General features: G+C 48.8%; 2 protein-coding genes across 3 annotated transcripts; both read left to right on the plus strand.

Moving 5' to 3' along the window:
- Window positions 1-2162: 2162 nt before the first annotated feature.
- IFNLR1 (interferon lambda receptor 1) lies at window positions 2163-25356 on the plus strand. 2 transcript variants are annotated; one of them, XM_082834545.1, is made up of 8 exons: window positions 2163-2237; window positions 5893-6016; window positions 14035-14219; window positions 18553-18695; window positions 20411-20570; window positions 20874-21007; window positions 21994-22708; window positions 23882-25356. In XM_082834545.1, the coding sequence occupies exons 1-8, from the start codon at window positions 2180-2182 to the stop codon at window positions 23965-23967; spliced, it is 1605 nt and encodes a 534-aa protein (XP_082690671.1). In that variant the 5' UTR covers window positions 2163-2179; the 3' UTR covers window positions 23968-25356. The 2 variants fall into 2 exon arrangements, with proteins under 2 accessions (XP_082690671.1, XP_082690672.1); XM_082834546.1 differs by lacking the exons at window positions 2163-2237; window positions 5893-6016 and adding an exon at window positions 13255-13506.
- Window positions 25357-32283: 6927 nt separating this feature from the next.
- On the plus strand, window positions 32284-51548 carry IL22RA1 (interleukin 22 receptor subunit alpha 1). Its single transcript, XM_082865685.1, has 7 exons — window positions 32284-32350; window positions 36464-36596; window positions 37487-37665; window positions 39383-39558; window positions 44523-44661; window positions 48534-48655; window positions 49597-51548. Exons 1-7 carry the CDS (start codon window positions 32308-32310, stop codon window positions 50548-50550), a joined length of 1746 nt encoding a protein of 581 aa, XP_082721811.1. The 5' UTR covers window positions 32284-32307; the 3' UTR covers window positions 50551-51548.
- Window positions 51549-56992: the final 5444 nt, after the last annotated feature.

Below are 56992 nucleotides of genomic sequence, written 5' to 3' on the forward strand. Positions count from 1 at the left end.
AAGTACTGCCAAAGGAGACATATATAGGGATTGGGAACAAATCAGTGTCAGGGGTTAAGGAACGTTCCCTGAGAAAGTGACTCATGAGCTGAGACAGGAAGCAAGAATAGGAGTTGGCTAAAAGTCTAGAAGACTAGGGGAAAGATAAGCCTGGGAAGGGAATCCCGGAAACCGTGTTTGAAAGATGAGAGAGAGAGAGAGAAAGAATGAGAGTGAGACAGAGAGAGAGTGAGAGTGAGGCAGAGAGCGAGAGTGAGACAGAGTGAGAGTGAGACAGAGAGAGACGCCAGGAGGACTCTCTGTGTGGGTGCAGCACAGAGAACTGGAGGGAGGTTCAAAAGGTAGGTGGAGGCCCCGTTGTAAAAACCTTTGACTGCCACGTAAGAGATTATGAGTCTCACGCCATGGACCAGAGACTTCAATACGAGCCCCATGTGCCACTCAGGGCTTGGGATGTGGTTTGTTCTAAACATGGAAGAGCTCAGGTCTGGTTCTTCCACTCTGTGCTGTGTTGAAGTAGGCTCCTGCAGACTCAGGAGAGCCCATTGTGTGCACTTCTTCCCAACTTTGTGTTTAGGGCCTCAAATTGAAATTGACCTTGGTGGAGATATCTATACCACAGAAACTGGCAAACGCTACCAAGCAGGGCCTCCCCCTGCCCCACAAGACCCAGGCATTAAACATTTACCAGCACCACTGCTTCCACCAAAGAGGAAGCGGGCACTGCAGCACTGGTGAGAGTTTAATGCTATGATCTTTGCAAATCAGGAAGGGATCAAGACTGGGACATTTTATTTTTGTCTGCCCTTAACCATCAGAAGGCTGAGTAGCAGAAGTTTTATACCCACAGGCTTTGAGGACAGCCAGACTGAGGTCCAAATCCCAGCCCTGTCACTAACTAGCTGTGTGACCTTGGGCAAGCAATGTTACCTCTCAGAGTTTCATCTGTTAAAAAAGATATTAATAGCCAGGCTGGGTCACAACTGACCAACGGTCACCAGGCCCGTCACTGAGACCCAGAGAATGAACAGAGCAGTTACCCAGAGGCCTTGGAGTCAGACGGGCCTGGGTCTGAATCCAGAATCCACCACCTGCATGAGCTCTCTGGGGTCTCAGAATGGCAGTTTCCTCATCTGAAACGAGGAAGCAATACCTCCTTTGAGAGTTGTGGAAGAACAGAAAATAACATATTTAATAAAGAAGAGCTATGATGATTTATAGAATAAAGTGACTTTTCTTATTGGAAAAGCAAGACATATTAATTAGAAACTAACTTGACTAATTTAGTTTAGGATTACTTACTTAAATTTGAAATTAAACATGAACAAAAAGAAGAAACCCTTTTAAAAATACCCTCATCACCAAGAGATAACAACCACTGACATATTGATGTATATCCTTCCAAAACGACCCATACCTATAGGCACACATTTCTTTAATGGGCCCATATTTCGGTACTTGTTTTCTGTTGCTGAGTGTATTATAAACATCCCTGAATCACTACATATGCCTTGGCAACATCGTTTTTAATGGCTGTAGACTATCCTGTGGGGCGGCTGGTTCCACTATTTGAAAGCGATTACTGTTCAGGTGGCTGGTAACAAACACACCACCGGCTTTGGCACCAGAGGGACCAGCTTTCCCGGGAGTAAGCCCGTGAAGCTCTGGAGGTTGTCACTCCCTGCGTGAAGGATGTAGAGAATAACACGACAGACCCACCAGATTCTCGCGGGGGTTAAAGTAGATAATATGGGAAAGTGCTTGGCCTAGAACCTGGAACTTAGAACGTTCTCGGATACAGCCAATGGTGCCTGAGACTACGTTCTTAAACTGGCCCTGAACTCGGCTGTCCTGTTAAAAGTCTCGTATTGGAATTCCTAACTGTGATTATTAATAATAAACAGTTTTCCTCTTCTCCCCTCCCTCCACACACGGATTTACTGATACCCCCTCACCTCCCACCCCCGGGATCGGGCAGAACAAAATGAAGTAGAGGCCCTGGGAGCTACCGGAGGGTTTGAGCCCGGCAGCCGCAAGGGAAGCCCCGGGAGCTTCCCAGTCCTGGCCCCGAAGGGGCGGGCCCGCGGCCCGGCCTCCCATTGGCTGCCAGTCGCGTCACCTGCCTTGGATGGGCCTGGAGGAGGGACCTGGTCCTACCCTGGGCCACAGGAAGACCGGCATGACCGGGGCCCCGCGGTGGGCCTCGTTGCTCCTGTGCCTGCTGCAGTCCACTTCAGGTAAGGGCACGGGGCCGCGGGGTGGGCGTGGGGCCGCGGGGTGCCCCATCCGGTCCGCACCCACCTTCCGACCCAGAGCTCCGGGGAGGGAGTGCCTTGGGCATCAGTCTGTGCGCCGCAACCCGTGCGAATTAGCAGAGCCCACCCAGCACCAGTTTTCTTTTTCCGAGGACTAAACAGACCCGGGTCTTTGAAATTCCTTTCCGGGAAGGAACTGATCCAGCTTCCTAATGCCAGTTCAGCCTCAGACGAACAGAAAAAAAGACAGTGGCCGTTCAAAAGTCAGCTGCATTTGTTTATAAAGTGGTTTTTAAGGTTTCCTAAAAGCCCTATCTGCTGCATTAATATCACAGACCCTGACTAGTAGGGGAAATTAAGCAGAAGCGCCCTGCCGTCGCCAGGGGTGCCCTCCCCTTCCTCCCGACTCGGGCTGTCAGAAGTTCCACCCAGGCCTGAGGGGAAGGAGTGCCAGCTTAGCCCGTGCTGTGCTGTCATTCTAACAAGCCACCTTTTTTTCTGAGCTCTCACTGGTAAATAAGGTGACAGGATACAAAATACCTTGGGATAGGAACCAACCACCAAACCCCAACCAATCCAGGGAGAAGGACACCAAAATGCCCCCAGGATATGTCCCTAGTCTTAGACTAATAATTTAAGAGCTAGAAGGGCCCTTGGACATCATCTAATACTAAGGTTAAACGCCAGCATTTGTTTGAGCGACTTCTTGGGCACCACATTATTCTAGTTTAGCATCACAACCCAACTGTCCTAGAAGATAGGTATTATTTCCTCCCGTTTCAGAGGGGGAAACTGAGGCTCAGAGCAATTAAGGGGAATTACCCAAGAAGGAAGGCATTGGTGAGACACACAGAACAGAGAAGACAAGCTGAAGTGAGCATGGCCAACTTTGGCCGTGGGATGGGCAGCTGGCACAGGGCGGTCCACCTACCCAGGTCAGCTCAGGGATGCCCCAGCCCCTGGAGCCTTCGCAGTGGTGTTACTGCAGCTGATGAGGGACAGTGTACCTATGCAGGGAGGAGAGGAGGGGTTCCTCTGTACCCCCTTTTCACCATCAAACTCAATAGTTTTGCTGTCTAGACCTAGCTATCCTTACACCCAAGGAATATTTAGTGTACACAACACAAACTATGGTGTGAAGGTTTAGGGTGAAGCGCAGCGGGATCCAGGTTCTAATCCTGGCTCGCACACATACTGGCTGTGTAGTCTCAGGCAAATTACTCACCATCTGTATCCGAGCCTAGTGCCTTCCGTGGAAGGGAATGACACCTACCCCACAGGGTGGTTTGTCCTGAGGATTGAATGAGGTTTTGTGTATAAAGTTTCACACCGATGCCCAGCACCCTTCGAAGGCTCATTAGGAGGTAACTACTCTAGCTGCTATTTCTCCACTGTGGCCAAGCTCAGAATTGAGGCCTGTCCTCAAATAAGACAATTGTAGACAGATTTTGGCCTCATGCCAGCCACCTGCTAGGAAGTCCAGAAGCTGGGGCAATGTCAGCATTGGCATCCTGGTGACGCAGTTCCAGCTAGAGGACACGGGGTGGGGTGGTCTGAAAGGCCAGGGGTGTGGAGCCGAGCTGAGCGCCACCAGCAGAAAGGGCCCTCCCTCCCTGAGGCCGTTCTATAACCTGTATGGATTTCCATCATGACCCATGTGACACTTCAAGGCACTGCCTTCTCCATGGGACCATGAGCTCCTAAAGGGGAGGAGTGGAGCTGTAGTCCTCTCTGAACCCTCCGGCACGCAGTGATCAATAGATGTCTTTGACCAATAATGATCCATAGATGTTGGAAAAATAAGGCTGAACAGGCCCCATGAGAACCCAGGGGAGGAAGTGTGATCAAGAACTCAGACTTTGCAGACGTAGAGAATGGACTTGAGGACACGGGGAGGGGGAAGGGTGAGCTGGGACAAAGTGAGAGAGTGGCGTGGAATATATACACTACCAAATGTAAAATAGACAGCTAGTGGGAAGCAGCCGCATAGCACAGGGAGATGAGCTCGGTGCTTTGTGTCTGCCTAGGGGGTGGGAGGGAGACGCAAGAGGGAGGAGATATGGGGATATAGGTATATGTATAGCTGATTCACTTTGTTATAAAGCAGAAACTAACACACCACTGTAAAGCAATTATACTCCAATAAAGATGTTAAAAAAACCCCAAAAAACTCAGACTTTGGGGGTGGCTAGGCCTGGATTTGAATTCTGTTTCTACAACTTATTAGCTGAGGGGGCCTCAGTTTCCTCATCTGTAATGTAATGATCCTAATTAGTACCTACCTCCTAGGGATGTGGGGCGGATTGAAGGAGGAAGTGCAGGTAACGTGCTTTGCATGGTGCCTGGCACGTAGTTAGGGCACAGTACACATTAGCTGCTATTATTATCATCTGCAGCATTACCACCACTTCTGAAAGATGTCAGGAAGTGACGTTTGAATCAAGTCTTTAAAAGATTCGATGGTGAATACCACGCTGTCAAAGACACCTGGGTTCAGAGACACACAGAAGAATGAGGTGGTTTGAGAAGGGCGAGAAAGAAGACTGGCTGCAGCCTGGTGACGTATGTAGGTGAGCTGTCAGGAAGAGGTCAACGAGATGGCCCAGCCAGGCCAAGCTGGGCAGGGCTTCACGTATCCTGATAAGGAGCATAGACTTTATTCTGAGGACAAGAGAAGGGCAGAAACTGGGCAGCTGTGTAATCAGATGCATATTTCAGAAGATGAGGGTTAGCAGGGAGGAGGTGCCAAGGAGGGAAGTAGGGGCCAGTGAGAGGTGGTCAGGGAAAGAATCACTGAGACAATGACATCTGAGTAAAGATGGGAAGGAAGCAGAGGAGTGAGCCAGATGGACAGCCGTGGGGAGAACAGTCTAGGCGGAGGGAACAGCTCGTGAAAAGGCCTAGAGGTGGGAGTGTGCTGGCATGCTCTAGGAACAGGAAAGGGCCAGAATGGCTGGAGAGGAGCCAGCAAGGGGAGTCATGGGTTGGATAGGGTAGGGTCTTGTGGGTGATTGTAAAGACTTTGGATTTTACCTTGAATGAAACAGAAGCCACTGGAGGTTTAAAGCAAAAGAGTGACGTGATGTGACTTTCATTTTAACCCTTGCTGCTATATGGAGAATGGATTGTGGGCACAAGGTTGGAAGCAGGGAGACCAGTTAGGAGACCTTAGGAATAATCCAAGTCATCACAGTATTCATTCATTCACTCAACAGATTTTTATTGTGTACCTACTATGTGCCAGGGACCATTGCAGGCAGGCTCTGGGACATGGCTGAGAACAAGACAGAGCCTCTGCTCCTTGAGACCCTCAGGGCCGTTCCCTCCTGGAGTCCAGGAATCTATTAGATGGTCCTGTGCTGCGCTGTTTTGCCGGAACCCTCAGGTGCCAGGGTGGGCTTCCCATCATGTCACAGATGGGCTGCTGAGGTCTAAGGAGGGGAAGGGGCTGCAGTACAGCCAGTCGGTGGCATGGCTGTGACTGGAATCCCACACCCCAGGTTCCCAGCCTACATCACATCCCCTATACTCAAGCCACCCCAGATAACTCCTGGTTCTTAAACTCGGTGAGCACCCGACTGCCCGCCCGCACTGCTCGGAATGGCTCCAGACTTCATGGCCTCTTTCTCCACCACAGGGAGGCCCCTTCTGGCCCCTCCCCAGAACGTGACGCTGCTCTCCTGGGACTTCAGTGTGTACCTGACGTGGCTCCCAGGACCTGGCAACCCCCAGAACATGACCTATTTTGTGGCCTATCAAAGGTGGAGGGGCGCCTCCGGGCTGGTGGGATGATAGGGGGAGACCGAGGAGGTGGGCAGGGGCTGGACGGGCTTGGTTCTCTGTGTCCACGGGTGACGGCCTGCAGCAGGTATTGGGAGAGGGCGTTTGATAAAGCTCTGGAGGTGGGGATGATGCTTAATGGAGAACAACGCCCAGGTGAAATACCTGCCGGGGGTGGGGGAGGTCTTTGAGAAAAGTCAGAGCAGAGCTTGGATGGAGCTGTGAGGACCCAGTGAGGGAATTCTTGAGGGCCTGGATGAGGTGCTTGGCATTCCAGCAGATAAGGGAGGCAGGTGTATCTCTTGCAGAGCCGTGTTAGGCATCGCTAGATGATTACCCTTTTCCCCACGGAGCCTGCACGGAGTCTTGGAGTCCTTCTCAACTTGGCAGCCCAGGCAGCCACTGCTGATGCAGAGGAGTTTGCAAATGAAAGCTGATTTGCCATCTTTGCACATAGATGGAAATCATCTGAAGTTCTTTAGTAAGAGAGTGAGCTAATGAAAGCAGATACTCAGGAGGATTAATCTAGAATTGGTGAGAAGGAGGAAGCAGAAAGGAGAAGAAACTGCCACGTACTCAGGACCCACTCTGTGCCAGGCTGAGTGCTAGGAGCCTTGCATGAGCATTTCCCTTCTTCCTCCCAGCATCACCAGGCAGACCCTGCATTTCCCCTGTTCTAGAGGCGAGGAAACAACTCAGGTGCTGTGACCTGCCCAAGGAAGCCAGTGATGGAACCAGAAGAAAAACCCAAGTCTGTCTGACCCCAAAGCTTGTGCTCTTCCTGTTCTATTACAGTCCCTCCATCTGTAGCATCCAGATGTGAGTGATGGGGGCCTGGCTTGGGAAAGGACAGACTGTGAGAGAGCTTTAAAAAGAAAGAATGGTATAGAACTGTATCAGGAGGCAGAAAATACCAATACCTAACATGGCCTGTGTGTTTGCTCTGTGTCTGCACTGTGTCCATACATGAAATGTATTTAATCTCACACCGCCCTACGAGGAAGGATTCAGTGACTCTGCTCTACAGTGGAGGTAACTGAAGCACTGAGAGTGTATTTTGCTCAAAGCCACACAGCTGGGCATAGCGGAGGTGGGATAAATTGATGAAAGAATTGAAAGCCTAACCTCTGGACCTGTATGATATTTTCCTTTCCTTTTACGCTTTTGAAACACCTGCGAGGATTCCAAAACCATGATATTCTAACGGTATTTTTTCATTTATTAGCTGGAATTAATTTTATAAAGAGATGCTTCCTCTCATGTAGTGTTTGATATTCAGTGGTACTATTCATGTAGGCAAGACAGAATAAATGCTTGAATTGTTTTCCTTTAATTTACCAGTTTTCAAGATAACGAACTGGTTCCCTATCATGTCCCAAAGGTGATTGACTTGTTTTTTTATTATCATTACGAACTCAAGTAGTTAAACATATGTGATGGTATCAATTCATTGCAATTTATTCTACTCATTGAAGCTTGAATGGTCTCATCTTTAGTCCATGAATGTCTCTTCAGGTTGGCTCCTGAGTCCTTTGAATTTGACCCTAGTAATTCATGATCTCTTTATTGCTATCTGTTGCAAAAAGATGTTCCAGACTCACTTGCACAATTCCTGACCTAAAACCTGAAATCAGCCGCGTCTCCATTTGGTAAGAAATGGTTTTAAAGAACACAGTCTGTGTAGCTGTCTGATCACTACTGAACTATTGCTCTGAGATCTTTTCAGTGAACAGAATTAGGGTGATACACGTAGTAATCCCATCTCTATCCCTGGCTTCTACTGAGGTGGCTGATTAAATCCGTGAATTGTACCCACGACCTCCTTATCAAATGATTTTCCAGCCACAACCTTGGTATTCTCTCCAGAACACGCTTTCTCCTTTTTTGCAATATGCATAGGCTGAGAATTTTCCAAATCTTCAATTTCTGGTTCCTTTTTGCTTAACAATTCCTTCTATCTCTCTCTCTCTCCTCTCTCATTTTACTATAAGCAGTAAGGAGTAACCAGGTCCCATCTTCAACACTTTGCTTAGAAATCTCCTCAGCTAAGTATCCAAGTTCATCACTTTCCACTTCTGATTTTCCATAAAACACTAGGACGTAATTCAGTCAAGTTCTTTGCCACTTTATAACAAGGATCAATTTTCTTCCAGTGTCCAGTAAGACATTCCTCCTTTCCAACTGGGATGACCCCAGAATCACCTTTAACATCTATATTCTGACGAACAGTCTTTTCAAGGCAATTTAGGCTTTTTCTCACATGAACCTCAAAACTCTTTCAGCCTCTGTTACCCAGCTGCAAAGCTACTAACACAATTTTAGATATTGGTTACATTGGCACCTCACTTATGGTACCAAAATCTGTGTTCATTTACTAGGGCTGCCATAACAAAATATCACAGACTGGGGGCTTAAACAAGAGAAGTTTTTCTCTCACAGTTCTGAAGGCTGGAAGTCCAAGATCAAGGTGTCAGCAGGTTTGCTCTCTCCTGAGGCCTCTCTCAGGAAATGGCCACCTTCTGTGTCCTCACCTGGCCTTTTCTCTGTGGGAGAACAGCCCTGGTGTCCCTTCCTCTTCTCATAAAGGCACTAGTCCTATTGGATAAGGGCCTCACCCTTAGGACCACACTTAATCTTAATTACCTCTTTAAAGGGCCCATCTCCAAATACAGTCACATGGGTGTTAGGGCTTCAACATATGAATTGGGTGGGGGATGTGTGTGCACAATTTAGTCAATAATGCTGATAAGCTGGATTTCACCAAATTTAAAATTTTGTTCTTTAAAAGAAAAAAAAAAGCCCAAACAAAATGAAAAAGCCAGCCACTGAGAAAAATATATTCATAGTATAAACACTGACAAAGAACTTATATCCAAAATAAAGAACTCCTACATCTCAAAAATAAGAAGACAAATCACCCCCCAAATATTTGAATGGTCACTTCACAAAAGAAGATATATAAATGGCCAATAAGCACATGAAAAGATGTTCAAAATCATTAGTCATTAGAGAAGTACAAATTAAAGCTACAAGGAAATCAGACCTTTTAACTTTAACCATTCTAGTGAGTACTACTTCACACTCACTAGAATGGTTAAAGTTAAAAGGTCTGATGACACTAAGCATAGACAAACATGTGGAGTAACTCTCATGGAGATGGCCCTCCATATTCTGGGGTTTTGCAGCCACAGATTCAACCAACCATGGATCAAAAATAGTTTTTAAAAAAATCCAGGGGCTTCCTTGGTGGTGCAGTGGTTGAGAGTCCACCTGCCGATGCAGGGGACACGGGTTCGTGCCCCGGTCCGGGAAGATCCCACGTGCCGCAGAGCGGCTGGGCCCGTGAGCCATGGCCGCTGGACCTGTGCGTCCGGAGCCTGTGCTCCGCAACGGGAGAGGCCACAACAGTGAGAGGCCCGCGTACCGCAAAAAAAAAAAAAAAAATCCAGAAAGAAAAATAAATCCGTAAAGTGCCAAAAGCTAAACTTGAATTTGCCATACACTAGCAGCTATTTACATAGCATTTGCATTGTATTTACAACTATTTACATATCATTTACATTGTATTAAGTATCATAAGTAATCTAGAGATGATTTAAAGTACATGGGAGGATGTGCATACATTATATGCACATACGAGACCATTTTATATAAGGGACCTTAACATCCACAGGTTTCTGTATCTCCCGGGGGGCCTAGAACCAATCCCCTGTGGACACTGACTGTATATTGTTGATGGGAAATACAGTGGTACAATCACTTTGGAAAACAGCTTGACAGTTTCTTGTAAAGTTACACATTCAGTGACTGAGTTTCCCAGATTCTACTCCTAGATCTTTATCCATGAGACATGAAAACATATGTCCAAACAAAGACTTGTATACAAACTTTCATAGCAGCTTAATTCATAATTCCCTGTTATGGACTGAATTGTGTTCCCCCCCTTAGTCACTCATATGTTAAAGCCCTAACACCCATGTGACTGTATTTGGAGATGGGGCCTTTAAAGAGGTAATTCAGATTAAATGTGGTCCTAAGGGTGAGGCCCTAATCCAATAGAACTAGTGCCTTTATGAGAAGAGGGACAGCAGGGCTGCTCACACACAGAGAAAAGGCCAGGTGAGGACACAGAGAGAAGGTAACCATCTCCTGAGGGAGGTCTCAGGAGAGAGCAAACCTGCAGACACCTTGATCTTGGACTTCCAGCCTCCAGAACTGTGAGAGAGACATTTCTGTGGTTTAAGCCCCCAAGCCTGGCATTTTGTCACCGCAGCCCTGGCAGACTAACACATCAGGTTTCTTTTCTCCTGGTGTCCTAAGAAATGTTTGCTTGACTCAAGGTCACGAAGATCCTCTTCTGTGCTTTCTTCTAGAAGTTTTCAAACTTTAGCATTTACATTTCAGTTCTCTTTTATTTTTATTTATTTATTTATTTGCGGTACGCGGGCCTCTCACTGTTGTGGCCTCTCCCGTTGCAGAGCACAGGCTCCGGACGCACAGGCTCAGCGGCCATGGCTCACGGGCCTAGACGCTCCACGGCATGTGGGATCTTCCCGGACCGGGGCACAAACCTGTGTCCCCTGCATCAGCAGGGGGACTCTCAACCACTGCGCCACCAGGGAAGCCCCCAGTTCTCTTTTAGTTTTTGAAACTTTCTCTCTTTTCACTTTCTGTTTCTTTTAAGGCATTATCTGCTGTATTAATTTGCTCTTATTGTTCTTCTAATTTATTCTTCGTTTATGAAATGTGGTTGTTATTGTTTCTTGTCTGACTCCTGTGTTCTGTTATCTCCTTTCTGAGTTTCTCTGATTCTGTTTTGTGTTCTTCCATGTCTTATATCATTTTAAAATGTCTTTTATAATCCATTTTGAAGTAGTAGTTTACAGTTTCAATCTGTTCACAGATATGTTTTTAGCATGCGTTTTCTGACTCATTCAGTTGATCGCTTAGCTTATTAATTTCTATCCTTCCTTATTTTCTGTTATAAATATTTAAAGCTATATGCTTAACTACATCTCATAAATTTTTATTTGTGTTATATTTTTGATCATTCAGTTTTAGAGATTTACTAACTTCCATCATAATTCTTTCTTTGATCCATGAGTCATTTTATTTTATTTTCCAATATGTGATTTTTGAGTCTCCTGTCTTTTTGTTTGAAGTATAGTTGATTTACAATGATGTGTTAGTTTCAAGTGTACAGCACAGTGGTTCAGTTTTATATATATATATATATATTCCTTTTCAGATTCTTTTCCATTATAGGTTATTACAAGATATTGAATATAGTTCTCTATGCTATACAGTAGGACCTTACTGTTTATCTATTTTATATATGGTAGTGTGTATGTATTAATCCCAGACTCCTAATTTATCCCTCCCCAGTCCCCTTTCCCCTTTGGTAACCATAAATTTATTTTCTGTGCCTGTGAGTCTATTTCTGTTTTGTAAATAAGTTTGTATCATTTTTTTAAGATTCCACATATAAATGATATCATATGATCTTTGTCTGACTTAATTCACTTAGTATGATAATCTCTAGGTCCATCCATGTTGCTGCAGATGGCATTATTTCATTCTTTTTTATGGCTGAGTAGTATTCCCGTATATATGTATACACACACGTACATACATACATACCATTCATCTGTTGATGGACATTAGGTTGCTTCCATGTCTTGGCTATTGTCAGTAGTGCTGCTATGAACACTGGGATGCATGTATCTTTTCAAATTAGAGTTTTGGGCTTTTTCAGATATATGCCCAGGAGTGGGCTTACTGGATCATATGGAACTCTATTTTTAGTTTTTTAAGGAACCTCCATACTGTTCTCCATAGTGATTGTACCAATTTACATTCCTACCAACAGTATAGGAGGGTCCCCTTTTCTCCACACCCTCTCCAGCATTTATTATTTGTAGACTTTTTGAGGATGGCCATTCTGACTGGTGTGAGATGATACCTTGTTGTAGTTTTGATTTGCATCTCTCAATAATTAGAGATGTTGAGCGTCTTTTCATGTGCCTGTTGACCATCTGTATGTCTTCTTTGGAGAAATGTCTATTTTGGTCTTCTGCCCATTTTTGATTGTGTCATTTGTCTTTTTGATTGAGTTGTATAAGCTGTTTGTATATTTTGGAAATTAATCCCTTGTTGGTTGCATCATTTGCAAATATTTGATCCATGAGTCATTTTAAAACATTTTAAAATATTCAAACTTCCTTTAGTTCTCTTTTTGTTAATGATTTTTAACTGGATTATTTGCAGTCAGAGGAAATAGTTTGAGAGATACCTATTCTTTGAAATTTGAGAGTTGCTTTATTTTTGTTAATATTTTTGATAATATTTTGTTTAGGGTTCGTATGTGGCTCAACCAGTTTCTTGTTTGTTCTGTATATGTTCATTAGACGAACTTTGATAATTATGTTGTTCATTTTTTTAACATATGTACTAATAATTTTTCTTTATTCAACTGTTGATTACTGAGTGAGATATATTAAAAATTTCCCATCGTAATTGTGGATTTTCTTTTTCTTCCTGTAGTTTTATCTATTTTTGCTGAATATAGTTTGAAGCTATTTAATAGGCACATGTACGTTAGAATTTGTATATCTTCCTGGTAAGTGGAATCATTCATTACTGTGTAGTGGTTCTTTTCACCTTTACTAACGCTTTCGACTTTGAAGTTTCTATTTTGTCTCATATTAATATGCCTACACCAGTTCCTTTTTTCGTTGATGTTTACCTAGTATAACTTCACCAAAAAACAAAACAGGGGAATTCTTCCCCCAGATCTGTTCTCTTTGCCTACCTGTATCTCAGCCTTTTCTGGTCACCTGTTGCTCAGTCTCCAAACCCAGGAAGAGTCCTCAATTCTCCTTTCCCTCACATTCCACATCCAATCCATGAGCAAGTCTCATCAGCTTTACCTCCAAAAGGCATCCTACATCCAACCTTTTCTTACCATCTCACCCATCATTCTCTCTTGGACCACTGCTGCAGCCTCCTAGCTAGTTTATCAGAGTGATATTTTAAAAACATAAATTAGATGACCTCAGTTCCTCTCTTCAGAACCTTCTGATAGCTTCCTCTGACACTTGGAATAAAATCCAAACCCCTTGCCAAGATGGCAAGACCCTGCCTGCTCTGCCCACCCCCCTCCACCCACGTCCAGTCTGTCCACCCTCTCCCGGCCTTGTCCACTGGGCTTTGGCTGCCCTGGCCTTGTTTTTGTCTGGACAGATCAAGTCCCTTCCCGTTGCAAGGCTTTTGCTTTTGCGTTTCCTTCCCCCAGGCCTTCTCTTGGCTCCCTTCTCAGCATCCTGGCCTCAGCTTCAGCACTGTCTTCCTGGCCTTTCCTGAGCCGCCTTCAGAGAGCAGTCACCCCCGCACTACCCTATGACCACTGCATTTACCAGCTCCTGGATTTCTCTTGTTGATGTGATGGTCTCTCATCCCCTCCCTCCACAGTGTAAGTTCCTGAGGGCAGGACCTATCTGTCATGAATTGCCGATTGCCCAAGAATAATGTCCAGCACGCAGGTCCCTCCTTTGGACCTCAGTGTTCTCAGGAGGTCGTAGTCATGGACCTGTGTGTTCCCCTCTGACATCCGCATAGCGCCTGGCACCGGGCCTGGTACATGGCAGGGGGTCCATAAATGCCTGAATGAATAAACGCGGGGAAAATGGTTACTAGCACGACAACCCTGTGGGGGAGCCATGACAGATGGGGACACTGAGGCTTAGGGACAGTGACCTGCGTTAAGGTCCCAGAGCTAGTGAGGGGCAGAGCCAGGGTTCCCCCCCTTGTCTATCATTCCAGAGCCCAAGCTCTTGACTAGACTGTTCTCATTCTGTCTCAGCCGATGGCTGGCTGGCTGGACAGATGGATGGATGGATGATCAGGTGGGATGGAGGGACGAGTGATCGCATGTTCTCTAAGTTTTCTCACCCCCAAGAGGCTGAATCCATGACCCACACCCTCCTGTCTCCTCCCTCAGCTCTGCAACCCCCAAACAGTGGCGGAGAGTAAAAATGTGTGCAGGAACCAAAGAGCTACAGTGTTCTCTGATGTGCCTGGAGAAACAAGACCTGTGCAATAAGTTCAAGGGGCGTGTGCGAGCGGTTTCTCCCAGAGCCAGGTCACCCTGGGTGGAGTCCAAGTCCATGGATTACTTTTTTGAAGGTAAGTGAAGGACCTGTGGGAGGCCGTCTGCTCAGGAGCCTGGCTCAGAGGCACTGCTATCCTGGCCATCTGTCTCCCACTTCCCCAAAGCAGTGAGCAGCTCTCTGGGGCCACCTGCCACGGGCCCTGGCCCATGTCCAAGTAGCCTGACTTCGTGGCAGGGAGTTAGGGGAGTTCACCAGCCCCAGCAGTTCAGTTTGTACCTCCTCCTAATGAGGTTCATGATCTTTTGAGCACAACCTTGGTCATGAACTACACAAGGCACTTTATATATTTATTCCTACTTTTTTAATGTTCAATCTCTCTCTTTAAGAAACAATTTTTTAAAATTCTGGTTGCAATAGTAATTTCTGTACACGGTAGAAATTTGGGGGGGAAAGGAGATGAAAATAGAGAGGAAAACATTCCCCATGCTTACAGCCTTCATAAATCACCAGTGTTAACATTGAGTGAGGAGAGTGCTTTTCTTCCCCCAATGTATTTTATTTCTAATCCTCATAACAGACCTGTGGGGTTCATTTTCATCACCCCATTTTTTAAAAATAAATAAAGCAAGACTCACAGAAGTTAAGGAACTTGCCAGCTAGTAAGTGATGGACACGGGATGTGAAATGGCTCTTTCTGATCTGGGACAAGGTGCTCGATCAGGTCAGGAGTAAGGAGGGGAGGATAAATACTCAGACAATAGCCTCATGGAGCTGAGATCTGTAACTTATCACCCAGGCTTCTCAAAATGTTTGAGGACAAAATAGGGCTTGAAGGGGGATGAGGAAGGGATTTAATGAAGGATGGCAGGAGAAAATGGCAGAGAAGGAAGAAGAGATGATTTGGATGGGAGGAAGCTGGCTGGTTGGATGGACGAAAGGAGGAAAAGGATGGATGGGTAAGAAGAAAAGAAGTGTGGAGAGGATGGGGAAGAAGTGACGGATGAGTGGGAAGGAGGAGGCTAGATGGATGAGTAAATGCTTACCATGAAGAAGCCAGTATGGATGGAGAAGTGGAGGATAGGAACGAAAGGCAGACAGATGGATCAGTGGGTAGTGAGTACAGAAGGAAGCTGGCTGCCTGGGAAGGGAAGGAAGGGTAAAAGGGAAGGAGAGGCAAAGGAGAAAGGAAAAACAGGAAGGAAAGATGTATGGAAAGAAAAGAATGGATGGATAGGAAGGATGGAGGAGTAGAAAAGTAGGCTGATTGGCTAGATACAAGGAAGGAAGAAAGTATAAATGAACAGGAAGACAGGGTGGCTAGGAAGGAAGAAATGTCAATTGGAAAGAAAGAAAGACAGGATGCTTAGGAAGAAGGAAGGATGGTTGAGAAGGATGCGTGGATGGGAAGGAAAAGAAGCGTAGTTGGGAAGGATGGATGGATGGATAGAAAGGAAAAGAAAGATGGGAAGGCAGGCAGAAAGGCTGTCTGGCTAGAAGAATGATGGATGAACCACTGCAGAGGCTGGATGAATAGGAATAAGAATTAGAACAACAGAGGGAAAGATGCAGAAAGGAGGCTACTTTTTTTTTGCCTCCTCCTCCCTGAATAATATTCTGATTCTCCTGCAGCACACCTCAAGCTTGAGTGACCCTTCCTTCCTATTTCTGCCCTCAGCTGTGGTGACCCTGGTCACTCTCTCTCTTGAGTTTTGGTAGTTTATGTATTTCATTTCCCCCTAAATTCTTCCAACTCCTTGAGGTCAAGATTTATGGAGGCCTCATCTCCCCACTCCCCTCAGCTCCCTGCCCAGGGTTTAATACATATCAGTGTCCCGTGGATATTTCCTGAACACATAAGTAGTGGTACCTTGTGGAAGCCACACATTTTCCCTGAGCACAAACACAGGACAGGGATGACCAGTGTGGCCAGAGCTCCTGCTGGCTGGTACTCAGGGAGGGCTGCATGGAAAAAGTGGCATTTCAGCTGGATCTTGAACAATGGTGTATTAATTTTCTCTTGCCACTTTATTTCAACTCACTGCCCCCACCATCTTCAAACCATCAGTCAAACCTAGATGACCTTGAACAGACTGTCATTAGAAATGGACATTAAAGACTCTGCCAGTGAGAGCTCAGAAGCAAGCGAGGAGCATCATAGAGAAAATCTAAATCTCCTTCAAGAATTCTTAAATCATCACGAACAGACTGTTAGTAGAAGTATGGATACTAAAAGCACTGCCTCACAGAAGGAAGTGAGGAATATGTTATTGAAAAATTCAGGAAGGGGGAATGCCTCTTATATACTGGCAAAAAGATTAGCAAAATTGTGTCCTGTCGGTATGTGGAAAGCAGAACTTGTAAATGATGAATCTGGACATTTATCAAGGAGATTTGATAAATGTTGTGTTGAAGGTTTGCCTGGTTTATTCTTGGTAATCATAGCAAAATGCAAGGAGGAGAGAGAGAAACTGAGGAAAGAGCATAAACGAAAAGGAACCAGGACTTGAAGATTTGGGAAATTCTTAACCTATACAGATGGCAAAAGATACTAAAGAAATTGCTTCCAAGAGTGTGACGTAGAGAAACAGCCAAGTGTGCGGCTGTGCGATCATCTCCTAAAACCTCAGAAAGGTCAAAGTGTTTAGTCCAGAAAAAGGCTCTTTGAAGAGATTTAAGGGTATGACACACAGTTCAGTTCCCCTCAGTCAAATCAAAGGGCCTCTAGAAAGCTGAAGTGTTATCCCTCAGCCAGCTCCGCTAAAGCCAAAAATAGAGAAGGGCTTATCTCAAAAAGATTTGTGGAACTGACTTCTGTCTAATGGAGTGGGTCCCCATGACATCCACAGGAGACCCATAAAATTCTTGAGAATTTTATATCGGCAGAAACACTGCCAGCTTGAACGGAAAGGGACAGAGAGGACAAGAAAAGAAAGAAGGCTACTGGTCCCCCAATTTCTACTGGAAGGAAGCAGACTGGTAAAACTACTTAGCTGCAAATACCTGCTACCTTTCATGAAAAGGAAGGATGATTCAGAGGGTGGAACCAAGAGCCCAGAGAGCAGTGCTGAAAGCCAAGGAGAAGTAGTTCCCAAGCCTTAAAACCTAGTACAGTTTGTGTAGCTGGATTTCAAAACTGCTTCAGCCCAGTGACTCCTTTTTACCTCCTATTTCTCCCTGTTTGAACCAAAATGTCTATAACTATTATCCAGCGCCTATCCCACCACCTTATATCGGGAGCAGATAACTTGTACTTTATTTTCACTGGTCCACAAATGGATAGGAATTGTGTCCCAGGAGTTGTACTGAATGGATTGTACCCAAAGTCTCACCTGAACCTGATTTAGATACGTTAGATGATGAGATTTTAGAACTTGAGTTGATGCTGTAATGGGATGAGACCCTGGGGTACCTTGGGATGGGGAGAATGTATGTTGCATTGGAGAGGGACATGATTTTCAAGGAGTCAGAGGGAGGACCATGATAGACAGAATGACTCCCCCAAAGATATTCATGCTCTAATCCCTGAACTTCTGAATATGTTAGATGTTACTATTAAATGGCAAAAGGGATTTTAATTAAGTTTATGGGTGTTAAAGTAGTGAGATTATCTTGGATTATCCAAATGGGCTCAATCTAATCCCATGAACCCTAAAAAGCAGAGAACTTTCTCCAGCTGGAGGCAGAAGAGGTGTAGAAGAAGGGAAAATCAGAGAGAGTTGAGGTGTGAGAAGGATTCAACATGGTGTTTCTGCTTTGAAGATGAAGGGGCAACGTGATTAGAAATGCAGGTGGCAGGACTTCCCTGGCAGTCCAATAAAGACTCTGTGCTTCAACTGCAGGGGGTTCGGGTTCAATCCCTGGTCAGGGAACTAAGATCCCACATGCTGTGCAGCGCGGCCAAAATTAAAAAAAAAAAAAAAAAAATGCAGGTGCCCTCAGGAGCTGAGAGAGGGTCCCAGCTAACAACAGCACAGAAATAAACCTCAGCCTCACAACCACAAGGAACTGAATTCTGCTGACAGCATGAATGAGCATGGAAGTGAATTCTCCCCCAAAATTCCAGATAAGAGCCAGGCCAGCTGACATCTTGATTTCCACCCAGAGTTGAGGACCCCATCAAGCCCACCCAGACTCTGACCTACAGAACTGAGAGATAATAAATCTGTGTTGATTTAAGCCACTAAGTTCATGGTCATATGTTATGGCAGCAGCAAAAACTAATACAAATGCACAGGATGCTGACAGACCAGTGACATGTGAAGGGCACCCAAGTGGAAGGGATGACATGAGTAAAGGGAGGTTAACTGTTTTGGGGCTGGGTGAGGAACAGGCCTGCCTGGAGGCTGGGGGATGGATGCCCTGTGACCCCCAGAAGGTCCTGATGGGTCCTGTTCTGTTTCTGCCAGTGGAGCCAGCCCCACCTGTCCTGGTATTCACCCGGACAGACGAGATCCTGAGTGTCAATGCCACGTACCAGCTGCCCCACTGCATGCCCCAACCAGATCTGAGCTATGAGGTGTATTTCTGGAAAGAGGGGACCGGGAATGAGGTGAGAAACCCCTTTCATGCCCCCAGGCTGGGTCCCCTTCCTCATTCTCCCACCAAACCCCAGTGCTCTTCACCCTCCAAGCCCTGAAAGCCTCCTCCAGGAAGCCTTCCCTGCATACCCCTCACTCCTGGCAGTCACCCCTTGACTCTGCACAGTGTGAGTGGCCTGTGGCCCACCTCTGCCCCCCTCCCCCTAAGAGGCCAAGTTCAGGACATCCTTCCCCTGCACATTACAGGTAATAAACAGCAGTTTTCTACCTAATTTTTTTTTATATTATGAAACCTTTTTTTTTTTTTAATCTGACTGAAGTATGACAGGCTCCAAGAACCTACTTAGCCTACTTGTTAAGCCACCAGATTCATTAGAAAAAAAACCTAGAAAATACAGATAAATTCTAGGAAGAAAACCAAAAGTACACAGAGATGATCGCAAATAACTATATGGTGTATATCCAATTTCAGACTTGTTTCTGTGTATGCGTGTGCATATGTCTGTATATATTTATTCATGGCAGGGGTTGGCAAACTTTTTCTGTAATTGGCCAGATAGTAAATACTTCTGGCTTTGCAGGCCTTATCGTCTGTCACCTCTATTCAACTCCATCTGTAACACAAAAGGAGCCATAAGTAAATAGGTACATGAACAGGCATAGCTGTGTTCCAGGAAAACTCTATTTAAAACAAAAGATGGGGGCTTCCCTGGTGGCGCAGTGGTTGGGAGTCCGCCTGCCGATGCAGGGGACACGGGTTCGTGCCCCGGTCCGCGAAGATCCCACATGCCGCGGAGCGGCTGAGCCCGTGAGCCGTGGCCGCTGAGCCTGCGCGTCCGGAGCCTGCGCTCCGCGACGGGAGAGGCCGCGGCGGTGAGACGCCCGCGTACCGCAAAAAAAAAAAAAAGATGGGGCTGTAGTCTACGGACCCCCGTTCTTGTCCATTCTGTCTTTTACCGAACCAATGCTCCCACTCCTAACCTCCTGCACACTCTGGATCCCAGAGACACGTCGATAGATCTTCATCCGATGTGGTCCTCACCTTCAAGAACCTCACAGATATTCCCAACCAGCACTGTCCAGTAGAAACATAATGCAAGCCACATCGTGTCATTTAGGTGTTCCACATTAAATTAAGTAAAAAGAAACAAGTGAATTTATTTTCATAATAGGTTTTATTTCATCCAATAGAATGTTATCTTCTCAACCTGTAGTTAATATAAAAATTACTGAGAAGTTTTATGTTCTTTTTTCGTGAAAGCCAGTGTGTATTTTACACTTAGAGGACATCTCGGTTGGTACCAGCCACACTTCAAGGGCTCAAGCGCATGTGGCCAGTGGCTACTGTGTTAGACAGGCAGCCCTAGAGTTTTCTGTGTCTGTAATGGCTGAGTGACCCCCGCCCCGCCCTAATTGATTGACACGCCCTGAGGGCAGGAAGCCTGAGGCATCTGTCCCTGAAAGTGCGGGCCTGTGGGCCCTGGTGGGGTGTGCATGGGAGTGACCCTGAGTGGCAGGGCTGCTTTCGAACCCAGACCATCTCTACCTCGAAACTCCATGGAAGAGAAACCAGAAAGTGTTGGGACTTGCCCCCTGAATGCTTAAGCCTTAATGCGAGAAAACGGTAGGAGTCACCGCTGTGTCCTGCCAACCCCACCCTGTCCTGGCTGCATGGAGCCAGCGCCCCCCAGCAGGTCCGCCCGCCTCTGCTTCTCTCTCCAAACAGGCCAGTTTTCCAGCCACTCCCCATGGCCAGCCAGTCCAGATCTCTCTCCAACCAGACACCAGCGGACACCACTGCCTCAGCGCCAGAACTATATACACCTTTGGCTCCCCTAAATACAGCAAGTTCTCTGAGCCCACCTGCTTCTTCCTGGAGGCCCCAGGTGTGTGCAAAGTGGTACAGAAGTGGGGACTTTTCCCCTGGGCGTTAGGATCTTCATAATATGGTGGTTAAGAGCACAAGTCTAGAGACAGACTCACCTCGATTAAAATCCCAGCTCCACCCCACTCACTGTATCTTTGGGCAGCTTACATAACCTCTCTGAACCTTGCTTTCCACACCCCTGTAGGATGGGTTTACTCTGATGAGGATTAAATAGGATAATGTACGTGAAGCCCACAGCACAGATGCCGTTGATAGACAGGAGCCCCTGCTTCTCTAGTTGTTATTATGTTTTTCTTCCTAGGATCCAACTGGGCACTCCTGGTACTGCTACCCCTTCTGCTGCCACTGTTGTTGGTCGTTGCCACGGGGCCTGTGATCTGGAAGAGCTTCAGGGGGAACCCCTGGTTTCATCAGGCAAAGATGCCACAGGCCCTGGTATGGCAAATCTGGGGGTGTGCGACAGAGAGGGAGCGTTGTCGAAGAGCAAGGAAGTGGAGATAGTTCAGCTAGAATATCAAGATGGCCCAGACTGCGAAACATCTATCTTCCTGTCTAAATTTTCACCATTAGTAATTCATTCCTTTGGCACTAAATTAAAATAGCAAATATGCTTCAGGAGAGATGCCCAGAGGGGAGGCGGGAGGGTGGCACCTAAAGGGGACATCTTAAAAGGGTCCCAGCACTTCATTCACAATCTAACCAAGGGTCAGTCTTGCCCAGGCAGACGCTGGAATTTCCCCACCTGTCTGCCAGCTCGCTTGCTTAGAACCTGGGGCCAGCTGGGACAGGGGAAGCCTGGAGAGGTCAGACTTGTTCAGATGAAGGCCTGGAAAGTAAGGCTGTGGTAGATGAGGCTCAGTGGGCACTCGGGTCCGGTGGGGGCTTTGAGGATGGATTCTGAGAGTCCCTGCCACACGGGAGTGTTTCAACGTTCCTGGATAGGGGACCTGCAGGGAATTCCCACTAACTGAAGGACAACCTCTGTGTTAGATGGGTCTGCACCTTGCCCTATCCCTCTGCCTTCCCATTATGTGGTAAGTTACCCGCTCCACCTCCTGCAGCTGGCACCTGAAACCTGGAGGCTTTCTCTGGCCTCCGGTGTCCGCTCTGCCCGTGCACATCACCAGCTGCATGTGGCAGAGAATTCACACTGCCACCACCCCTCCATGCCTCACCCGATGGTGCTCTGAGGCCTGTGTCCCCGGCGGGGCTAAGTTCCAGCTGCCCTCGGGGTAACTTGCCTGATAACACCCCGCTATCGGCTGCTAGGCCTTGCTGACGCTTCCTGGGATCACTTCCCAAAGAAACTACTTACGTTTGAATCCTTGTCTCAGAGTCTATTTCCAGGGGAACCCAAATTAGAACAGTCACTCTTCCAGAAAGGCTGAATCTTCTGTTCTTCTCCCCCTTCCCCCAATCAGGACCTCTCTGGACACAGACACCCCGGGGCAACCTTTCAACCCAGTGGCCCAGAGTGCCTGCATGTCTTGATCCTCTGTCCCCAAAAGGAACGGACCAGAAGGGTCAGGCTGACCCCTAGAGTCAGGGCCCCAGCCACCATCCAGGCAGGATCAGAGGACAGTGCTGAGGAGGAGGAGGCCGATGAGGAGAGCTCGGACGATGGTGTCAGCTTCCAGCCCTACACCGAACCACCCCCCTTCCTGGGGCAGGAACACCAGAGCCCGGGGCAGGTGGAGGCAGGAGGGCCTTGGACTCCTCTGGTCCGGGTCGAAGGCTCCTCTGCTTGCGATTCTTCAGACAGAAGCTGGGCCAGCACTGCGGGCTCCTCCTCCTGGGACGAGGCTGGATCATCTGGCTACTTGGCCAAGAAGAGGCCAGGCCGAGGACCGGGTGGGAAGGAGCTCCAGAAGCCTCTCCCGCCACCCGAATTCTCCGAGGACTCGAGTTCCCTGGAAGAGCCCCCAGAAGACAACCCGTCCTCCTGGGTCAGCTGGGGCTTACCGTCACCAGGGCTGATTCTGGTTCCCAGGGAGCCCCCAGTTTCTCTTCAGACACTGACCTTCTGCTGGGACAGCAGCCCCGAGGAAGAAGAAGAGGGTGGGGGGGAATCAGAAAGTGAGGACAGCAGTGACGGCAGCTGCGGGGCTAAGAGCCTCCAGAGGATCGAGGTCAGAGGTAGGACACTGGGGCACTACTTGGCCAGGTGAGCCGTCCCTCCCAGTCTGGTGCTACTGAGCTTTCTGGGGACCCAGCATGCCGCCAAGACTTGAAATCCTGAGAGCATCATTGCTGGGGCAGCAGCGGGTTCTTACGGCACCTCGGGGAACCCGGCTAGAGGTGTCCGCCAGGTTGAGCAGTCAGAAGCCACCCCGTCCTATGACCTGCGAGCTTTGGGCCGAGAGCCAAGAGGGGTGGAGACAGGGATGGGCGGAGGTCAGAGGTTGGTTGGGTGTCAGACCACCCCACTGTCCCTGGGGTGACAGGCCAGTGGGAAAAGTCATCCCTGCACAACATGAAACAGGCGAGGTCAGGTCACAGGGGACGTTGAAGGCTGACAGCACAAGGGCCCATCTGGATTTGGGGAGGGAAGAAACCTGGAGGCACACCAAGCGTAGCAGGACTCAACGCCTCTCTCCAGCACCCGCTGGGCTCCCTCCTCCCCGAGGCTCGGCATCCTGATTTATGGGTCCCCTAGGGTGGGCCCCAGTGAAGAAAAATCCAGTTGGCTGAGGGTGTTGGAGAGGAAGAGGAAAGGCATGGTCCTTCAAATCCCAGTCTCTGGGTCAGGCATTGCACTGTTTCCATTATCAAAGAGGCCTGGGTCCAAATCCCAGCTCTGCCATTTCCCAGTTGTGTGGCCTTAGGGGAGATACCTTCCTTCTCTGTCCCCGAGTCTCCTTTCTACAGCTACCACCTGGGGCACGGTGAGGGTTCCGACAGAAACGTGTGATGCCTGCCACACCACTGGCACTCACCACGTGGTGGCTGGTAGGATTCTCCATCCACCCAGGCTCTGAGGGGACCGCTGGGCATCTCCCACCTATGACCCTAAACTCAGAGTGACTGGAGTTCCCACCTTTAGTCTTTCTCCTGCCTCCTGCCCTCGCTGACCCCTGCCTCCTGGTCAGGAAACTGTTCTCAGAAGCTGGAGCCCAGCCAAGGGTCCCTCTCCCTTTTCCCAGCAAAGAAAATAACCAAATGGCCCACCTTCTAGGGGGTCTGATTAATTGGTGGTGGGGTAGCAACCCAGCAGGGAGTCGGACCCCTGGGCCCGTGATCCCCAACTTAGCACTTCAGACCCTTTAGGTGACCATTGTGGTTGTAAAGACATCCCATTTCCTCTTCCAGTTTTGAGAAACCACTGTCTTCTGGAAACAGGTGACTGTCCTTACCTGAGGGTAGTGATGGATGTTCTCAAACGACCGCTTTATTAACCTACACCCACCAGTGTATGGACGAGCAGAGCTGAGTCTTCACCCGTTAGACCAAGGTTTTGTCAGTTTTGTGGCCCTGCAGGGACCACAGGAATCAGAACATCTTTGGCTCTGCCATTTCACCTGCCAGGACTTAAGTTCCTCCATTTGTGTAAAAAGCATCTTCATAAGCATTTTATCCACGGGGCTGTGTTGTTTTGAACTCAACGCAAGGGTAGAACATTAATGGAAGATCTGGAAAAGCTTCTCGAAGGCATCTGGTCCAGGGGTTCTCAAACTGTGTTCCCCAAAGGGCTTGGGCTTCACAGGAGGCGTCTCAATCGCAGGGGGACCCGTGGGCTGTAGGATCCCCGCAGTGCGACCAGAGCAGCCTCCCTGGGCCCTGATTTTCTCCAGTGGCCCTCTACGTAAGATTGTGCTTAGGAGTTTCAACTGCTAAAGAAAACGTTAGCAAACCCCTTTTTAAATTGAACACCTGTCTTTTGTTTCAAACGAGGAAGCTAAAATGTTGACTTACTGTGTACGTCTCTGAGGGTGAGAATGTCGGTCTCTGGCCAGCTGGGCCAAGCCCCGTCCCCTTGGCCATGTAAACAGTACTGAGGTCTCGGCAAGGGTTTCCAAGGGGCACGAGGCTGGCAGGAGGCCTTCACCACTGCTGGGACTCACACACGTACATGCATTTCTGCAGGGGTTTCCCTGCAATGAGGCTTGTCTACATCCATGATTGAGCACAGAGGAGGAAGAACAAACTGGAACCATGGAGCTGGGGAAGGCTGTGGCTCACGGCCAGTTCCTAGGAGAATACCCAGACCAAGCCCAGTGTCCTTTCTGGAACCAGCCGAGCTGCTTCGTGGAAGTAAATTCCAAATAACTAAAAGCTATCCTCACTATTGTCTTAGGCTTGTATGAAGGAACCGCTTTCTCTCTGTTCTGAAACCTTGTGTGTTTTTTAAGCATTTTTTTAAAGTTTAATTTCTGACAGACGCTGAGCTTTCTATTAATTCTAAACTCCAGCTCCTTTATGGTCATTAAGTCATAAACAAAAAACTGGGCAGCTTTAGGAAAGAGCATGCTATTCAATATTATCATTTGTCAGGTGTGCTCAGCACTGAACTGTTTACAAAGCCCTTTCATGTCCCCAGCAGGCAGGAACTGCATAGTGGAAACTCCAGGGCCACGCATGAAAGATGTCAGGGGCAGAGCGGGTGATGCCCGGGTGAAAGCAACATTCCCATTCTTTAGGGTAGTGAGGAGATTATATATTGTTCTAAGATATTTGTAGTTATTTCTAATTTTATTTTATGTTTATGTCATATTTAGATAATTTCCTAATGTTTGTTGGGGCCTACCCTAAACTGTTTTAAATAAAGAGCTCTATTTTTAGAGAAAAGGGCAAAATTGAATGGAAAAGCATGTGCTCTCATTTCTCGAAGTTTCCTCACCACTCTTCTCGCCGTTAAGACTACAGGGTCTTGGGTTGGGTGCCCAGCAGCAGACCCAGAGGCGAGGATTGGGGGGTATAAAGCAGTGCGGTGATTCCAGAAAGCATCAATAGGGGAGTGGGAAGAGAGGGAGGGGAGGCAGCCAGTCCAGATGCATAATCAAACAGGTCATGGCTCTGGGCAACTAGGGTTCAGTCCTCCTAGGGAGCTTTGGGAGTTCAGTGTTGGACCCTCCAGATTTGTTCCCCTGCCAGGGACAGGAGCTGGGAGGCTTATCCACCAACTCCCATCAGTCCTGTGTAGAGAGCCACTCCCTCCCAGGGAGCTGCAGGTACTTGCAGTTGGAATCCATCAAGCTGAGTACATGAGAAGGGTGCTACAACGAAGCCAGAGGTGTACCTACCACCTGGCAGCTCACCCTATTGCAACAATGGTCCATGGAAGGATACAGAAAATCCTATGTGGCAGCCTTGCAACCCAAACTCATTCCAGTAGATCTCTACTGGGGAGGGTCTCCCAGGTCCCACCAATTCTCCCACAAGGTAACAGCTGAAGATGTAAAAAAAATAAAACAACCTGTTATTTTACCAGCGAAACGGGTTTATTCAGGAACAGCAAAGAATTGCAATTTGGGACACGCAATCTATGGTGAACCACAGGCAAGTCCAGAGAACAAGGAGAGGAATGTTCCTTTATAGGGGAAAAGAGGTTAGTTGGGAGGGGCCATTATAAACACAGAGTCTATTGGAGGAAACTGAGAGTTTGAAGTGTACTGCTTTTCATTGGCTGAGTTACTACCGTCTCTTATTGGCTAGGCTGTTGCCAGGCAAAGAGAAATTCCTCCTCCTGCTGGGTAGTAAAACAGTAACCCTCCTCCTGCTGGAGATGCAAAGGTATGTCTCTTTCGGTTGAGTCTGCAATTGACAGCAAGAGCTTGAGAGTTCTCCCTTCAGTCCTCCCAACTCCGTCTTAAATGAGGTTTCTGTTCATTTTCACACTGCCCAGAACTGTGCTTGCGGACTGTCATCATTTACTAATGCCAGGGCAGGCTCTAGACCCAAGATGAGCTAATCCAACAAGTCCCTTTCCCTGGCATTCAGATGTCTTCTTGGCTGGCTTGGCCTGGAACAATTAAGTTCCAACCGGCTCTGACACTATTTCCCACTCCAAAGAACAGGAAAGCTCAGGGTACAAAGACGAGAATGGGACCTCCACATGAGCCTCCAGGATGAGAAATGGACTGGATCCAGTCCATTCCTGAGGCCCAGCTGCAGCCCTGTCCTCGGCTTCCCTGCATCCTAGTTTTTTGTATTTTGGTTTTTTGTTTGTTTGTTTGTTTGTTTTGGCGGTACGCGGGCCTCTCGCTGTTGTGGCCTCTCCCGTTGCGGAGCACAGGCTCCGGACGCGCAGGCTCAGCGGCCATGGCTCACGGGCCCAGCCGCTCCGCGGCATGTGGGATCTTCCCAGACTGGGACACTAACCCCTGTCCCCTGCATCGGCAGGCGGACTCTCAACCACTGCGCCAGCAGGGAAGCCCCCTGCATCCTAGTTTTAGGCCAACTTTCAGAGCCTTCTATTACTCATAACTAAATATCCTTGCCAATTCACATTTCATGCATATTGCAGCTTGTAGTCAGGTTGGGGCATCTGCCCCCTTGAATGGGTGTGCAGTAGGTCCTTTCCAGAAACCAGGGCAGAACTTCCTCTCCAGGTGATCCCCAAGGGCCTCCATCCTGCCCGCCTCACCTTTTGAGCTCCTCTTTGCCTGTTTGCTGCCACCTTCTGGACAGTGGTGGGATGGCAGGGCTGCCAATTGCACAGGTTCTTACAAGCGCGGTGCTCAGGGCCGCTGAGAATGGGCAGCGTTGGGGTAATGGATGCTACATCCTGAGAACTCCTTTAGGGAAGGGACTGTTTTCTTCCCGGTACCAGCATCTGGCACAGGGTGGACACTTGATATTAAATAAGTGAACGAAGGAATGAATGAGTGAACTGGTATATGAATTGGAGTCAGTAAGGGGCTGGCTGTGGCTGACTTACATATAAAGCAGCCAGAGATCTTGCATTAGATTCTATCCCAGATCCCAGATCCTGTCACATGTGGATGACTGTCCTCCCTCAACCCAGCGTCTGCTCCAAGGGGTATCAGTGCTGTTCAGTGAGTGAAATGGTGAGGGAGGGGGCAGAAGTGGGAGACTCATTCCTGTGTGCACAAAATTAGGCTAAAGTGATGGGAGTTTGAGGGGTTAAAAAAACACCAGAAGTTATACTTTATCTAAATGAGTGAGTCAGTTCCATGAATCAATTACTCAAGAGATACTGGTTGGCGCCAGGACCCATTCCAGCCCAGGGTACCCCACCCTTTGGCTTATGGTGATATAGGATGTAGGTGTGTGACTGCAATTTATAAATTATCAACAGTCTGTTTTTCCCCTTACCGCCTCTTTAAGTGGGTTAGGAGAAGAAGGTGGGGATCCCAAGGCAAGAATGCCTCAGAGTACACTCTCCTGGTGGGAAAAACCATCAGCAAGGGGTGGGAGGCCCCTCTCCAGGAGCGATCCCTCCAGGGTGAGTCCCATCCATTCCTGGGTGCTGCTAGACACATCCCACCCCACTCCAAGCCTTGGCTTCTCTGGACACTAAATGGATGTCGTGGAAGCCAGATTCCAAAAGGGGCTCAGAATCCCCCACTCCAAATCCCATCTTTGAGTTCCAGGCCCTTTCATGGGATATGCCTCCTCTAAATAGCTCTAATCCAGCCTCAAAGCCTAAACTGCAGGATGCAATGCCCTTACTTCCCCCCCATCCTTGGAATTTGGCCTCAGAAACTACCACCAACTCAAACTTCTAAGGAGACATTTATGACCATAAATGAGGTTATCTAGGGAACATCTACCACTGGTCACAGTTTCTCACTGAATACCCCCCACAACCAAGAGCAGCCCATCCTAAAGGCAGCCACACCTTCGTAGGGAGAGCTATTTCCTTAAATCAAAAGAAATTTGCGGGACTTCCCTGGCGGTCAAGTGGTTAAGACTTCACCTTCCAATGAGGGGGTGCAGGTCTGATCCTTGGTCGGGGAGTTAGGTTCCCACATGCCTCGCAGCCAAAAAACCAAATCATAAAACAGAACCAGTATTGTAACAAATTCAATAAAGACTTTAAAAATGGTCCACGTCAAAAAATCTTTGAAAAAAAGAAAAGAAATTTGCCTCCTTAATATGTCCTCTTACTACCCACCCTGGTTTTCCTGTTTAGGGGTAGCTACACAAAAATGGGCTCGACCCTTCTCCATGCAGCAGCCTCTCTGATACTTGCAGATGGTGCTGGCGCCTCACGTCGCCCCCACCCAAGTCTCTTCTTTCCAGTCATAAATGTGAGCATAACTGAAGAAAAATATTGGACAATGCCAAGTGCACAGCAGACCAGAGCTCTAGAAGGATTTTTTAAATATTTCTTTTATATTGGGATATAGTTAATTTACAATGCTGTGTTATTTTCAGGTGTACAGCAAAGTGATTTAGCTATACACATACATATATCTATTCTTTTTCAGATTCCCCTCCCATACAGGTCACTACGGAGTATTGAATAGCATTCCCTCTGCTATACAGTAGGTCCCTGTTGATCATCTATTTTATATATAGTAGGGTGCATATGCCAGTCCCAACCTCCTAATTTATCCCTACCCCAACCTTTCCCCTTTTGTAACCATAAGTTTGTTTTCTACGTCTGTGAGTCTGTTTTGTAAATAACATTATTTTTTTAGATTCCACATATAAGTGATATCATATATTTGTCTTTGTCTGTCTGACTTACTTCACTTAGTATGATGATGTCTAGATCCATCCATGTTTTGCTGCAAATGGCATTATTTCATTCATTTTTATAGCTGAGTAATATTCCATTGTATATATATACCACATCTTCTAGAAGGATTTTTTTGAGTGAATCTGTGGTGGGCTGGAGTTGTCACGAGCATCTTGCAGGAGGAGAAATCATCCCAGCTGGCTTTGAAGAAGAGGGACTCTGGCTGAGGGAGAAGAAATGGCATCCCCAGAGACGGGTCCAGCCCAGATAAAGCACTCCTTCAGTCTACTTGTCTTGTGTAGTCACCTTACTATTCCTTAGTATAAAATAATACATTTCCTGTAAGAGCTTTAGAAAATGCAGATGAGCAAAGGAAGGAAAATAAAAATACCTTTAATTCTACTACCACCCAGAGATAATTCCATGAATATTTTCACATATATCCTTCAGACTTTTTTCTCTACGTGTGTATGTGTTTTAATGAGCCTGTACTGTACATAGTTTGTTCCATGCTTCTTAGTTCCCCGACCAGTTCCCTTAGCAGTGAAAGCGTGGGGTCCTAACCACTGCTGGACCGCCAGGGAATTCCCCATGCTTCTTTTCATTTAACAAACTATGGTAACTCTTTACCAGGCCACAGAACAGTTTTCTCCAGGGTTATTTTGAAGGCTGCATTCGCCTTGCATTGGATGGACTTACCATTATGCATTTAGCCAAACTGTCAGGCACGGATGCTGTTCTCTTCTACTTTTATTCTTTTTACTATTAGAAATGATGTCTGGATGTTCCCAAGTTCTTTAATAATCCAGGTGTCAGGGGCTTCCCTGGTGGCGCAGTGGTTAAGAATCCGTCTGCCGATGCAGGGGACACAGGTTCAAGCCCTGGTCCGGGAAGATCCCACATGCTGCGGAGCAACTAAGCCCGTGTGCCACAACTACCGAGCCTGCGTGCCACAACTACTGAAGCCCGCGCGCCTAGAGCCCGCACTCCAAAACAAGAGAAGCCACCGCAATGAGAAGCCCGCTCACTGCAACAAAGAGTAGCCCCCACTCGCCACAACTAGAGAAACCCCGCGCGCAGCAACGAAGACCCAATGCAGCCTAAATAAATAAATAAATAAAAATAATCCAGGTGTCTTCCTTGTCATTAATAGTCCCACAATCATAGTTCCTCATGACTATGGGGGGCCTAGTTCTTTCATAGGTTCCTTCCTCCAGGTGCTTCTGAGAGTCCCCAAGGAAGCCCTCATGTTCCACAGACCCAGACAAGCTGGCTTGCAGCTTGTCCTCTCGGCCAGCCAGCCCAGCTTGCTCCAGCGACTGCACCTCTCCCGACGGGCCCTTCTTGGCATTTTGTAACCTCTTTCTCTGGCCATGATCTCCCCACACCCCTTTGTCCCAAAAGTCATCAAAGGCCCCCCCATCCATCATAGTCCATTCAGGAACACAGAAACCCACTGAGTCTTTCAAACCAAGAGACTTTCACAAAGGGGAACTGGTTACCCAGGTGATGGAAGAGCTGAGAATCCAATCCTGGATGGGAAGCAGTCCAGAAAGTCACCACAGCAGGAAGCTGCTCTGTCCTCTGAGCTAAAGGGGAAAATAGGAGGAGATGTTGTTATCAGAGCCCAGGCCACCTGACGGAGAAGTGGTGGCAGCTGCAGCTCCCGAGGAGACACAGCCATTGTAGGGGATGCCACTCAGAGCTGAGGAAGAAGGGGAGAAATACCCTGACTTCCCTCCTCCAGCTCCCCAGCCGTCCTCCGGTACCTCCCATTGGCTGGACCTAACAGGAAACCATTGACAAAGGAGCCTGGGAAATGTAGTTTCCTGCAATTAATAGGAAAGGACTGGCACAATATCATACCTTACTTCCCCCAAGGCACAGCTCAAATGTGGCCGTGCTGTCTAACTTTGCCAAAGACTCAGAGATGACAGAAAACAATTACAACACAGAAAAGAAAAACTTAAATACAGATCCCTGGATATCACGGCCTACTACACCCTAAAGCCAAGCCCTCTAGAATCTCCCTTAGGGTCTGGCTGTCCTGCTATAGGACTCAGCCTGCTGTTGTGTGGCTGGGGCCGGCCAGACTCTCCCCAGAGGCAGAGATCTCTGATCATGTCGACCCTAACCAGAGTCCAGGCCCCTTCAATCTTCTCCTGAGGCCCAGCAAGAAGAGGAAAATCATTTCCTAAACACCCATCCCAGTGGATTTCATGTTATCCCTGTAGACACACCTCCACATGGTGGAAAAGCTTGGGCAAGCAGCCTGAGCCTTCATTGTCACAAACCGAAGGCCCATTCCTGAATGTTGCCCCCATCTCTAGCACAGTAGTAAGAGTCACTGAAATCTCTGTTCCATTTTTTCCTCACGTTTTGCAGTTCCCAGACCCCAAAGGTTCAGTGTAGGAGTGCCTGGACTTCTCACCCCCAGCAGCCTCTCTAGGAGGAGTGCCATCCCTCTTGACCCTCAAGCATCCAGCATGGCGGACCTGCTTTAATACGCGGCATAAGCAGGGGCAGCAGACACCCTATATCTCCTCCTGCCAGAACGAAGCCGAGGAGTCTAGCTTTTCCTCTGCCACCAGGAACATTCCGGAACATATTTTCTGCTCCTTCATCTGCTCCAGTTGTTTTCCTCAGGGTGAATTCCTGAGGATGGAATCAGTGAGGCAAAAGGTATTTGTAAGTTGCAGGCTTCTGATACCCAGTGCCAAGCTGCTCTCTGATAAGGCTGTATGTCGTGGATTATTTTTACATTTTCTGCCTCTCAGTTCTCTAATAAGGACTGAAGAATCTTGGCATGAATCAGCCACCAGACCAGATAAACAAGCCAGTCTGTCACTGTTGCTGTTTTCTGCAACTAAGAAGGCAACTCCCTTGGATCCCGCCCAGAACCTGGAATTCCGAAGCAATGGGCCAGGTACCTTTGTACCCAGCTCCACGTGGCTCAGGTCCCACCTCCCCCTCCTTTCCCCGCCCTCATGCCTGGGTGGAGCCAGCTGCCAGGGCGCCAAAGCTTCCCAGCCCTCCCTCTGTGCTCAGTCCAGAGTGGAGACCAAAAGAGGGCTGTGTGCCGGGTCCAATGAGGATGCTGCTGGTCATCCTGGCGGCGGGATCCCTAGTCGGTGAGTGCCGGTCACCCTGTGGTCAGACCTGACCCCCATCCAGGAGCCAATGATCAGAGTCGTCTCCCCCAGGACTGCATCCAGCCCCAGCACGACCAGTTTCAATTTCTTCTCTGCTGGGCTGACCTGGGTGCCGAGTTTCCCTGGAGAAGTAGATGCCAGCTCAGGTTACTGGGAAGGGTGAGAGGGTCCCTCAGACCCTGGGTTCTTCAGAGACTCAGCTGACCCTCAGGACTCTGGGGATACAGCCACGTGTCTGAACTGGGGGTGTGGATCACCCCCCCCCCCCACTCCAGTGGATGGAGAATTAGCTTAAGGGAGTTAGACATCCCTGGATCCCTCAAATCTTTCTGGTAGAAACTGTACCTCTGTTCCTCTGCTTCTGGCTGGCACTGGCCTCACATGGGGAGGTGAGGGGGCGTCAGGAAGGACAAAGCTTGAGTCCAGCCATTGCCTCCTTCCACGTCCCTGAGGGGGGCCTCTTCCAGCCCCTCGTGCCAGACCTGAAAGAGCATTTTCTCCCAGAGGGCCCAGGTCTGCTGCGTTAATAGGTCTTAAAAGACCAGAGCTCTTATGAAAACAGGACGAAAGGGCACAGTTTTCAAATCCAATAAAGTGGATTGTTTTGACGTATCATCATGGAGAACTTCCAGACCAATGCATGAGATCCTAGATTGTCTCTCTGCTCCCTGAGATGTTTAAAAAATTCAGGGAAATTTCTGAGGAAGTGAACGCATAGTCCTGACTGAAGAACGGAGAGGGCTGGCCTCTGCAAGGCCCCTTCTACCTTAAGTGCAGGATGGAGGCCATAAAGGGCCACAGCTGTGCCCTGCAGGTGCGGACCAGGCCCACAGCGCTTCCAGCTGCCACCCGGGCTCTCCAGTCCGTCCTCCCCCTGGCATCAAACGGAACATTCACAGCACACTGGACTCATTGTGACCTAGGGAGACTTGATGCGTCTCCCAAGAGACCTCAGACATGTCCTTCCAGACCCTCACCCATTCCAGTTGGAAGACTTAGAGGCTCTTGGCCCTTTACGATGGGGGACACAGGGGAAGCAGCCCTTAGGAGGTTGTTAGGCGTCAGTAAGGTCACTCTAGAGCCCCAGGTGCCTTCACCCCCGGCATTCTTAGGCTGATTCCAGAACATGTTGGAACTGATTTTGTTTGTTTGTTTGTCCTTAGCTTCCCACCTAGTTGACATAGACTTGTTTTTTTCAAACAAATGAGAAAACTTCCTTTGATCACATCTCCCAGGCTGTCAGTTTCTAGACAATACATATCTCCCCACGATTTCACAATGTAGACTTTCACCCAGGAAGTGCAGAACCGACGTGGGCTGAGGAACCGGTGACGGATTTGAGGAGGAAAAGGAATGAGTGGGCGAGAGGAGACAGAAGATCTTGTTAGCCCTCAACGCCTCCTCAAAGAGAGGGGCCAGCCAAGGTCCACCCACACAACTTCAGGAAGCCAACTTGAGTTCCCTCCTGAAACGTGGCGCCCACTTCCACCCAACCTGGGCCCTTCACCACCCGAGCATGTCCCAACCTCAGCCACTCACCTCCTGCAAACCCACATGCACCCCCAGGACACGGACCCTAACCAGCAACCCTCCCACTGCAGACCCTAGCCAAGCCCACCCCCAGACACACCCTGGCCTTCTCTCAAATCCCACCCTCTCTCTTGCCTGCCCTTGACCTCACCACCTCGCCCAAAGCCACCATTGAGCTCGGACTTCAAGTGCACTCCCTCCCTCAACTTAAGACCCAGCCCTGAACCCATGCCCCTCCCTCCAGAACAGACCCCAATTCTGCCCGGACTCGGGTCCAAACAAGGTACCAGCCACAACTCGAGTCTCGGCACACATCCATCACGTTGGCTAGAGGCAGAAGGAACCCCCTGGTGCCCTAGGCCCCATTCTGGGGGCTCCAGGAAGCCTGGAACACAAAGAGTTCTGCAGCTGCTGGGCCTGGTAAACCCAGATTGAAAGAGGAATGTGGCCTTAGGTTTAACATGTGGATGCACAGCAGGGTTGGACTGTCCTAATATACTTCCCCTTCCCCACAAATGCCTCCCTTACAGAAATACTGTGTGTAGACTTGGGGTGGAGGGGTGAATAACCCTCCACTCCCTCACACTCTGGACCTGCTGGTGCACACGGTCACGGGGGAGTGGGGGAAGGGAGGTACACACACATCATACCAAAGACACGTGTACCCTCAGACCTCAAGGCCTTGACTCAACCGGATCTGCACCTGTTCATTTCCCACCCCCGTCAACCTCTGAGCACGCGCAGAGCCAGCTGCCGACTCTGGCCGCCATTTTCGTGCGCTCTCTTCCTTTCCACAGACCGAGCTAGGAGGGCTGAGAGAAGAGATTTGTAAATCAAGGGCTCTCATTTACAGTGAAGATTGCTTTGGGGGCAATGCCCCCTCCCGGCTCCTCTTCTTGGGGCGCTGGCCTTTGCTGCCCCTTCCTTGCCCCACTGTATCCACCCCACAAGCAGCCTAACGCTGTGATGGGCATTGCAGGCCGCCTCTCTGAGCCTCAGTTTTTCTCATCCATTAAATGGGCATAATGATAGTACCTGCCTCATCAGGTTGTCAGGAGGATTTGATAAGGAGACTTAGCCCAGTGCCCGGCACTTTACGTGCATTTCAGACATGTCAGCTGCTGCTGTGGTCATTATTGTTTATCTTTAGGTAAGTCCAATTATTCCCATTGTAGAGCTGAAGAAATTGAAGTTCTAGCTGCTTAAACAGCTTCCCCAAGGTCATGCTGCCCATATGTAGCCTCAGTCAGAATCCACCTCCTACGAAATCCGTGTGGCAGGGGAAGGTGCCTTTGCCCTCCTCAGAAGGAATGTGGAGGGTGGGCAGGGATTGGTTCAAGCAGCAGAGAGGCAGGAATTCACAGACATCTTCTCCACCGTTGTCCGAAATTACTGACTCTGGGCAAGTTACTTCTTCGACAGTCAACATTTAGTTGAATACCTCTGAAATATTCCATTGGATGGGCTTCCCTGGTGGCGCAGTGGTTGGGAGTCCGCCTGCCGATGCAGGGGACACGGGTTCGTGCCCCAGTCCGGGAAGATCCCACATGCCGCGGAGCGGCTGGGCCTGTGAGCCATGGTCGCTGAGCCTGTGCGTCCGGAGCCTGTGCCCCGCAACGGGAGAGACCACAGCAGCGAGAGGCCCGCGTATCGCAAAAAAAAAAAAAAAAAAAAAAAAAAAATTCCATTGGTGAGGACGCTAACTTCAGACGGTGTTGAGAAATGAATGAACACAACAGCACGTGTTGGCAAGGCTATGGAGTCATTGCACCACTTAAACTTTGCTGGTGGGAATAGGAGATGGTGCAGCTGCCGCTTTGGAAAACAGTTTGGCAGGTCTTCAAAAAGTTCAGCATACGATCACCGTACGACCCAGAAATCCCACTCCTAGCTGTATACCCAAGAGGACTGAAAACATGTGTCCACTTAAAAACTTGTGCACAAACGTTCACAGCAGCATTATTCAAAATAGCCAAAAAGTGGAAACAACCCAAATGTCCATCGACTGATGAGAAGATAAACAGAATGTGGTCTATCCACGCGGTGGAACATGATTCAGCCATAGAAGGAAATAAGTGCCCAATTCATGCTGTAATATGGATGGGCCTTGAAAACATGATGTTCAGTGAAAGAAGCCAGACACAAAAGGCTGCATACTGGAGGCCTCTTTACAGGAAATGTCCACACAGGCAAATCCACCGAGGAAGCAGATTATTGGCTGCTGAGGCTGGGAGGAAGGGAGGGGTGGGAGTACTGCTCACGGATACAAGGTTTCTTTGTGGGCGATGAACACATCCTGGGACTAGATTAGCCGCAACAGTTGCACAATTTTGTGAATATATTAGGAAACCACAGAATTGTATGCTCTAAAGTGGTGCATTTCATGGAATGAGAATCATAGCTCAGTACCAAGGAAAAAAGAAGTGAAGGGGAGCGGGGCTGGTCAGTTAGCACATTCTCCGCTGAGTGAGTGCTGGCTTGCCCCTCAGGGCGGGCAGCTTACTACAGGGCTGGGGCAGGGTCTTTGTGCCCTTCTGCTCACCCTTCTCTCACTTTCTGCAGCTCACTTCGCTGAGGACACCTCAGATCTTCTTCAGCACGTGAAATTCCAGTCCAGCAACTTTGAAAACATCCTGACGTGGGACAGCAGGCCGGAGAGTGCCCCAGACACCGTCTACAGTGTGCAGTATAAGACGTAGGCGTCCCTCCAACACAAACCCTTTTGACTCTGCTCTGGAACCAACCCCTCCAAGAAAACCCTTCCTTCTTCCTATGTCCCCACGCCCCCCGCCCGGACTGGTGTCACACAGCGACCCTCCCCCAGACATAGCTTTGCTCCTTTATGTTTCTTCTGCAGGGGGAGGTTAGGATAATGGTTACAAGTACGGGCTCTGAGGACAGACGCCAGCTCTCTCCCTATAACTCCGGGCGGTTGGGTAACCTCACCGAGCCTCCATTTCCTCATCCATGAAGTAAAGTTAGCAATAGTACCTTCCTCATAGGGTTGTTAGGTGGGTTCCATGAGACATTCATCAGCACGTGTGCCTGGCAAACAACAAGCTCCCAATCATTGCTTTATACTGGGTTAGACTGGGTCAACGAAAAGTCGTGCCCACCCCCTCCCGGGCCCCCACCCCGCCCCGTTCCCGCTCATCTCCTCTCCCAGGCAGGAGAGGAGGGTACATGGGCTCAGGAGTCTGCAAACCTGGGTTCCATTCCTGGTCCTGCCACTTCATCCTGTGGCATGGCACTTGCCCTCTCCGAGGCCCAGGTCCCTCATCTGTCGATGGGGCTAACAGTGCGCAGAAGGTGAACTCAGGCTGGCTGGGTTCACATCCTGGTTCCCTGCATGCATGTCTCAAACACCTGGGCAAATTTTACTTCCTTAACCCCCAGCTCCCCTACTTGAAAAAGAGGGAGAATAATGCATGAACCTCACAGCACCGTAGTGAGGATCACCCGCATAAAGGGCCTGGGTACACGTGCTAAGTAAATATTCAATATCGTTATCATTATTAATAAACGACAGGCTTGGTTCCAAGCCTGTTCACGAAAGGTGTGCTCTGGCCCTTCCCTTGCCCACAGTTATGGAGAGACAGAGTGGCAGGCAAAGGAGGGCTGCCAGCGGATCACCCGGAAATCCTGCAACCTTACCATGGAGACAGGCAACCTTACGGATTTCTACTACGCCCGGGTCACCGCCATCGACGCGGGAGGCCAGTCCGCCACTAAGATGACCGACCGGTTCAGTTCACTGCAGCACAGTGAGTGCCAGCCCCTCATTGCAACGGGTGCGGGACGGGAAAAGGATGGCCTCTTAGGGCCCAGAAGGGCTCTGCCTCCCAGGGCCAGTTAGGGATGTGGCTTTCTAGGGAAGGCGCCCTCAACTGGACAGCATCCCCAGTGTGGTCTTTCATCTTTCTCCATCTCCATCCCCACCTCCCTAGTTCAGACCACCTTAATCTTGCCACTTGAGTGCAACCAAGGCCCCGCTAACTCGGTCCTCCTACTGCTGCCTTGACTCTTTTCCGATCCTTGGTCTTGGTCTCGGCTTCAACATCACCTCCTACGTGAGCATCCCCACCGCCAGCCTCAACAACCCCGTTTCACTAGGTCATCGTCTGCTATTCTCCGTCACCATGAACTGTTCGCTGGCTTCAGAGCTCAGATCACAGTCTGCAGTTACTGTGTTTGCTGGCATTTACATCATCTGCCTGCCTTACTGAAAGGGATCTCCATGAGGGCGTGTGTGGCAGCGGAACCCCCTGTGTTCCCAGCCCTTAGCATAGCACCTGGCACGTAGGAGATGCTCAATACGTAGTTGGTGAAGGATTGAGTGGATGGATGGATGGACGGATGGATGAGTTGCCAAACTCCTCACACATGTTAAGTAGGTGATGTTCACTAACTGATTTAAAAGCCACAGGGTTTCTTAAGAAAATAAAAAATAAAGTTAAACAAGTTATTTTATATTGTTTCTTGGCTTGTTCAGTTAATGCATACTTATTGTAGAAAATTCAGAAAATATAGAAATACACAAAGAAAAATAAAAGTAGGCCCAACTAATCTGAACACTTAAACATAACCGCAGCTACTAGCAACTGTATCTACCCTTTTGTGATCTGGTTGGTTGGTTAGTTGTTTTTTATATGATGGTATCGTGAACATTTGCCCATGTCATTAAATATTTCTCCACAACACGATATTTCACGGCTGCAAACATGATCCATTCTATGGAGGTACTCTAATTGACTTCCCTAATTCCTTTTTGGAGGACCCTTAACTCAGTTTTATAAACAACACTGAAACGAACATTCTTCTAGCTCAGATCTTTTTAATCCTGGAGGTCAATGGACTCTTGGGGACTTTCTATAAATTAGCTTCGGGGGAGTGAGGTTCATGAAACCCTGAAACTGAGTGCAAGATTTTTGTATATGTACACTTTGGGGGAGAAAAGAACCATAGCATTCAAACCATAGCATTCAAATTCTCAAAGGGGTCTATAAACTAGTCAAGGTCGTTTGGTTATTTGGAAATTCCATCTTGAGAGAGGTTGAAGTTTAGGCCTGGCCTTTGAGGCTGAATCAGTAATATTGGGCACTGCAAACATTGTTTGGATATGTAGTTGAACCATCAGTCCCCAAAGCTGTCATTGCCAGTAGACTAGGGGGCAGGTGCTCCTGGAAGACTCAGGTAGGGATGTGTGGAGGCTGGGACAAGGGTATGATCAGCCTAGGGGTCCAGGGCCCCTCTCCCTGGGCTCTTCCCACTCACCCTTGGTCACCCCTTTGCCAGCCTTACACCCAAACACCAGTTGCTTCTCTTCTCACCTGTTCATTTAGCTGATGCTTTCAGAAGCATGGCTGGGGTTGGGGTGGGAGGGGGTGGAAAGCAGTCATTTCCCAAGGTCCAAGGCAGCCTCTCAGACACTCCTGGCTGATTCTAACTTTTCATTTCTTTTTTCTCTCTCCCTTTTTCCAGCTATCATCAAACCACCTGATGTGACTTGTATCCCCAAGGTGAGATCCATCCAGTTGATTGTCCATCCCACCTACACGCCCATCCACACAGGGAATGGCCACCGGCTAACCCTGGAGGATATCTTCCAGGACCTGTTCTATCACTTAGATCTGCACATCAACCACACCTACCAAATGGTAAATGAAGGGTAAATATATGTGCCACCTTGGTCCTTCCCTGCCTCAGAAACCCATTTCCCTCTCTGCATTGCTTCAAGTAGAAAGGAGATGTGTTCTATAAATCAGCGTTTCCCAAAACACGTCTACAGCCTACCTCTTGTAGATGCACACACACAATAGCATGCTAAAGCCTCTGACAAGTACTGCAAAGTCAAGACTCCAGTTTCAATTTGCTTAATGCAACTTCTCTCGCATGTATTTGATCAGAGAAACTCCTTTTATTTTGCATTACATGTATTTTTTTCTTGCCTAATGCCTTCTAACATCCAGGGGAACAACTTCTATTAACATCCTCAGGTGTCCACCTTGGAAAATGCTGGAATCAATTTCTACTGCTGCAGTTCTTTCTGCTGCTTCTCCACTTACCGTGGGAACTGGATACAGACAGTGTCTTAAGATCGGGAATACTGAAAGGTGGAAGGCAAAGGCATAAATTGTCAAATGTTATACATTTCTTTTTGTATTCAAAAGATAAAATATGTAGTGTTTCCCCTGGCAGTGTGTGCCACTAATTCATAATTACATTGAATGACTATTCCTGCACTCAAGGAGCTTATAATCTAATGGGTGGGGAGAGAGTTAAAACAAGAATTCAAATTCATACAGCTATAGGTAGAGGGAAATAAGACAGTTGTGTGGGACAGAATGGAGGCTGGGAGGGGAGAGAGGAGATGTCAGCTCAGAGAGATCTGGAAAGACCTCTAGAACAGAAAACTTTCTGGTGCTGATATCAATTTCTGAGGTGTGCCAGGTAATATATGCTTATTGTGTCATTTAATCTTCGTCACAAAACCTATGAGGTAGTTGCTCTTATCTCCTTTTCTGAATGAGAAAACAGAGGTTCAGAGAGGCTAAGTCACTTCCTCAAGATTGTTCAGCAAATAATAGCATAGTCAAGATTCAAATCCAGCTTTGTTCCAAGCCCACATTCCTCCCCTCCCTGCTCCACTGGCCTACACTGTCCCACAGTGATCAGAGAGAGAAGCAGGAACGCTTGGGATATTGTTGGAAAGCACAAAACTGCCCATTTGGGCTGAAGTGTAGGGACATGTAGAATAGTTTCTCAAAACATGGTCTCAAACCAATGGCATCAGAATCTCCTGCAGCCTTTGTTTAAAATGCAGGTTCTTGGGGACTTCCCTGGCAGTCCAGTGGTTAAGACTTCGCCTTCCAATGCAGGGGGTGCGAGTTCGATTCCTGGTTGGGGAGCTAAGATCCCACATGCCTCACGGCCAAAAAACAAACAAAAACCCATAAAATGCAGGTTCTTGGGCCCCCTTATAATCCGCTTCATCAAATTCTAGCGTTGCACCCCCGGGATCTGAATTTTAGTGAGCAACCCAGTGCTTCTTACTCATTCTGAAGTTTGAGAAACACTGATGGAGAGGAACAATGCTAACCCTAAGAAGACAGGCTGGGACCATGCCATAGAGGTCGGGAGGGCGGATGGGGGAATCTTTATTTATTTCAGTAGTCGGGGAGCGATTAGAGATTACAGAGCAGAGAGAGTCTTTATCACAACTAATTTTTGGCAAATATTTGAATATTTGAATTATTTGAATATTTGAAATATTTGAATATTTTATTGTTATTGATTTATCACTTAATTCAGTTTGTGATCAGAGAACATATTCCGTATGATTTCAGTCCTTTATGGAGACTTGTTTTATGGCCCAGCATATGGGCTATCGTGGTGAATGTTCCACGTGCACTTGAAAAGAATATGTATTTTGCGGGTGTTTGGTGGAGTGCTCTATAAATATCAATGAGATAAAGGCGGCTAATAGTAGTATTCATATCTTCTGTGTCTTTCCTGATTTGGGGGAGGTCTGTTATTCTCTTAATTGCCGAGAGTATTACAATCTCCAGCTCTGATTGTGGATTTGTCTGTTTTCCCTTTTAATTCTGTGCATATCTGAAGGTTTATTATCAGACACATACACATTTATGATTGTTATCGCCTCCTGGTGAACTGACCCTTTTATCATTAGGAAATGTCCCTTTTTATCACTACTAATACTTTTTTCTATCGAACTCTACCTTATCTGCTGTTAATATAGTTACTCTAGCCTTCTCATATTTATAATTTTCATTGTATATCTTTTTACATCCATCTATTTTCAACCTACCTGTGCCTTTATATTTAAAGTGTATCTCTTGTAGACAGCATTCTGACAGTCTTTCCCTTTTTAAAATTTGAGATATAATTCACATACCACAAACTTCACCCCTTTAAAGTGTAGGATTCAGTGGTTTTTAGTATATTGAAGAAGTTGTCCAACCGTCACCACCATTTAACTCTCTCTATTCTATTTTCAGGTTCTCTGACTCTTCTGTCATCTCCAATCTGTTGTTAAAACCATTCAGTGGGAATTTTTACTTTAGATATTGTATTTTTCAGTTCTAACTTCTCTAATTTTTATAGTTTCTAGTTTTTATAGTCTCTAGTATTTATAGTTTATGCTACTGAAAATTCCTAGTCATTCTGTCATTATGAGCACGTTTTCCTTCACTTCCTGAGCATAGTTATACTAGCCACTTTAACACTGTCTGATAATTCAAACATTTTGGTCATCTTGGGATAGGTCACCATTAACTGTCTTTTCTCCTGAATATGGATTACATTTTCTCTTTCTCTACATGTCTAAAAATTTTGGAACGCATCCTGGACATTGTGAATGATATGTTGAAAGGACTCTGGATTCTGTCATATTCCTCCAAAGAGTATTGATTTTTGTTTGTTTCTTGTCTTAGTAGGTGAATTTGGCTGAACTTCAAACTCCAAAATCTCAGTTCAGTAAAGTTCAGTGGAAACTTTAGCTGGGCTGCTTGGAGTCTACCCTGCTCATGCATACTTCAGGCACCAGCCAGGGATTTGGGCAAAGTTTATACACAGAATTCAGGCTCTCTCTCTATGAACCTCTCCTATCTGTGATTTCTCCCTCACTTTCCAACTTTTGTGATTGCCCTGAACTCTGTCTTCTGGTTACTCAGACCAGTAAGATTACAGGGTTTTTAATCTAGGTTTCACCCGCTCCACATGGTATAAATGGGGGCCTGCCTCCAGGCTACAGGACATTAAAAAAGAGAGAGAAACTCATTCAGTGCCATTCCCTTCCTCCTTTCTCTGGTATCTGCCTGCTTTTACTTACTTTCCAATGACTATAGGTAGTTTTTATTTTGGCCAGAGTTTATAGCTGTTATTTTATGGAAGTTTGGTCCAATAGAAGCTATAAATTACTGGGAGCAGGAAGAGGAGAGATCAAATGTAAAAATGAAAGAGTGATCAGGGTGGGAAGTCAGGGGGGCTATGGTACTAGGCTGGGGCTATGGTACTAGGCTGGAAACGAGAAGGGCCTGAACCAGGGGGGCAGCAGTGAACACCCGGGGAAGGAGGACTCTTGGGGCCTTGACAACTCTACTGGGGTTAATTTCAACCATATGAGTTCCACAAAACAATAAGCTGTTAAATCCATTCATGCACTTCTTCACCCACTTTCACCCCCTTCAAAAGAAAAAACAACAAATAACCCTAAACCTTGGCTGCCATGTGCCCGGAAAAGAGAAGGCATAGCTGAAACGCAAAGGACCAAAAAGAAAATTCTTAGCTTTTAAGCTCCCAAGAACATAGCTCCTGCCCCTTTAAAGAAAAGTTTATGGATTATTTCAGGGTAATCAGATACAAAGGATTTGAGAGGGATTTGTCAAGAATGGTTTTAAGATTTGAGCCTTGGACATTAGAACAAGAGAGACATTATGAACAGAATTAGGGAATCAAACACAGGTGCGGGTTTGGGGTTGGAGATGGGGCAGGACCCAGAGAGAGGAGATCAGGATGTTTGGACATGTCAAGTTAGAGATGCCCACGGACTGCTGTCCAGCAGGACGCTGGCGGTGTGTGCCAGGAACTCCATAGCTCTTACTGAGGTCAGTTTGGGGGTTATCCGCACGTTGGTGATCACCAGAGCCACGGGTCCAGAAAAGATCACTAAGTGAGAAAATATGTGGAAAGAGAAGAAAGAACGGATGAAGAGTGAAACTTGCAGAACAACACCGAGGGGCTGAAACCAGTAAAAGAACAATCGGAGAGGTAGGAGGAGAACCAGAAGGAAGGAATGAGGCAGCCGAGGGAAGAGTTCAAGGTCAGAGAGGTTCGAGACATACAAGAGGGCAAGAACTGAGAAGAAGCTCTAGCGGAAGGATGGGCAGATGCAAAGGAGCAAGGGCTTACTTCGGAAGCAGAGTGTTTGCAGGAGCGACGGGCATTCAACATCACCAGAGCCTAAAGGACAAAGCAGGCTCTAGGGAGGGAAGAGTGTACAAAGGGAGCAAGGACCTGTAATACGACCCGGGCCATCAAAGGATTTTCAACAGAGGAGCTTTGTAATTATGTTAATTGTTTAGAAAGATCACTGTGGCGCCAGGATAAATTTGGAAGTAGACAGGGACAAAACCAGAGACTGGTGACCAGTAAGGAGGCCACTGCAAGAGTCCGGGCCAAAGATATAGAGGCCCAGTTAAGGCAGAAGCAATGAGGAGACAAGAGAGGGATGGATATTCAAAGCGTTTTCGATATTTTATTTTGAAAAAGGGGGGGGAAGAGGAGAACTGGAAGAAGGAAGAATGGTGGGGTGTTGATGATGGCGGTGATAATAACAGCAGCTAGTGTTTAGAGAGCGCATGCTGTGTGCCAGACACTGTTCCAGGGGACAGTGCGCGAAGCTCGCATCTGATTGGATTTAGGGAGAAAGCGAAGGTAGGGGAATGGAAATGGAGCGCTGCAGACTGACCTACCGGTTTACGGTTTGGGCAGCTGGTGGTACCATTTTACTAAGTGCAGTAACCCAGGCAGAGGTGTAGGCAGGCTCCACATAGACGCTGGTGTGTAAGAGATGCTGTTCTGTGTTCTCTGTCAAATTCAGCACCTTGGAGGCAAGCAGAGAGAATTCGAGTTCTTTGGCCTGACCCCTGACACGGAGTTCCTTGGGACCATCGTGAGTTTAGTTCCAACCTGGTCCAAGAAGAGCATCCCCTACATGTACCGAGCGAAGACGCTGCCAGGTAAGTTCAGCTGAAGCCAGAGGGAACTGGGACTCCTGAATTCAAACCTTGACTCTGTGCTTTCCCCCCTGTAACCAAGGTGAGGCTTGACAGTGCTCTAGAAAACCACAGAAGGATTACTAGTGTATTATTAAAGTCAATCTTTGTTTATTCATAAGTGAGTTAGCTGTTGGGTTGTCGTAGCAAATGTTTAATCTACACCCTCCAGCCTATGTCTGAATTTCCTCTCTCTGGCAAGCTGCGTGTGTATCCTGGCAAAGCAAATTCACCTTGATGTTAACTCAAGTGAGAGATCCCAGGAAATAATCTGCAGATGGGAGAGCAGAGAAGATAACAAAGATGCCTCAGTACCTTCTAAAGTCAAATAAAAATAGTGATTATAATAGCATTTCTGCAGTGCCAACCAGGGACCAGACACTACGAAACACAGTTCTCATGCTTCTGTGAAGCATCTTTGTTCCATTGAGGAAACTGAGGTTCAGAGTGGTTAAGTAACTTGCCCAAGATTGCACAGCTGGTGAGGAATGGAACTAGGCCTAATTCCAGAGAACACGTTCTCACCACTGCACTACCACAGAAAGAGTTTTGAGTCATTGGCTCAGCGGGATGGTGTCCCATCCCACTCGATTCTAGCATATTGAAACTCGACTCTCATCGTAAGCATCATGATGTTTTTATTACTGCTTATTTTCATAGAGATAGAAATGTAATGCTCCAAGTTTAGAGGATGAAAAAAGCGATCGCATTGGACTGGATGGATTTGGAAAACAGTCTCCACCTTAGTCATCTTGTTTAGATTAATGATGTCAGTAGATGATTTCTGTTCTGATGAATAGAAGCGAGGCAGCTGCTAGAGGCAGGGCCCGAGGGTATAACTGCAGCTTGGTAGAAACATCATGGGGTAGGTTCTGGTTCTCAGCTTTGATCAGAAACTCAGCTCATCCGTTTCCCCAAATGCCCACAAGAGACTGAGTTCTCCACCTGAGTCCCAGTGCATTTGTTTTCATGGGAAGATATGCCTGGCGGAAGAACAGCCAGCACTGACCTCTTGCACGGGGCATGCCCTTCCCAGGGAAAGGGCCACATGAAGACCAGAATAGAACTTGGCAATAAGAGAACTAGAAAAAGGAAACCAACTTCACAGGCACTGAGTTGGGAGTGTGTATATGATTTGTGACTCTCCCCTGGACCTTCTAGACAACTGTCATTCATTCCTGACCCGCCCCTGCCCTCCTGCTTATTGACAACATGTGGGCCACTCCACCCATATCCTTCTGTTGGTTTGTCCTTACGTGATCTAGCTCATGATATATCATTTTTTTCTAAGACTGTAGCTGCTTTTAAATGAATCATACTTCATGGTGGCTATTTCTTGGTGACATATAGAAAGCACCTTATCCTTTATAATCAAGTATATTAATAACAATTCCTACCATTTATTAAGTACCTACTCTATTGCCAAACACTGTGTTAAATTCTTTCCATATATTATCCCATTGAACCCTTATAACAATCCTGCAAGTTGTATAGCATTATCCCCCTTTTACAGAGGAGGAGCTCTGGCTCAGACAGGTTAAGCAACTTGCCGGTGACCACACAGCTGGTCAGTGAACCTAGTTAAGTTCATCTGATCCTGAAGCCTGGGCTCTAATCACCACTTTCCAATTTTGTTTAGAGCCTATGCCCTCTACTGCACATTTATTCCTCTTACTTCCGTATCATAATGAAACGTCCTGCCCTTGACCGTGTATCCAGGGGTCTGTCTTATCCCCAGAGCCCAGAATCCCTCCTTTATCTACCTCTCAGAATGTGTTGGACCATCATCCCAGCATCTTTTTTTTTTTTCCTTCGGTACGCGGGCCTCTCACTGCTGCGGCCTCTCCCGTCGTGGAGCACAGGCTCTGGACGTGCAGGCTCAGCGGCCATGGCTCACGGACCCAGCCGCTCCGCGGCATGTAGGATCTTCCCAGACCGGGGCACGAACCCATGTCCCCTGGATCGGCAGGCGGACTCCCAACCACTGCGCCACCAGGGAAGCCCCATCCCAGCATCTTGATGCTGGAAAGGGCTCTATGTGTTGGCCCACCCCATATCTTAATTTTACAGAGAGGAAACGGAGTCATCATTGTGTAGTGGCTGTGAGAATGAGCTTTGGAATTATACATGTCAATCCTGGCTTCTCCACTGAGTAGCTGTGTGACCTTGTTCAAGTCATTTAACCTCTCTGAGACTCAGCTTCATTATCTGTAAGGAGTGAGCATCCATGGCCATCTGTTTGGTGGGCTAACATCAGTAGAGCGCCCCACACAGTGCATGGCATGTAGTAAGAGTTCAATCATCGCTGGTTACTGTTATTAATAGATGGAGGCCAGAGAGGGTCGTGCAGAAGATGAGAGTCTCATCAGTGGCTGAGCCAGACCTCTAACGCCCCACATTCCAGTGTTGCTTCCATTATTTCTTCCTACTTCCCTGTGAGTGAAATGGCAGAAATGTTCCAAGTCCCTGTCCTGCCCTGGTACAGGGAGCAACAGGTTTCCAGTTACATCAGACATGCCATGTAGAGACATTTGGGTCCTGTCTGCTCCCTGGTGGAGGTACATGTGACAGGGGAAGTGGGAAGCTGAAGTGGGAAGCTGACGAGAGAGGCCCAAGCCACAGGGGCTGGGGGAGGAGCGAGGAGTGGGCTAGAAGTAAAGGCTCCAGCAATTCCCAGGGTTCACAGTCATTGCCAAGGTCACTGGCAACTGATGATCAACTCCCCATGCTGAAGCCACACAGGGGCCAGGAACAGAAGGAGGGTGACTTGGAGAGTCAAGACCCCCAGGTAATACAAATCTCCAGTTTTAACAAAAACTCCAGCTACCTCTTCCTTACCAAGCCACTCACCAGTCCCACTTGAATTGGTGACAGGAAGTGTGTCATGCCAAGATCTGGCTGCACATACCCATCCCAAAGATGCAGGGCCATAGGGAAGAGGCTCAGCATAGAGCCCTTAGCCATCCTCTCCTTCCGTTTTCAAAAAGGTGGTGCCTCCCCAGGCTCCCTCCTGAGTGAGGTCTTCCCAGCTCAGATCTTGGTAGACAGGTGGGGAGGACAGACCCCTCCCATTGTCACATCTCCCCTCCCTTTGCCTCTTTCCCCTGCCCCCACCAGGAAGGCAGGACTGTCCTTAGACCCAGGCAAGAGGGACCCTTTTCTGAGCCCCGCACCTTAGAGGTCCCCGCTCCAGCCCCGCTCTGGCCATGGCCCTCCCCACAAGATGAAGAGTCCTTAGGTCCACATGGGCATATCCCCATGGAACCTGTGAGCTCCGAAATTCCCTATACAGATGGCCAGAGCCTGTGTCCAGTCTCGGCAGATCTCCTCCTTGGGTCTTTTTTCCAGAGGGCAGACACTCTGTTGATGTTTAGGCCCTCGGCCCAAAGGGTGGCCAGCGGGTGGGTATTTGTAGGCGGCGTGGATGAGCTTGGCCATGAGCCCATATCCTTGGGCATGAGGCCCCTGGCGGTGTGGGCGGGAGCCAGGCTGGGCCTGCGGGAGCTTCCCCCTGCACCTCCACCTTTCCGCACAGCACCCCGAGGCGTCCAAGAATCAAAAGTCAAGCCTTCCGGGTTGTTATGAAAAGTATATCTGTCAAGGTGGGAGCACAGAACGTATTTTATTTAACAATGTAAAAACATGTTGAAATTCCGAATATTTAGACGTATGGTGTGTGGCCCTCCATTTGTGCCCTCGCCCCGGGCCCTGTAAGTACTGGGGGTAGGAGAGGCCTTCCCAAGCCTGGCCCGAGAGGCAGGGGAGGAAAAGGCCCAAGTTGGCGGTACCCACAATGGCAGCCTCACCCTTCCTGTTCTGACGTCTTACTCACCTAGATCAGACGTGGACCTACTCCTTTTCCGGCGCCTTCCTGTTCTCCATGGGCTTCCTGGTCGCAGGGCTCTGCTACCTGAGCTACAGATACATCACCAAGCCGCCTCCGCCTCCCAACTCCCTGGTGAGCAGGGGCCCCGGGGAGGATGGAGAGGCCGAGGGGAGGGCACGGGCCCCGGGACCCCGGCTCTCCCTCATTTCTCCCTCCAACCTAAAGATGTGGCTGGCTACTCCCCCGGTGTGCGGAAGAGAGCTAGGGAGAAGGAAGACAAGGCATGGAATAGAAAACCCACGTGGCTTCAAGGGGGCGCACACCCTGTCTGAACCGGCAGCCCAGGTACTGCCACCTGGGATCGCAGGCCCGCTGTTGCCACATCTTCACATTTTCTCCAGCAAAGTCAGAATTTCAGATTGTAATGTGAAATCTCCCATGTTTCAAATCTTGGCAACTAATTTTTTTAAACTAAACCCGTGTAAACCATACACGTCACATCAGCAGCCCAAGTCTGGCCACCAGAGCTGCATCTTCGTTAAAGCAGCCATGCCCGCTGCAGAGCCTGCACAGTCTGGGGCTCGCAGAGACGGCTCACGCCCCTCCGCCCCTCCAAGTCAAAGACCAGATGAGCCATTTCCTGTAGAACTCTCCGGGCCTCCCCTGTCCCCCATTCTTCCCCACCTTTCTCCCCGCGTGAGGCCCTTAGGGACCCAGAGCTCAGGAGCAGTTGAGCCAGCACCTGGAGAGCATTCCCCAAGGGCACCCCAAACCCGAGCCAGCTGCTTCCAGAGTGCCCGCCTCCTAGAGAAACCACAGCCTACCCGCTCTCCCTAGACAACCAGACTCTGGAAGCGGCCCTCAGCTAACAGGCCGGGAGCCCTGTCCCTTCACAGAGGCTCCAGCACTTAGAGGCATCCCTGGGAAGGGATACAGGGCTCACACATCGTGGAAAAGCCCCCCGGTGGTCTACCCCTTCCCCTCCACCCCAGCCCTGCGGAGGACCGCGGCACGCACGGCACCCTCGGGGAGCTTGAACACACCCTAACGGGCACACTGTTCTCCCTGCACAGGATGTCCAGCACGTACTGACCTTCCAGCCTCTGCAGTTCATCCAGGAGCACATCTTAAGCCCCGTCTTTGACCTCAGTGGCCCGAGCGGCCTGGCGCAGCCTGTCCAGTATTCCCAAGTCAAGGTCTCCGGGCCCATCGAGCCTCCAGGAGCCCCACCGCGACACAGCCTGTCTGAGGTCGCCTACCTTGGGCAGCCGGACCTCTCCATCCTCCGGCCCTCTGGCGGGCCACCTCTCCAGACACTCCCCCCACTGCCCTATGCCCCCCAGGCTGCCCCTGAGGGCGGGCCCCTGTCCTATGCACCTCAGGTAACCCCCCAAACTAAACCCCCCTCCTACACTCCCCAGGCCATCTCGGAGGCCCAGCCTCCTTCCTACACCCCTCAGGCCACTCTGGACAGTTGGCCTCCTTCCTACGGGATATGCGGGGAAGGCTCTGGCAGAGACCCCCCACCTATGACACTCTCTGGTCCCAAACACCTCGGAACCAAAGGTCAGCTCCAGAAAGAGGCACCAGCTGGAAGCTGCAGCCCAGGTGGCCTTTCTCTGCAGCAGGTGACCTCCTTAACGATGGAGGACCCCCAAGAAGTAAAATCCTTCCACCAGCATCTGGGGGTTCACACGGACAGAGAACCTGACTCTGATGTCGTACACAGAGGAGAGCCAAGGACACGAAGCTATGTAAAGGGCCAGCTGCCCCTCCTCTCCTCTGTCCAGATCGAGGGTCACCCCGTGTCCCTCCCTTTGCAGACTGCTTCCCACCCATGTTCCCCCACAGACAAGGGTCCGAGTCCCTGGGGCTTGCTGGAGTCCCTCGTGTGTCCCAGTGATGAGGGTCCAACAACCAAGACTGAGGCCCAGAGCCCAGGCCCTCGGGCCCCAGACCTGGAGTCGCCCATGGAGCTGGACTCTCTGTTCAGAGGCCTGGCCCTGACGGTGCAGTGGGAGACCTGAGCGGGAACAGGGTGGGCCTGGGGCTTCTTCCTGTCCCCACCCTCACCTCGCATCCTTGGCCGTCACTCCCGCACCCAGCGGCGCTGCGCACTCTGCAGCCCAGCCCCGGGTGAATGCCCTTGAGGAACCAGCAGAAGGAGGATGCCGGACCCCTGCCGTGGCTGAGCTCCCTTTGGAGAAAAGGGCATGAGAAGGGCTCCAGCCAGAGAAGTTACAGAAGTGCCTCATATACAAACGAGTGAGTGCAAATGAGCGTGTGCACGCCAAGTTCTGCAGGACAGGACGGGCAGTCAGAGTGCAGGAGTTAACATGGGGAACCTCCCGGAGATCCAGGGCCCATGATCCTAATACGCTGGGCGCAAAGTTCTCCATGAGCCTACCTCTCTTCATTCCTGGCCACTTTCATAATCTAGTTCAGCAGCGTGAGGCCTCTGCCTCCTCTGTGGTTCCCCAAAGGTGAGAAAAGTAGCCTGAAAAAGGACACCTCATAGCAGACTGGGCAGAACCAGAACAACCTGCACTTCTGCCAAGTCCAGAGGCAGCCTGATGGCGAGATTCCAGGGAGGGGTGCGGCCTGCGGCTCATCCCCAACCAGGGCTGCTGCCTGGAATTGCACCATTTCCGTTTCATTCCTCTGCTAGAGGCTTTATCCCAAGTGAAATGCAGGTGCACCAGGGAGGGAGAACACAGAAGCCTCTTCTGTCGGCAGGAGTTTCAGACCCTATCCTGGCAGCGGGGTTTGAAAGGAACATGGGGCCATGGGGCAACTGAAGGAGACACAACTACAAACTGTACCTACTTCACAACTTTGGAAACTCAGCCTTGGATTCAGCCCACTTGGGTTCAAATTCCGGACTTAGTACTTAAAAGCCATGTGACTTCAAGCAAATGAATCACTCAAAATCTCAGTTTCCTCATCTGTGTCATGGGGATAATAACCCTGACCTCACAGGGTTGTGGTGAGGATGAAATTAAATAATGCCAGCAAAGTGTTTCATAGCGCCTGGCTCATGGGCAGTGCCCAATAAACCGTAGTATTTCTTGTTGTGATTTTTAAAAAATAGGACAGTACAGGAGTGACCCCCTCCCCCAATTCAGCTTGATTTTGAATCAAGCATTTTCTCATGGGCTTAAATTATCCTGATTTCCTCAGGATTGCTCCAGGCCAAGCTGAAGGAGCTGGACTGTCTAGGAGGGGGCGAGGGAAGGGATTGCAGGAAACAGGGTCCAGGGTCCTTGAGTTCATAGGTGGAAGCCGTTTTGGGCGTGGCAGCAGCATTCTCAGAGGACCTTCCTCCCCGACACCCCACCAGAGGCAGCACAGGGCTACCCTGTCCTCCTGCCCTGGCACAGGGTCCTTGTCCGAGCTTTCAGCACGCCGTCATATCCTTTGTATCATTGCATCCCACGTGACCCCTAGGATGAGGAAACCGAGGCCCAGAGAGGAGAAGGGGCTCCCCCCCACAGGCCCCCACTGAGGCCGTGACACAGCTGGAGCTCAAACCTAGCGATTTTTGTTCATCAAGAGAAGGAACCTTCCACACCAGTCTGGATTCTTGTAGGATGAGACTCCTGGGGCACTAGGAGGGGAGGCCCCCATGGGGTCCCCAAGGGGCAAGCGCCCCCAACCCCATCCTGTCCCAAAGCCCTGTCTGAACATTTCTGAGAAATAGCATCAAAGTCCAGTTGCCCCGGTGAGACCGTTTCCAGAGCGTGCAATGCCCTCCCTCCTCTGTACCCAGTACGTGCCCCCTCCTCTTCACCCCTCCCCTCCCTGCGACACAGCACTCGGGAGCACTGTCCTTATCTGTTTGTAATTAATATTTAACATCTCTTCAGGGTCACTGGTTTAGACCCAATATCTCCATAGCAGAGGGAGGGACCGCCCTCTCCAGCACCCCCAGCCCTTTCTCCTCCGGCAGCTTCTACGTTGGCCCTAATGACTGCTCCCTTCCCCCAAACTACAGACAAGCCTGCTTCCTGTCACTCAGGGTGAACTTGGCCAAAGGTTGACTGTCTCACCTTGTTTAGTCGTGGAAAACAGCTTAACAGTTGGACTGTTCTCACCAGGTGAGAGGGCCAGGGTGTCAGAGGACTTTTTACTAAAAGTCATAAACACTTCTTCCAACTCACAAGCCACAAAGCTCTCTAAGCTCCTTGGGGCGACAGTCGTTCCTACAGTCCATGACTCTCTGGGTCCTGTGACCCTCCTCAGGCTGGCCCTGTCCCCACCAGGCTGCACACCCCCTCAGGTCTCTGGCCTCCCAGGCAGGCAGCTCAGGCTACCAGCTAGGGGACAGAGTGTCCAAGGCCCCGGAGCTGGGTGGGGACGCTGGCATTCCTGAGTGTCCTAGGCTTTGACTCCACCACCAGGACTCTCCACAGCCTTGCCCCACACAGTCCAGAGAAAGGTGAGTCTGCAAGGTATCACCTGCCTCCAAGGCAGGCAGAACCCAGCCCAGGAGCAAACGAATAGTAGTCCAGCAGTGGCTGCACGAGGAGAAGTCAGAGGAGGAGGAACTCGACCCCGCTGCTGGGAAGTTCCTGTCCTCGCTGGCTCGTTCTTCCATTCACCTGCCCTAATAGGCCGAATTACAGATATTTTACAGAGGAGGAAAATGTGGCTCAGAGGGGTTTCTTGCCCAAGATGGTTTCCTAAACTTGCCTCACCATGAGAATCCCCTGAGGAGCTTACTAAAAATACAGCTTCCTCAGCCCTAGCCCAGACCTGCTGAACCCATAGCGACTGGGGAATCCAGATTCTCAGTAAACTCCTTTGATGATTCCTCTTAGGCAAGTGGAGGGAACCATGCTCTTATACCAATAGTTTTCCTATCCTGTGGCCTCAAATCATCCCCCTAGAGCCACCCCCATCTCCTCCCCTGTATGGGAGCTGGGGAGCTGCAACAAGGGGTGGTATTTCAACCTGGGATGGCTACAGATCCCTGGCCTCCCAAACCCCCAGCCCCAAGAACACACAGGGGTTGCCTGAATTTCCACCCAGAGAATAGGGCTAGCGGGGACGAGGGCTCCTCCAGAGTCCTGGAGGGCAAGGCTGGATCCCTCTGTGCCCATCCGCAGTCTGAGTGTCAGCCTGGACAGAGGGACACAGCTCTGAGACCCCATCCCCACACCCTCAGGCCCTCAGCTGATTTTCCCTTCCCACTCTAAGGAGGAAGGGGCATAAGGAATATGCGTTTTGACCTGCTAGTGTGAGAAGAACAGTAACTGGAATTAACTGAAGTGTGAGAACAGCAGAGGGAGGGAAGGGAGACTAAAGCAGGGAGAAAGGAGGTAGTGGGAGAACGCATTGGACCAGACAGTTCTCCACTTGACCACCAGGTGGGGCCATCAGCCAAAAACAGTTTGGTTGCTGTCAGACAATGGTGTGGAGGTTCAGGGTGGTTGGCAGGTGGAATAGGGTTCAAATGATTGTCCGTAATATTCATAAGTCCAGGGAGGGCAACGAAAGGGAAAAGGAGAGGAGAAAGAATGAAATATTTAAGAAGTACTAGCCATGAGTTAAATACTATACCAGGCATTTCACGCATTTTAACCTCATTTGAATATCATAAACATTCTGCAAGATAGGTATTCATCATTCATTCATTTTTGACAAGCATACACGGGGAATTCCCTGGCGGCCCAGTGGTTAGGACTCCGCACTTCCACTGCAGGGGGCACACACGGGTTCCATCCCTGGTCGGGGCACTAAGATCCCACATGGCGTGACCAAAAGAAAAGAAAGAAAGAAAGAAAGGGAAAAAGCATATATCAAGGACCCAGTTGTATGCCAGGCACTGTTCCTGGGGCTAGGGATACAGTGAACAAGACAGGCAGGCAAGTTCCCTGTTGTCTTAGAGCTTGCATACAATTTGCAGATAAAGAAACGGCCCAGAAAGGAGGCCAAGATCCCCCCATTAGTACAGGTGCCAGAGGTGGGGATTTTTTTTTTTTTTTAATATTTATTTATCCAGCTGCGCCAGGTCTTAGTTGCAGCACGCGGGATCTTCGTTGCAGCATTCAGGCTCTTAGTTGTGACATGCGGGATCTAGTTCTCTGACCAGGGATCGAACCCAGGCCCCCTGCATTGGGTGCGCAGATTCTTAACCACTGGACCACCAGGGAAGTCCTGAGGTTGGGATTTAAACCAAGGTTCCTATACCTCCAAGTCTGACCTCTGCTCAGCCTCATGGCCTGAGGGCTAGCTGTGCTCACATTAAGGCACATCAGGAGGAGGGAGGCCATCATTGGGTTAGGGTACATGGAGCACATGGAAATCCCACACCCAGAAGGAGGGGTAGAGAAAGCTCTCAGCACGCCTAGAGTCGTGCAGTTATTGGTGGAGCTCTCACTTAGCAAATGTTGCTGGGTGCCAGACATTGCACCACAGGCTCCACATTCCCTATTTGAATCTCTGCAATCAGACTGCAAAGCAGGCATCGTTGAGCCCACTGCACAGGTGATAAAACCAAAATGGCTTGCCCAAGGTCATAGAGCTAGTAGGCGGGGGCACCTCCATCAGGCTGCTTTGGGGGGAAGGGGTTATAGAACCAGTTTAAATGTCTGTCTCGTGCTGGATTGGAAGCCCACACCTCTTGGCTGTAAAACAGATTCACACTCACTCCTCACAATGAATGTATAAATGTGGGTCTTGGAAATCCCTTCCTATGTTGGGTCAGTATAAAATGGGAGAGAGGGCTTCCCTGGTGGCACAGTGGTTACGAATCCGCCTGCCAATGCAGGGGACATGGGTTCAAACTCTGGTCCAGGAAGATCCCACATGCCACGGAACAACTAAGCCCGTGCGCCACAACTACTGAGCCTGCGCTCTAGAGTCCGTGAGCCACAACTATTGAGCCCGTGTGCCACAACTACTGCAGCCCGCGTGCCTAGAGCCCATGCTCCGCAACAAGAGAATCCACTGCAATGAGAAGCCTGCGTACCACAACGAAGAGTAGCACTCCGCTCGCCGCAACTAGAGAAAAGCCCGCGCGCAACAATGAAGACCCAATGCAGCCAAAAATAAATAAATTTATAAATTAAAAAAAAAAATGGGAGAGAGCCATCGAATGGTCTCCACCCAAAGATGCTCTTAATGCTGCATCCAGGAAGGAAGGGAGATGCGTAGGAAGGGGGTTTCAAATAGGGCAGGAGACTGAGAATTTTTTTTTAAATTATTATTATTATTATTTTTTTTTTTTTTGCGGTACACGGGCCTCTCACTGTTGTGGCCTCTCCCGTTGCGGAGCACAGGCTCCAGACGCACAGGCTCAGCGGCCATGGCTCACGGGCCCAGCCGCTCCGCGGCATGTGGGATCTTCCCGGACCGGGGCACGAACCCGTGTCCCCTGCAACGGCAGGCGGACTCTCAACCACTGCGCCACCAGGGAGGCCCTATTTTAATATTTTTTATTGAAGTATATTTGATGTATAATATTACATAAGTTTCAGGTGTACAATATAGTGATTCACAACTTTAGAGGTTATAGTCCATTTATAGTTATTATAAAATATTGCCTATTCCCTGTGTTATACAATATACCTTTGTAGCTTATTTATTTTATACACAGTAGTTTTTACCTCTTAATCCCCTGCCTTTATCTTCCCCCTCCCCCTTTCTCTCTCCCCACTGGTAACCACTAGTTTGTTCTCTATATGTGTGAGTCTGTTTCTTTTTTGTTATATTCACTAGTTCGTTTTATTTTTTAGATTCCGCATATAAGTGATATCATTCAGCATTTTTCTTTCTCTGTCTGACTTATTTCACTTAGCATAATGCCCTCCAAGTCCATCCATGTTGCTGCAAATGGCAAAGTTTCATTCTTTGTTATGGCTCAGTAGTATTCCATTGTATACATACACCACACCTTCTTTATCCTGTCATCTGTTGATGGACACTTAGGTTGCTCCCATATCTTGGCAATTGTAAATAATGCTGCCATGAACACTGGGGTGCATGTATCTTTTCGAATTAATGTTTTCATTTTTTAAATATATTCCCAGGAGTGGAATTGCTGGATCATATGGTAGTTCTATTGAATTTTTCAAGGAACCTCCATACAGTTTTCCATAGTGGCTGCACCAATTTGCATTCTTACCAGTAGTGCGTGAGGGTTCCGTTTTAGGAGACTGAGATTTTGTCTGAAGAGCTCACTTGTGTATTCTCTCCCCAACACCCTCTCCTGAGGGGTCCCCAAGGCACTAGGAAGAATGACAGGCACAGTGCTGCTGGGCCCCCCTGAGGTCCCAGGAGGAGGCCAGGAGGGAAGCTGTCTCTCTGCACTGGGGCGCACAGCCTCCCCCAAACCTGCTCATCCCCCGAGACCGGGCTCAGGTGTATCTTCCTCATCACGTCCTGTTGTAACTGCCTGTGTCCGCGTCTAGATTAGGGCTTATTTCCTAACGTCAGGCATCTTATCTTTTCCCTTCTGCATCCCCA

Source organism: Leucopleurus acutus, assembly GCF_964270905.1.
Source record: "Leucopleurus acutus genome assembly, chromosome: 2".
Taxonomy (NCBI): Eukaryota; Metazoa; Chordata; class Mammalia; order Artiodactyla; family Delphinidae; genus Leucopleurus; species Leucopleurus acutus.

Excerpts from the sequence above, each read along its gene's own strand:
- IL22RA1 (XM_082865685.1), top strand. The coding sequence starts at position 32,308 with ATGAGGATGCTGCTGGTCATCCTGGCGGCGGGATCCCTAGTCG. Across the intron at positions 36,597-37,486 it reads TACAGTGTGCAGTATAAGAC|TTATGGAGAGACAGAGTGGC; the intron begins GTAGGCGTCCCT and ends CCTTGCCCACAG. Across the intron at positions 37,666-39,382 it reads GTTCAGTTCACTGCAGCACA|CTATCATCAAACCACCTGAT; the intron begins GTGAGTGCCAGC and ends CCCTTTTTCCAG.
- IFNLR1 (XM_082834545.1), top strand. The coding sequence starts at position 2,180 with ATGACCGGGGCCCCGCGGTGGGCCTCGTTGCTCCTGTGCCTGCTGCAG. Across the intron at positions 18,696-20,410 it reads AAGAGGGGACCGGGAATGAG|GCCAGTTTTCCAGCCACTCC; the intron begins GTGAGAAACCCC and ends CTCTCCAAACAG. Across the intron at positions 21,008-21,993 it reads CAAAGATGCCACAGGCCCTG|GACCTCTCTGGACACAGACA; the intron begins GTATGGCAAATC and ends TCCCCCAATCAG.